This window comes from Mus caroli, unplaced genomic scaffold, assembly GCF_978045245.1.
Source record: "Mus caroli unplaced genomic scaffold, Mus_caroli_1 scaffold_8, whole genome shotgun sequence".
Classification (NCBI taxonomy): domain Eukaryota; kingdom Metazoa; phylum Chordata; class Mammalia; order Rodentia; family Muridae; genus Mus; species Mus caroli.
In genome coordinates, this window is record NW_028227263.1 from 113,653,812 (window position 1) to 113,725,900 (window position 72,089).

Sequence of the window (72,089 nt, forward strand, 5' to 3'; positions counted from 1 at the left end):
CCAGCCAAACTCTCAATTACCATAGATGGAGATACCAAAGTATTCCACAACAAAACCAAATTCACACATTATCTTTCCACGAATTCAGCCCTTCAAAGGATAATAACAGAAAAAAAAATACAAGGACGGACACCACACCCTAGAAAAAGCAAGAAAGTAATCCTTCAACAAACCAAAAAGAAGACATCCACAAGAACAGAATGCCAGCTCTAACAACAAAAATAATAGGAAGCAACAATTACTTTTCGTTAATATCTCTTAATATCAACGGACACAATTCCCCAATAAAAAGACATAGACTAATAGACTGGTTACACAAACAGAACACAACAGTTTGCTGCGTACAGGAAAAAGACACTACATCAGAATGAAAGGTTGGAAAACAACTTTCCAAGCAAATGGCCTGAAGAAACAATCTGGAGTAGCAATTTTAATATCGAATAAAATCGAATTCCAACCCAAAGTATCAAAAAAGACAAGGAGGGACACTTCATCCTCATAAAAGGTAAAATCTTCCAAGAGGAACTCTCAATTTTGAATATCTATGCTCCAAATGAAAGGGGAGCCACATTCTTTAAAGAAATTTTAGTAAAGCTCAAAGCACACATTGCACCTCAAACAATAATAGTGGGAGATTTCAACACACCACTTTCATCAATGGACAGATTGTTAAAACAGAAACTAAACAGGGACACAGTGAATCTAACAGAAGTAATGAAAAAAATGGATTTAGCAGATATCTACAGAGCATTTTATCCTAAAACAAAAGGATATACCTTCTTCTCAGCACCTCACAGGACCTTCTCCAAAATTGACCATATAATTGGTCACAAAACAGGCCTCAACAGACACGAAAATATTGATATTGTCCCATGCATCCTATCAGATCACCATGGACTAGGCTAATATTCAATAACAACATAAATAATAGAAAGCCAACATTCATGTAGAAACTGAACAACACTATTCTCAATGATACCTTGGTCAATGAAGGAATAAAGAAAGAAATTAAAGACTTTTTAGAGTTTGATGAAAATGAAGCCACAACATACCCATAATTATGGGACACAATGAAAGCATTTCTAAGAGGGAAACACATAGATCTGAGTGCCTCCAAAAAGAAACTAGAGAGAGCACACACACGCAGCTTGACAACACACCTAGAAGCTCTAGAAAAAAAAGAAAGCAAATTCACCCAAGAGGAGTAGACAGCAGGAAATAATCAAACTCAGGGGCGAAATCAACAAGAAACAAGTAGAAATAAGAACTATTCAAAGAATCACCAAAGGAGGAGCTGGTTCTTTGAGAAAATCAACAAGATAGATAAACCCTTAGCCAGACTCACTAAAGGGTACAGGGACAGGATCCTAATTAACAAAATCAGAAATGAAAAGGGAAACATAACAACCTAAAGAAATATAAAACACCATCAGATCCTTCCACAAAAGGCTATACTCAACAAAACTGGAAAACCTGGATGAAATGGACAAATTTCTAGACAGATACTAGGTACCAAAGATAAATCAGGATCAGGTTAATGATCTAAAAGTCCTATATCCTGTAAAGAAATAGAAGCAGTCATTAATAGTCTCCCAACCAAAAAAAGCCCAAGACCAGATGGGTTTAGTGCAGAGTTCTATCAGAACTTGAAAGAAGATCTAATTCCAGTTCTGCACAAACTGTTCCACAAAAAAGAAACAGAAGGTACTCTACCAAATTCACTCTATGAAGCCACAATTACTCTTATATCTAAACCACAGAAAGATCCAAAAGAGATAGAGAACTTCAGACCAATTTCCCTTATGAATATATATGCAAAAATACTCAATAAAATTCTCGCTATCCGAATCCAAGAACACATTAAAACAATCATCAATCCTGACCAAGTAGGTTTTATTCCAGGGATGCAGGGATGGTTTAATATATGGAAATCCATCAATGTAAGCCATTATTTAAATGAACTCAAAGACAAAAACCACATGATCATCTCCTTAGATGCGGAGAAAGCATTTGACAAAATCCAACACCCATTCATGATAAAAGTCTTGGAATTATCAGGAACTCAAGGCCCATACCTAAACATGAGAAAAGCAATCTACATCAAATCAGTAGCCAACATCAGAGTAAATGGTGAGAAGCTGGAAGCAATCCCACTAAAATCAGGAACAAGACAAGGCTGCCCACTTTCTCCCTACCTATTCAACATTGTACTTGAAGTCCTAGTCAGAGCAATTCAACAACAAAAGGAGGTCAAGGGGATACAAATTGGAAAAGAAGAAGTCAAAAAAATCACTTTTTGAAGATGATATGATAGTATATATAAGTGACCCTAAAAATTCCACCATAGAACTGCTAAACCGGATAAACAGCTTCGGTGAAGTAGCTGGATATAAAATTAACTCAAACAAGTAAATGGCCTTTCTCTACACAAAGAATAAACAGGCTGAGAAAGAAATTAGGGAAACAGCAACCTTCTCAATAGTCACAAATAATATAAAAATTGGCGTGACTCTAACTAAGGAAGTGAAAGATCTGTATGATAAGAACCTCAAGTCTCTGAAGAAAGAAATTAAAGATCTCAGAAGATGGAAAGATCTCCCATGCTCATAGACTGGCAGGATCAACATTGTAAAAATGACTATCTTGCCAAAAGCAATCTACAGATTCAATGCAATCCCCCTCAAAATTCCAACTCAATTCTTCAACCAATTAGAAAGAGCAACCTTCAAATTCATCTGGAATAACAAAAAACCTAGGATAGCAAAAATTCTTCTCAAGGATAAAAGAACCTCTGGTGGAATTACCATGCTTGACCTAAATATTTACTACAGAGCAATTGTGATAAAAAAAAAAAAACGGCATATTACTGGTATAACAACAGACAAATAGACCAATGGAATAGAATTGAAGATCCAGAAATGAACCCACACACCTATGGTCACTTGATCTTCGACAAAGGAGATAAAACCATCCAGTGGAAAAAAGACAGCATTTTCAACAAATGGTGTTGGCACAACTGGGGGTTATCATGTAGAAGAATGCAAATTGATCCACTCCTATCTATGTACTAAGGTCAAATCTAAGTCGATCAAGGAGCTCCACATAAAACCAGAGATGCTGAAATTTATAGAGGAGAAAGTGGGGGAAAGCCTCAAAGACATTGGCACTGGGGGAAAATTCCTGAATAGAACAACAATGGCTTGTGCTGTAAGATTGAGAATTGACAAATGGGACATCTGAAACTGCAAAGCTTCTGTAAGGCAAAAGACACACCCAATAAAACAAAAAGGCCATCCATACATTGGCAAAGGATCTTTACCTATCCTAAATCAGATAGAGGACTAATATTCAATATATATAAAGAACTTAAGAAGGTGGACTCCAGAAAATCAAATAACCACATTTAAAAAATGGGGCTCAGACCTAAACAAATAATTCTCACCTGAGGAATACCAGATGGCTGAGAAACACCTGAAAAATGTTCAGGATCCTTAATCATCAGGGAAATGCAAATCAAAATAACCCTGAGATTCCATCTTACACCAGTCAGAATGGCTAAGAACAAAAATTCAGGTGACAGCAGATGCTAGCGAGGATGTGTAGAAATAGGAACACTCCTCCATTTTTGGTGGGATTTCAAGCCTGTATAACCATTCTGGAAATCAGTCTGGTGGTTCCTCAGAAAATTGGACAGGAGGATCCCGAAATACTTCTCCTGGGCATATATCCAGAAGATGTTCCAACTAGTAAGAAAGAAACATGCTCCACTATGTTCATAGCAGCCTTATTTATAATAGCCAGAAGTTGGAAAGAACCAAGATGCCCTTCAACAGAGGAATGGATACAAAAAATGTGGTACATTTAAACAATGGAGTACTACTCAGCTATTAAAAAGAATGAATTTATGAAATTCCTAGGCAAATGGATGGACCTGGAGGGCATTATCCTGTGTGAGGTTACCCAATCACAAAAGAACTCAAATGATATGTACTCACTGATAAGTGGATATTAGCCCAGAAACTTTGAATACCCAAGATACAAGTTACAGTTTGCAAAACACATGAAACTCAAGAAGAATGAAGACCAAAGTGTGAACACTTTGCCCCTTCTTAGAATTGGGAACAAAACACCCATGTAAGGAGTTACAGAGACAAACTTTGGAGGTGAGACAAAAGGATGGACCATCTACAGACTACCATACCCAGGGATCCATCCCATAATCAGCCTCCAAACGATGACACCATTGGATATATGAGCAAGAGTTTGCTGAAAGGACCCTGATATAGCTGTCTCTTGCGAGAATATGCTGGGGCCTAGCAAACACATAAGTGGATGCTCACAGTCAGCTCTTGGAATGATCACAGGGCCCCCAATGGAGGAGCTAGAGAAAATACCCAAGGAGCTAAAGGGATCTGCAACCCTATAGGTAGAAGAACATTTTGAACTAACCAGTACCCCGGAGCTCTTGACTCTAGCTGCATATGTATCAAAAGATGGCCTAGTCGGCCATCACTGCAAAGAGAGGCCCATTGGACTTGCAAACTTTATATGCCCCAGTACAGGGGAACGCCAGGGCGAAAAAGTGGGAGTGGGTGGGTAGAGGAGTGGGGTGTAGGGTATTGGGGACTTTTGGGATAGCATTGGAAATGTAAATGAGGAAAATACCTAATAAAAAATAGAAAAAATTAAAATTTTGATAAAAATAAAAAGTAGTTTTGTAATGAATTTGATTAGTGATTATCACTTTATATTTGTTTTCCAAGACACCCCTGTATTAATCATCCATTTCCAAATGTACTTACAAATTCACTTTAATTTCTATACTTAAAATTATACAGGTTAGGTTACAAGTTCAAGGATGTGACCATTTTAAATTTGCCACTTATATTTAGCAACTGTAACCAAATATGAGTGGGATGGATAGTATAGACCAAGACTAAAACAAACAAAAATGTTCTCTGGGTTTGATTAAGATCACAACTTATCTCTGGATTATTAACAAACTATACCTTAATTGTTGCTATTTTTCTATAGATGCTAAGACATCATGACTGTATGAAAGCTCCCTTGTATTTGAACTAAGAGTCTATTCACTTGTGGTTATTACTTAATGCTTTTCTGTAGAGTTACTAACTTGCAGAGTTGCAGGGAAAACATGATTTTATTTATTTTAGGCCAGTGGTTCTCAACTTGTAGTTCATGACCCCTTTGGCATTGGTCACATTCTAAATATTTACATTACAATATTTATATTAAATCATAAAAGCAGCAAAATTTGAATGTTTGAGAGGCACTATTCTAGGGATTCCTAGATAAAATGCAACTTCTGATCTCATGTGGACTTAGGACATGCTGTATACTGACAAACAGACATACTGCCATGACAGTAGGGTGGTTATAAATTAACCTTACTGAATATTAGATAGTGCTATGAAGAAGGCATTGTCATTTTTTTGTGTATGTTTCCCTATTTCTTTATTTTTGCATTCTGTTCCAGTCATTTACCAGTGTAATTCTTCATCAGTTTTACACTTGTTGATTTGTTCTTAAAATGTATATAACTGTATTAAAATGAGCCCTAAAATGTATAAAAAAAAAGTCTTGGAATGATCAGGAATTCAAGGCCCATACCTAAACATGATAAATGCAATCTACAACAAGCCAGTAGCCAACATCAAAGTAAATGGTGAGAAGCTGGAAGCAATCCCACTAAAATCAGGGTCTAGACAAGGCTGCCCCCTTTATCCCTACCTATTCAACAATGTACTTGAAGTCCTAGGCAGAGCCTTTCAACAACAACAACAAAAAAGGAGATCAAGGAAATACAAATTGGAAAGGAAGAAGACAAAATATCACTTTTTGCAGATAATATGATAATATATGTAAAAGACCCTAAAAATTCCACCAGAGAACTCCTAAACCTGATAAACAGCTTCACTGTAGTAGCTGGATATAAAATTAACTCAAACAAGTAAATAGCCTTTCTCTACACAAAGGATAAACAGGCTGAGAAAGATATTAGGGAAACAACACCCTTCTCAATCCTCACAAATAATATAAAATAACTTGGCATGACTCTAACTAAGGAAGTGAAAGATCTGTATGATAAGAATTTCAAGTCTCTGAAGAAAGAAATGAAAGAAAATCTCAGAAGATGGAAAGATCTCATATGCTCATGGATTGGCAGGATTAATATAGTCAAATTGCTATCTTGCCAAAAGCAATCTACAGATTCAATGCAATCCCCCTCAAAATTCCAACTCAATTCTTCAACGAATTAGAAAGAGCAACCTGCAAATTCATCTGGAATAACAAAAAACTTAGGATAGCAAAAACTCTTCTCAAGGATAAAAGAACCTCTGGTGGAATCACCATGCCTAACCTAAAGATGTTCTACAGAGCAATTGTGATAAAAACTGCAAAGTACTGGTATAGCGACAGAAAAGTAGAACAATGGAATAGAATTGAAGACCCAGAAATGAACCCACACACCTATGGTCACTTGATCTTTGACAAGGGAGCTAAAACCATCCAGTGGAAAAAAGACAGCATTTTCAACAAATGGTGCTGGCACAACTGGTGGTTATCATGTAGAAGAATGCGAATTGATCCATTCTTATCTCCTTGTACTAAAGTCAAATCTAAGTGGATCAAGGAACTTCACATAAAACTAGAGACACGGAAATTTATAGAGGATAAAGTGGGGAGAATCCTTGAAAATATGAGCACCAGGGAAACTTCCTAAACAGTGCAGCAATGCCTTGTGCTGTAAGATCAAGAATTGACAAATGGGACCTCATAAAATGGCAAATATTCTGTAAGGCAAAAGACACTGTCAATAAGACAAAAATGCCACCAACAGATTGGGAAAGGATTTTTACCAATTCTAAATCTGACAGGTGTCTAATACCCAATATATACAAAGAGCTCAAGAAGCTGGACTTCAGAAATTCAAATAACCCCATTAAAATAGGGGTTGTGAGAGATCAAACTGTGGGAAACTAGGTCCCACAGTAACACTCACCCTGAAGATCTGAAGATTCGCTGACCCTTTGAAGGAAATTTTGTCACCCCCTCCTTCATTGTTCTCCACCTGGCGCCTGGGACTGACAGCTTCACTCCCTCTTTCACTTGCCTCCTAGAACTGCTTATATTAAGGAAGCTTCACCTCCTCCTCCATGTCTCCGTTTGGTGCCTGGGACTGTTAGGTAAGGGCTGGCACTCCAAGATAAACTGCAGAAAGTTTGAGGGACGCCCGGGACAGTTTTTTTTTTTTCCATTCAATAAAATTTATTCAGCTTGAATACATCTCATAGAAGATTTTCATGATCGTCCCACTTAAAAAAATAGTCTATGTTGAAAATCATGAAATAAGAACCACGTGGAGTTGTCAAAGGAAACTTGAGTTACTCAGCTCATACCGCAGAGGAACCTCATGCGACTGAATTCCCAGAGACCTCAGCCTTTTTGACCAAGCCTCAGAGCACCAAAGCGCTTAGAATAATGGCTGACTAACAGCATCATGTATATACACATACGAAACAGTGTTTTCCTAGATACACACCCGTTCCCATTCTGTTGTAGTTTTATACACATGTAACTCTCACACCAAAATCCATCATCCTTAAGGGTGAGAACTGACTAGGAAGCTCTGAACAGTGTGTATGCCTACTATGGATTGAGTATTTACAAGGAAAAATATGACCATTGATCATATCTACAATCACATACCCGTGGGAAAGAGAAGATGTCAGTGTGGGGTATTATTCTTGTTTTGCTGGTTAGTTTCTTTTTTTCCCATTTTTATTAGGTATTTAGCTCATTTACATCTCCAATGCTACACCAAAAGTCCCCCATACCCACACCCCCTAATCTCCTACCCACACACTCCCCCATTTTGGCCCTGGCATTTCCCTGTACTAGGGCATATAAAGTTTGCAAATCCAATGGGCCTCTCTTTCCAGTGATGGCCAACTAGGCCATCTTTCCATACATATGCAGCTAGAGACAAGAGCTCCGGGGTACTGGTTAGTTCATATTGTTGTTCCACCTATAGGGTTGCAGTTCCCTTTAGTTCCTTGGGTGCTTTCTTTAGCTCCTCCATTGGGGGCCCTGTGATCCATTCAATAGCTGACTGTGAGCATCCACTTCTGTGTTTTCTAGGCCCTGGCATATTCTCACAAGAGACAGGTATATCTGGGTCCTTTCAGCAAAATCTTGCTAGTGTATGCAATGGTGTCAGCGTTTGGAAGCTGATCATGGGATGGATCTCTGGATATGGCAGTCTTTAGATGGTCCATCCTTTCATCATCCTGAGTGAGGTAACCCAATCACAAAGGAACTCTCATAATATGAACTCACTGATAACTGGATATTAGCCCAGAAACTTAGGATACCCAAGATATAAGATACAATTTGCTAAACGCATTAAACTCAAGAGAACGAAGACCAAAGTGTGGACACTTTGCCCCTTCTTAGAATAGGGAACAAAACACCCATGGAAGGAGTTACAGAGACAAAATTTGGAAGTGTGACGAAAGGATGGCCCGGGACAGTTTTAAGGCTGATATTCCAAGATAAGTTGCAAGAAGCCTGTAATCATCATTCACCCCAGTTGTCCATCCCTTTCTCTGTATTTTATTATGCCCCCTCAACCCATCCCTATTTTCTCTCACTGTGTGCTTATAGTCAAGCTCCTAGCCTTCATTAAACAGACCTTGACAACTCTTTGCTTGGTCTCACTCCCCTTTCTCCAATCATTTCTCTATCAGGCCCTGGTCCTCCTCAACCCACAGAATAACTACGTCCTGCTGGACAAGACAGGGGGTCAGAACTAAACAAACAATTCTCACCTGAGGAATACGGAATGGCTGAGAAGCACCTAAAAAAATGTTCAGCATCCTTAATCATCAAGGAAATGCAAATCAAAACAACCCTGAGATTCCACCTCAGACCAGTCAGAATAGCTAAAATCAAAAACTCAGGTGACAGCAGATGCTGGTGAGGATGTGGAGAAAGAGGAACACTCCTCCATTGTTAGTAGGATTGCAAGCCTGTATAACCACTCTGAAAATCAGTCTGGTGGTTCCTAAAAAAAAAAAAAATGGACATAATACTGCTGGAGGATCCTGCAATACCACCCCTGGGCATATATCCAGAAGATGTCCCAACCGGTAAGAAGGACACATGCTCCACTAAGTTCATAGCAGCCTTATTTATATTTCCAGAAGCTGGAAAGAACCCAGATGCCCCTCAACAGAGGAATGGATACAGAAGATGTGGTACATTTACACAATGGAGTACCACTCAGCTATTAAAAAAATGAATTTATGAAATTGCTAGGCAAATAGATGAACATGGAAGGCACCATCCTGAGTGAGGTAATAGAATCACAAAAAAACTCACAAGATATGTACTCACTGATAAGTGGATATTAGCCCAGAAACTTAAAATACCCAAAATACAAGATACAATTTGCAAAACACATGAAACTCAAGAAGAATGAAGACCAAAGTGTGGACACTTTGCCCCTTCTTAGAATTGAGAACAAAACACCCATGGAAGGAGTTACAGAGACAAAGTTTGGAGCTGAGATGAAACGATGGACCATCTAGAGACTGCCATATCCAGGGATCCATCCCATAATCATGTAGCCCCAGTAAATTTTTAATGGATCTCAAAAAGAAAACATCCCCTCAGCTCTTCATCCCTTTATCACTTCGTCCCCTGCTTTTTTTTTTGTTTACTGCTTTTGAAATCACATTTCCCATTCTGCATTACCTCTATGCTGGGCATCGCTGACTTTTGCTAGTTTATGGATTCTTCTATATTCCACTCTTTTTCCCTCACTTTCTTGTACTGTTTCAACCCCACGAAACTAGAGAAGAGAAAAAAAGGAAAGAGAAAAGAAGACATCCCTAAATAAAGTCAGGGGTTTAAATGGGATGTTATGGTTTGTCTACTTCCTGCTGATCAAGAGTGTCTAGTTCCTTAAAACAAGTTTTGTTTGCTTGTTTGTTTCTTTGTTTTGTCGAAAAAGTCTGAGCTCCTGCCATATTTCTTAGGCTTTTACAGTCCTTGGAGCCAAGTGAATATTTCCTGTGAACTCTAGGTGCATAGCACTTATAAAACTGTACTAAGCATGATCAAAATATTAAAAAAGAAGCTGAGCAAGGGAGGAAATATCTTCAATCCAAGCACTCAAGGGGCAAATAAATACATGTGAATCTTAGTAAGTTCATGGTCAGCATAATCTACACAGCAAGTTCCAGGCTGGCCAGGACTAAATGTTGAAAATATCTGAAAGAAGGAAGAAAAGGAGAAGAAAAACAAGTGCAAGAAAGGAGGAGGAAGAAGAGGAGTAACAAGAGGAAGAGGAAAATGATTAAGAGGAAGAGTAAGAAGAAGAAATTTAAAGGCTGGGTCTTGGTGGTACACTTCTTAAATCCTAGAACAAAAGGGACACATGCAGGCAGCTCTCTAAACCTTTGAGCATAGCCTAGTCTATATAATGATCCTATCTCAAGCAAAAAAGGATTAAAACAGAAAATATCAAATAACAGCAGGAAGTAAGGCAAGAACATCACTTAAGTACCCAGAGTCAAAGAATAACAAGTGAGGATGAATACCTTTCTATGATGGAAATGAATACTGGCCAATCAAGTACATTAGGACAATATTTCACTAAAATTAAATTCTTTCAATGAATGGATTAAGGAAGCTTTCTTCTTAACTGTCTCAGGGAGACAAGAGTTACGACACCCAACAATAAACTTATTTGCAGATGAATACCCTACATGAAATTATATATAAACATCCACTTGCATATTAGTAAATCCCAGCTAACCATATAGAGCTGTTCATCAGATGGAGGGGCTCTGGGTTTTTTAATCTTTAGAGAAAAGCATGGTAGAAAACCTCGTCTGACTTATATGTGTAATGCTAAGAGTTAGATCACTGGATTTACATAGTCCCTAGAGCACCCTTAGCTCCCAGAAGGCAGGGGACCTCTTTCATCAGCAAACTCTGGCTAGACAAGGGTGAGTTGGAGGCCTGGGTCACAGATATCAGGCCTCAGTCTATGCAAGACAGCCTCCTAATGTGCTGTGTGATTTGAATCTGATTCCTTGTGTTCCCTAAGTGATCCTGTGAAGGAAACTTGGTTACCATAATAGGGTTTCAAAATATAACGTGATGGAGAACAGGAGACAACTGGTCAGGTGATTAGGACTCTGGGGTGTTGCCATGGAAAGGGACATATGCTATAGATTGGATGAGTACTGGAGACAACCCACACAATGACTTGGCAACAAGTCTCATGCAATTCTTTGTGTCTCTGATGGTAAGGGGGTGCTCAACAGAAGCTAAGAAGTTAAGATGCAGGAATGTGGACCTGGAGCCTTCAAAAGGATCAGATTTTCTTTATAAATACACAACCATGGTTATTTTATCATAGCCTTATGAAAAAGAATAATACATTTTACACTTTTCGGTGCATACTCTATAATGAGAAAGCCTGTACACGTTGGGCCTTCCATGAGCCTTGACATCATGAGTAACCTATATATTCTTCTGGGTATGCCTGCTGGTGTGAGCCTGGGACCTATGTGAGGATCTGACTCATTGATGGAGCACTAAGGCACATGGCCTTGAGACTAGCCACAGAACATCTATTTGGTTACTGGTGTGGGAAAGAACTTCCTGCCATGTCCACAGAGAAGAGCCATAGGATAGGTCCTAAAGTCCTAGGACCCAGGTTCCCCACTCCATATAACACCCAGTGGGAAAGTAACTGGGTTCAGAACTGGGTAGTTGATATTAGGATAACCTGAACTCTGTTCTGGCCGGTCCAGCTCTGATTTCTGGGCTGAAATTCTGTTCACTGTGACGGGCAGGAAGCCTCACAACAGCCTTTGAAATAGGTACTTTTATTGTATTTTCTACACGGGACACACTGTGACACACAGTCATGCACAACTGGATAATGTACCAAACACTAGGGAACAGAGACAGATTCTGCTATCTAGAGCCTGTGTGGTCCTCAACAGACCCTTGGTATTCCTGGTCCTACTCAGTTCCATGTTCCTGGGGAGCTCAGTCTGGGAGGTCATGTATGTTCCCTGTAGACCCTGTCTCATTAGGGTGACAGACACTCTAGTGTAGTGACTATGGTCTCTTAGCATTCTCTAATGCATTCTGCAGGGCATTTTGTCAGCACCACAATTGAGCTGTGACACCTCAATATCCCAGAGGCTGTCCCTGCAATATCCTTCAACCAAATCAGACCCAAACTTGAATTCAAAAATCCAGGCTCTCCAATGAATTGCAAGGTTTGTATTGTTGGATTCCTGTTCTTAGACACCTGGCAGGAAGGGCGATAGCCTGCTGCATCTATGCAGGTGAGCAGGCAAGTGGTTTCCTTGATAGCAAAGTTGTAGCCATCAACATAGTGGGCTGGCTTCTATTTTTTCCTGCAAACAGAAAGCTAAGTGAGACTTTGGGGGTGAAGGAGACCTCATGCCCCACTGACCATGCACTGAGACACCTCTTAGAAAAACCTACAGCCAATTTGCAATTGCTCATGTATCTGACCAGGACCAGAGAGCCTTGTCCCCAACCTGTTGAGACAAGCTTTGTAAAGAGCCTCAAACCAGCCAGGTGGGAGAAGCCAACTTATGAGACAATATAGTCCCAGTGGGACCGAATGGGGGGGGGAGCTGACAGAGCCCCACATGAGCCCCTGGGCAGCTGGGGCCCAACAAGCAAACTGTCTCCTGTCACATGTTGATGATGACCCTCAATTATCTTCAGCTAAAGGCCGTGCTTTAACATACCTGTTCTAGGGACATGAGGGGGTTCACTTTAATTCTACCGTTGAATGTCCACATGTGGAGTCCACAACGTGGTCTTCAAAGTTCAGAGAACAGGATAACATATGACTTTTTTGGAGCTTAAGTGGTAGGCTTGAAAATTTAGGATAAAAGCCCCAGGCTAGTGAAGTGTGCCAGGTGCCAAATTTTTGTAGCTAGACTTGGAAGGCTGTGTCAGGAAGGCTGAGGGAGGCCTAAATCAGGCAGGTATCTACTGTGGCTTGGCTGAGCTGAGCAGCCAGGGTCAGCTCAGGCAGTCTGAGAGCTCCTTCCTGCCCCATGGTTCTGACATTATCAATCAGGTGTGTCACATTTCTGGATTCTCAGTGAAGCTTCAGTGGTGTGCAGGAGCACAAGCCCTGCCCCTAACCAGACACATAGAGACTCGCCATGAAAGCAGATGCATGTGCCTTGTCTTCCTCTGTCAATGTGCTATCAACACATTGCTTGATTTTTTTTTCAGTATTTTCGAGTATTTCAGGGTCATCTTTTATTGCTTCACGTATTCAACATACTCTTCTGAGGTTTCATTTAAAAATAGAAAAACATCCTCTTTTATAGCTGGGCAGATGCCACAATCTGGAACACAAAGACAAGGTGACCCTCACTTGAAATACCTGCATCAGTATATCCCAGGGGATAGACGGTGTGAGAGCCTGGATAGCTTGCATCCCTGATCTCCACAGTGTAATACACACCTCCCCCTGAAGTCATGAGGAGCAGGGCAGCCCCGAGGATCACCACAGCACCAGCAAGCTTCATGATAATGGTGGCAGGTGTTCCTACACAGCTTGGTCCCCTTCTTTAATTGCCCTGTTTGGAGCAGTGGGCAGGGAGGGGCCTGTGTCTGAGCCTCTCCATGCCCCTCCCAGTACACATGTTGGAACTTCCTGAGGGTATGTGATTTCGACATTGAGAGATATGTATTTTGGCAAGATCCTGGTCAATAACCTATTACAGCTTGTTTGCCTTCTTAGAGATCTTCTTAAGATAAGAAAAATGTCATTTGTCATTTGACAGCCAAAGGGAAATTATGACTGGGGAGAGGATCAAATGGTCTCTCAATCAGACCTCCAGAATAAGACCTGTGTCCTCCTGTCACACTGGGAACCTCAAGAGCCTTACTCACAGTCAGTTAAAAACATGCCAAACTTCAGACCACTGGCCATGTGACCCCTGCCCTGTCTTTGTTCTGCCCCTATTTTCCATATGCTTCATGCTTCCCTTGAACAAGGCTCTTGAACCCATGCTTACCTGTTGTTGCTGGCATCCTTCAATTTGACCTTTTTGTTCTTGGTTGTAGGTTTTTTCTGAGATAGGGTCTCTCTACACAGCCCACACTTCCTAAAGAAGGACAAAAGAGTTGTCAAAAGAACCCTTTCATGAAACCTAAAATGGCAATGCCTGGGGGAGGCAGTGTATCTCCTATCTGAGTGACTGGGCTTAAGCAGTCTGCTTCCAAGGTGTGTGGAGCAGGGGGCCTACCTTCTAGGACCAGGCTGTCCTGGAAATATGTAGATCAGGTTAACCTTGGACTCAAAGAAGTTTTTGTGATTCTCTACCATATGAATAGTGGAATAAAAGGCAAGTACTTTCACTTCTGCCTAAACTTGACTAATTAAACCCATTGTTGAGGTTTTCTGTTTTGTTTGTTTGTTGTTTTAGTTTTTTTTGTTTTTTAAAGAAGATCTTGCCCAGGTTGGACTTGACCTCATAACCTTCCTGAGAAATGAGACTGTGGTCCTGCCTGCCTGCTTAACTATCTGTCTTCTGTCTGTCTGTCTGTCTGTCTGTCTGTCTGTCTGTCTGTCTGTCTGTCTGTGGGTCTGTCTGTCAGTCCATCAGTTTATGTGTATATGTGGTGGATTCAACTTTCTTTGGGACTGGTGGAAATCATTGTCAAAATCAGTTAGCAATGAACAGGTATGGTAATTCTCACCCTTGATCTCAGTATTTTGGAGGAAGAGCCTTCCTATCTTTGAGTTTGAGGACAGTCTGGTCTACAAAAAGAGTTCCAGGCTACCCAAAATTACACAGGAAGACCCTGTTAAAAAACATCATTAGTGTGTTCACTAAGTTCTCTCTTCAAGTGCCTTGTGCTCATTTTCTCATAACTAAGCAAGGATATTTCAATTCTGAGCTACCTGGCCTCCTAATTGGTCACTGCCTGACTATACATTACTGCTCGAGCTATTCTGACTACTGATCAAAAAGCCTTCATGATGGCCATTTTCAATATTCCACAGCTACCATGTAAAAATTACAGTCTAATCTCAGCTTGATTCACAAGCTCATGAAGGCTCAGCATCACACCATCTGTACCAGTGTGTAAAGCTGATCTTTGCAACTACAGAATTCCAGATGACCCTTCAACTACCTCTACCTGGGCCAGTAGGGAAGCATCACTCACTGCACAGGTTCATAAGGAGACTGTTGGGAAGGGTGCTAAGAGGCAAGGCTGTGGTAGGCCCCCTGCTCCACCTACCTTGGACGCAAACTGCTTAAGCCCATTAACTCCTATAGGAGGTACACTGCCCCCCCCCCGGCATTGCCATTTTAGGCTTCATGAAAGGGTTCTTTTGACAGCTCTTTGGTCCTTCTTTAGGGAGTGTGGGCTGAACAAACACCAATGGAGGAGGCAGAAGACAACAGAAAAAAGCCTGAGGCAGACATGTGAAGGCTGAAAAGTCAGCAGGATGAGCTGTGAAATAGGCCAAGAGTCTTACTGCTCTATGGTAGCTGAAGCATTTGATGAGGAAAATGCAGGAGAGATTAGGTAGGGTCATGGAATGAAGAGAGGGCAGAGGCAGACTCTGAGGATGAACACATGGGATCCAGAGGACAGGATAATTAGACCTCAATTGCCAGAAGTGGTCTAAGAATTTGAACAGTCTTTAGAGACTACACTAGGGCCTGGAGTCTCATCATGGAAGGGTGCCAGAAAGGCGCAGCTTCCTGTCCATGCTGCGGAGGATCTGTAGCACAGGTAGGCCTCAGGGTCCCATGCTAGTAAGAGGACTGCTCAGGATAGTATACAACTGCTGCCTCTACCACCTGCTACCTGATGAAGTTAGTCCCTTGCTGCTGTGTATTCAAATACTAAGTACTGAAACCCAGGGAATGGAATCCCCCAAACCTCCAACTACTTGCCAATCTCTTTAACAAATTCTCATATACACCAGATGTGGCTTAGTAAATCAGTTCACCTAAATCTCTGACTATCTAGGAAAATGTGACTGCCAGGCAATGATGGATAAAAGACAGGCATTATGGGCTTTTTTATCTGGGCTGGGTGTCACAGGTAGGGATCATAAGGCAAGAGAAGAGGAGAGAGGAAGAGGAAGAAAATGGAGAAAGGTGAAGGCTGCCATGGGGTCTGATGGCTCAGGACCACATGACCAGGACCTGTGGACCATGAGTACAGGCTGATGGAGCAGAAATAACCATGGGCAACACTTAAACAGCAAGTAACATCTGGCCTATGGATTGTATGCAAGTCAAAATAGTATACAACCTGTCTGATTTAGGTTTACAGCTCATCAAATAATATATAAATCTTTGTGTCTTTTATAGAGGCTAGCTAAAATATTTATTTTATTTATAGCCACTTTCTGCTCCTTGTTGTGAAACATGGACGGCAATGAAGAAGCGAAGCTAGCCTGGGAGAGCATCTCCCTACCTGAGCATAATTTTTTTCTTTGTGATTGAGGGGAACACATACAGGTAACTGGGACACACCTGCATCAACGTTCAACAAGTGAGGATCACAGGTGAGAAGCACTATGTCTTCACCTCATTGCTTTGGAGTTTGCCAGTCATCTGACTGCTCTGTGTACACCTGAACCTGGAATTTACAATTTAACCAGCATGTTTATTATTTATAGTCTCTACATTAGGTATGACACGACTTTTCCATAATTGCGACCCAAGAGAGAACCAGGATCTTCATATGCTCTGCCCTCACTGCCTGAAATGCTTTCCTTTCATATTCCTGGGAAATTTGTCACCTAAATCCCCAGACTTCATCAAAAACCAACATATCAGAGGGAGGACCAGCTACAGCTTTCACCATGTTTAAGGCAAAAACCAATTACCCATATTGAGACTTTGTCCCTGCTGTTCCATGCCTGAGGAATGTATGGTAGGTCTTTGAGAAGGAAGGTAGAGCCTCTCCTCTCAGTTTTCCACAATCCCCTTTTGCCTTTCTGAAGTACACCCTGTGTTCAGATAACACAAGTTCCTGGCTACCTGAAGTTGCCCTATTCTCTACCTTCAAGATTCCAGACCATGAAACAAGTTAAACTCTTTCCTATATACATGACCTAGTCTTGTGTCATTTGTCATAGCAACACAACCTGAATTACAACCCTACAGTCCACATGGATCCCTTGTATATAAGAAAACACCTGACCTTCAACATAGCAAAGGCTCTGAATCCCGTTTCCTCTTCTATAACTCCTCTTTCCTTGGCTGCCTTTTGGTGTTCTTTAGCTGTCTGAAGCTCAGTAGAGCAAAGCCTTCCTATCTCCCAGAGTCAGCACACATATGAGGTCTTCACAAATGCTGGTTAGACTGGCCAAATGGCTATCTCACTTCTCTCAAGTCAATAAACAAGACCCTACTTAAAACATGCAACACTATCTTGTCATATAATGCAGCCTTTGTTTCAAACAATTCTTCCCACATGCCTATGTTACATAAGTGTTTGTGCTTAAGTAATTTGGTTGGTGTTTAATTTTAAAAGTAAAGATTAAATGTGTTTTGAAAAGGCACAATTAAGTAGTTTGTTGTAAAAGGCACTTGACTGTCACATTCTGTACAGAACACAGTGACAGAATGAACTTTGCTGAAGACTTAAAGCGTCCAAAGACTTTGAATTTTACTGGTTATCTGAGCCAAACAGGATTTACCTCCTGTAACTGTTTGGTTAATTAGGTGCCAAGTACTGAGATCTAATTGTGTGCTCTCTGCTCGGTCCACTGGTCTTTGTTTTTATGACCTTGCATATCCTGAGGGCTGAGATGGCCTGTAGAATGTGCCCACTGAGGGCTTCTCTCTTCTGCACAGGGTTGGGAATGGAGACAAGGGCAGCATGTGGTCAAGCAAGTATCTTCTGCCCAGTAACCCGATGCTACTCTGATTTGATCATGGTGTTGTATCACTGTAACAGTAATCTTAACTAAGACACATGACATTTATATCTGTATGTACAAAGTGGCCAGGGAACGACAGTGAGGGCCTTCAGTTGCTCTCCACCATGTAGATGTGTGTATATACATCTGTATGTATAAATATATGTATTTATACATATATACATATGTGTGTGCTTATTTGACATTTTATTTAGTTTAAATGTATGTGTATGGGGATTGTGCCTGCATGAGTGTCTTATGCAGTCATGTTTGCTTTCCCTGTGGAGGTCACAAGGGAGCACTGGATCCTCTGGAACTGGAGTTACAGATGGTTGTTAGCTGCCATGTGGGTGCTGGGAAGTGATTCTGTGTCCTTTTTATAGCTGAAACCACCTTATATTTTTTGAGACAGGGCCTCTTACTGGAGCTGGCTAATGGCTAGACGGACTGGCCAGTAAGCTCTCTGGTGCTGGAGTTACCAGGGATCACTCTGTGCCTAGCTGTTCTCAAAAGTTCTGAGGGTTGGAAAACATGGATTCAACAGTGTATGCAAAGCAACTACTTCACTTATTTGCCTGTCCCCCAAGCTAACCCTGCTGCTTTCTTGAGAACATATAGCTCACAGTGAAGGACTGAAGGGGGTTCTACTCCCAGGAGAAATATCTGGAATTCTTCTCTGCAATGTAAGAACACTGACTTTCATCCATACTCATTTATATGCCACACAACCATTCACAACAGCATGGGTTTATAGGTTATTTCAAAATTCTAGTACAATCCAATATCATGTTGTTTAGTTTTTTGTTCAAATTATTTTATATTTGTCAATTAGGAGCCTATTCATGCTTTCTCATGCCAGTTTCGACAGAATATTCTAGATGTCTGTTCATGTGTTTCTGTACTTGTGTATGAGCCTGTGTATGGACAGTGGTACTAAGATGTGTGTGTGTGTGTGTGTGTGTGTGTGTGTGTGTGTGTGTGTGTGTGCGTGTTTCTGTGTGTGTTTGTGTGTGTGTGTGTGTGTGTGTGTGTACATGTGTGTGTATGCGTGTGCATGTGAAGGTAAGACAACAATTTGGAGGAGTTAATTCTCTTCCTCTACCAGGTGGTTTCTGAGATTTGAACTCAGGTCTTCACCTTCAATCACTGCACCTTTAATCACTGAGCTATCTCAACATCTTTTCACACGATTTTTTGAGACCAAGTCTCTTATTGAACCTGAGGCTCACATGGATTTATACATGCATGCCACCAGTCTTATTGTCCTAGAGATTTGAACCCTGGACTTTATTCTTGCAAAAGGAGCAATTTGCACACTGAGCTATGTCTTTGGTTGCTCCTGATTATGTGTGTGATGCTGTAAGATAACACTAGGGCTTTGCACATGCTAAAAAACTATTCTGTCATGGTTGTAGGGAACTAGTGACAAAATGGTTTAGTGAGAAGCAACATTTCTAATCACAGTTTGAATAGATACAGATCATCACAGTCAGTTAGGCACAGTGAAGGAACTTGAGGTGGTTAGTCACATCTACAATCAGGAAGCAGAGAGGCATGAATGGTTTTGCTCAGCTTGTTTACCTCTGTCTACCCTATATGTAACCATATTACACACTTCCATATAAAAGTAAGTCTACCCACCTCAATTGACCAAGCCTAAAAACATCCACTCAGAACTTTGTTTCTATGACAACATTCAATCCAGTCAGAATGATCATCAAGATTAACCATCGCACACTGCAAACAGGGTCAGCCTAAATTTAAGAACTTCCTGTCTTAAGAAATATGCACTACCACACACAGCTGACAATCATATCTGTGCTGGAAATGTCTTCCTTAGGGTAAGTATGTTGTTCTGAACTTGAGACAGTCTATACACACAGCACATCCTGTGGCCTGTAGAGCAGTATAATTTACAGTCAGGCAGTTCACAGTAGCTTGAGGGATTGTGGACAGCAGAGTTCATGTTCAGGGTTGAATACCTCACTCTACCATCCAGTGCTCTCACCAGATGGACAATACTGTTCAAACCTCTTTAATACATAGTTCCTAACAGAGCTGAGAGTGGATAAGTTGAACATGACAACAGGAATTTGCTACTGTGGAGTGACGCACAATGTGTGGTACAAAAGCATCATCAGACCCCAAGGATATTCACACCGCCAAAGAGCTGGGGATTACACTGGCTGAGTGTCACAGAGAGGTAGATGGTACCTCCTTGTCCTCAGCCTTCCAATAGAAAGGTCTCAGTAGCTTGGACAATGAGATCAAAAATATATAAGGACTTTGACAAGGAAGCAAAGGTGACAAGTAAAACAGGACCACAGGTCATTTTGTTCAGCACTTGGGCTGCTTGCAAAGATCAGCTCTAAACCCTCTTTGGCAAAGGTACAAACAAATTCTCTCCAGAAACTGATGACATCAGACTGTCTCAGGCTGTTTATTCTTCAGAGTGGGAGGAGCCTCCATGCTTCTGCCTCTATGCAAGTTAAAAAGAGATCTACAGGTGCTAGGTTCTTGCCCAAAAGGTGTTTGGAACTCCTGGAGGCTTGTTTTAGGATGGGTGTGGCTGGGCTCAGACCTATAATGGTTTATAAAGACGAGGATCTGTTTTGAGACGAGCATTTAGCACTCTTCACCATGAAGGGTACACTTCTTCTGCCCAGCTTGCTGGTGACTGGAGATCTGAGCTTCCAGATAAGTGAGAGTGGTACCCTTGTTCACACCATCTCAGTCCCATGGAGATAAATAAGTGGGGCCCTGAGACAGACCTAGGTGTCCTCGGGAGGCCATTGGCAAGGAGCTGCAGAACACAGTGGATGCTTTCTGCTCTGAGTTAAAACTGTTGGGTTTGTGGGATGTGGAGTCAGTGGTGTGCTGGTGATGATACTCATGATGAAGGGAACTTAGATGCTCAGTTGAAGCAGAGGCAAGTGTTTGGCTTATGTGAAGGTCAGATATCAAGGTTTGTCCACTCATGGATGGTTTTCTTCTAGATCTGTGTATGTCATGTAAACCATGTTGTATCTGGGATGCTGAAGCCTTTGGGAGGGTTTGAGTATGAGAAAAGTCAGTTAAGACATTTGTAGATGCAGCAAGGAACATTGAGCCCCTGCTTCGACCATCCCATTGTCTTTTAAGGGTGTTTTTCTCTTTGTGTTAGCAGCAGAAGAATGTGTTTCTTTCTTCAAAGGTTATGTAAGTATTGTCTCTGGATTAAGGTTTGTGTTGCATCAAGAACTCCAGGCATTCAATGCTACTACAGGAGAAAAGGTGGCCTTTGAAAAAATCCAGGACTGCTACAAATTTATGGGACCCAAAATTATGGTAATTTTCTGCCTACCTCAACTCACCCATGCAACAAATGCTGTAAGGTTGTGTACAAGTAATAAATGCAACCATTACTACATGTCAGGTGACCTGCAACTGAGAACTGAAACCCTTGCCCACCCTAGTAAACGTAAAGCAGCATGCCTTATACACAGCCATCCTGTTCCTTGCGTGATCCTGAAGCTCACTCCCACATGCTGGGTAAACATGTGGTTCTCACCCATAGTTGAAACAGGGGAGTCCTTGGGATGGCCTCTGCACAGGTTTGGTACTCACAGCTCTACTCTAAGATGCTTGAAATTTCTCACCAGTGTCTTCTTTGGAACATCTCTGGGGTCTATTATTCCCCTGCCTTTGATGAATTCCATTTCTGATGGCATCATTTCTGCTAAAATAAAACCTACCACCATGTCTGAAATGCCACCCCCACCACAGGGAGTGACTACAGTTCCTCACCACTGTTGTCTCCTGTCCTCTATTGTTTCAAGCTTAACTAGATTGCAGAGAATTACATTTTTAACAGTGCATGTCTCACCTTATTTTCCAAAGTATTTTACTTGAGTATCAGGTCTTAAAAAACCACAGTGCTATCCAAAATGATTTTCCTCTAACAAGTCCAAATGGGGGACATATTTTTAACATGGCTACATAGCCAATGTGCCTAGAGAGAGGTGCTCAGGTGTGGGAGGCATCACCAAACTCATACTCAGCTCTACTGTCCCTCTCTAGACCTAGCCCCCATTATGCTTTCCAGAACCTTATCCACTTCTTCCCTGCCTGACTATGGTGGTTTTCAGGCTTCCTCCTGAAGGGAGTGAGTGGGCTCCAATTCCCTTGAGGCAGAATTTGTTACTGGAGATGTTAATCACTGCATGGGATTTTCTTTGCTGTGCATGAGGAGCAGTCTCTTTGTGGGTGGTTGGGGAGCCCTGCTGAGGTCCTGTACCTTGACTATAGCCAACACTATCCTTCTCTGTCTCTTTGTTTTCCAGGAAGCCATGAATTCCAGCCTAGAATGCCAGGCATACTATAGTAGTGGCACTGTAGGAAACTTTATAGACCTTCTTTTTAAGATATTAGGACAATAGATGTTAATGTGTTTTGGGCAACCCATCTTTGCAACATGTCTGATCCAAGTGCCATCGTGCTGACCTATTCTCTTTCTCTCCTGAAGTTGGATTCCGGATCCTGTTCTTTCATCATCCAGTCTCTTAGACTGATTCAAATAAATGCTTTCAGCTCTGTTCTGTGATCTGTGTCTATGTGCTAAAAAAGGTCTTCAGAGGATCCAGAAGATACTGAGAGAAATGACTTGTGTAGTCACTGAGAGAAGTGTGACTGCTCCCGATTAGCCAGGTGAACATGAAAGAGCCTTTCTGGTCTCCTTTTTGTGTTGCTGTGTAGACCATGCTGGCCTGGAACTCACAGAGATCCATGAGCCTCTTCCTCCTGTGTGCTGGGATTATAGATATGCGTTCCCATGCTCAGTTTACTGGCACTCTGTGAGACTCTGGAGACTGGGATTGTCTGAGGAAAAATAGCATGTAAGTAGCCACAGGATTCACCAGGTTGTCAGGATAGAAAAGAAATGGAGAAACACTTACCTCATGTGTAGTCTCTGGGCTCTATCACAAGATTATGTAATCCTTGTGTCCAGTTATAACAGGAGAGTAATGCAGAGATCACACGGGTGTGCTTCTCAGATAATCTTGGTCTGATAGTGACACTTACCATTTGTTACACCCTGACCAATATAGCAGTTTCTAAGACAGTTATGGTTACACTCTGAGACTCTACTTCAAAAACAAAACCAAGGGGCTCAAGTGATGACTCAGGAGTTAAGAATGCTGGTTGCTCTTCCAAAGGTCCCAAGTTCAATTCCCAGCAACCACATGAAGGATCAAAACCATCTGTGACCCACTTGAGGTGTGTGTGAAGTCAGCAACAGTTTACTCATATTCCTAACATAAATAAATCTTTAAAAGAAACCCAGAACTTAATAATATACAAAAAAAAATCAATCAGGAAAGAGATAGGAGTCAATGCCCAACATGAGGAAAGAGTGAAACACTTGGAAGAAGGTTCAATGGGTAGAGTGATTCAGTGCATTATTGGGAACCTGAGTTTGACTCCCAGAACACATGTAAAGCCAGACTTGTTTGCATGTGTCTAGAGTCCTAGTGCTCCTGTTGAGAGATTGGAGGGCTCAGGTAAATTCTCAAAATTTGTAGACCAGCTAGCCTTGCATTCCACAATGTCAGAAAGCCAGAGGCCTGTACTAAACAATGGCTCAGGATTGTCCTCTGATCTCTACATGCATGCTGTGGCATATGCATACCTGCTCTCCCTTATACACTCAAACACAAAACAGTAACCCAACAAGTAAAAGGAAGAGAGGACTGGAAAGTTCTGTAAACTAAAATGATGAACTCCATTTGTTAAAATGGGCATACAACATAGTGACACAACTCTTATTCTGTATAATAGTGGCAAAAATTGAGAAGACTCATTGAAGAGAGCAAGTGTTGGTTGAGCAGGCTGAGGGACTGAAAGTCATACAAACAAGACACATTGGTTAGTGTGTAAGACTGACAAGCATGGAGCCATTGCTCTGTTCATCTGTTTCCTGATGTGACAATACAACACCTAGGGTTTCCTAAAGAAGGCTGACTTGTCCTGTGGAATGCCAAATGGCCTTCCCAGGGACAAAGCTTCTCACAGGCAAACCAATGACTCTGAGAAAACAGAACATCTTCACCTTTTAAGACCCTATCCAGTATTTTTCCAAAATACCAACCCAGGACCAAGCATGGTCCCGAATCTGAAACCTGTTGAGATTATTCAAACCAGTAAATCCAAGAACAGTTTCCTGTGCCCAAGGAGTCCCCAAGAAAAGGGTGAGGCCTCTTCCTCATGTTTTTCTGTCTCCCACTCAACACTAGTCTGTCTGACATAGCTCTGTGTCATGACATGTGTGCCTTGTGCCTTCTCTTGATGCATGTAGGTAGTATGTTCCTTCGTTGTTGACGTTCTTGTTCCATCATATCTAGCAGGTAAATTCTCACATGTAGAAATGAGGCATGCAGGCCATTGATGCCTGAACATTGACACACAGAAGAGAGGAACAGGTGAATGAATGCACAGAGAAACTATTTACTGTAGTCCCAACCTGAAGGCAGCAAAAAATCCTTGGACTAATGACTCAGGAGAAACTGCCTTACAACACACAATACCACAATTATATTAATGGAAAATCCTCATGGTGGTACACAAATCAATGATAATTATTTTATTTATAGGATCGTCTGAAAGGGGAAAACAAATCAATGAACACCCTGATGGGCAGTTAGGAAAGGGGTGACTGTAAGGGGTCACATTAGGAGCAGTGAAAGTGATCATTATCATGACTACAGTGATTTCTTAGTTTTATATTTTAAATAACACCTACCATGCCGGTCAGTGGTGGAGGAGGCCTTTAATTGCAGAACTTGGGAGGTAGAAGCAGAAAAATTTCTGAGCTGGATTCCAGCCTGGTCAACAGAGAAACTTCCATGGCAGCCAGGGATACACATAGTCACCCTGACAAACAATACAAAACCACTACCACCAACATCAACAAGTCTCTCACATTTTATAATTTATGCACAGTAGAGGGTACAGAAATTCTGCTTCAAGCAAGTTTAATAAAATAAATGGTTCAGTACAAAAGAAATTATTTTTAAAACCATCACAAGACTCTGATTTCTTCTATCTGTTATAAATCCAGAGTTTGACCAATGCCACTGCTCCTAGTCTTTGGAAGAGATTCCTACTTTGGCCAGAGCAAAGCATCATGAACAGTAATAACTGACACTGGCCTGTGTAGCAGAAACATTTGAATATTTTCCTAAAAAGAAATAATTAGGGGTGGTTGGAGACTGCTGTGTGCCCTCATCTCTCACAGAACAGTACTAAGAGCCTTCTGTTGCAGTAAATCTCCATCCCATATATGCCTAGGCAATGAAAACACAATAAAATTAATGTAAATACATGCTGCATGCTTAGATTGGGCAGATCTACTGCTACATTACCATCTTCCACATTAAGTGACTCCATATAACTTGCAGTTTCTCCAGACGATTTGCTTGTACTCCTCTTCTTCTCCTCCTCCTCTGCACCTTCGTCCTCTTCCTTTTTATCCTTCTTTCTCTTCCCCCACCTTCTGCTCCACATTCCCTTTATCTTCCCAATGATCAGCTCTCCTTTATTTTACAAATTCAGGTGGGAAGCAGGTATACAGGTAATCATCTAAGTGCTGACTCTATCTTTGTTCCCAACCCCTCACAGAAGAACAGAATTAACATCAAATATAATTAACCCCAGGGCTATCCATAACAGCCTTCTTGGGATTGCGGCCCTGAGTTTTTATTAATGAAACATCGTGTATGGATATATTTGTGGCAAGCTGTAATGTGCTTATTCTATACCTGATATCCTTGAAGGATTATACATGAAATCCTACGTGTTAGGCTTTGAATACTCTGCAACATGATACATACCAGCTCCCAAGAGTGAGTAAGCTTCAGTCACAGGACTTGTAGTGATAGACCTCTTGAAAGGGATTTATGCAGATTACAAGAGCACTATGGCTAATGACCCCTCATATATATCTGTCCCCCCATAGCTTATATCTCCATGCTTATGTCAACATATGGGTGATGGCTATATCACAAAGGCAACTTTGGCAGTCATTTTTGCTGCCAGGCATTAAGCTGTCTCTATAGGTCACACACTCCATGAACTCAAGTTCTTACTCCAAAGTAAATCTTCTCCCATTGAAGGAGGCAGAGCCAGTATCTCAAGGTCTCCTTCAGTGTGAGCTCTTTAATATATGAAGAGGATAACTTTTTGTGATGGTTTGTATATGCTTGGCCCAGGGGGTGCCACTATTAGTAGGTATCGCTCTGTTGGAGTATGTGTGGTATTATTGGAGTAGGTGGGTTATTGTGGGTATGGGCTTTAAGAACTTCATCCTAGCTGCCTTGAAGCCAGTATTGTGCTAGCAGACTTTAGATGAAGATGTAGAACTCTCAGCAACTCCTGCACCATGTCTGCCTGAATGCTGCCATGTTCCTACTTTGATGATAATGGACTGAAGTTTTGAACATGTAAGTCAGCCCCAATTCAGTGATGTCCTTATAAGAATTGCCTTGGTCATGGTGTCTGTTCACAACTGTAAGACCCTAACTAAGACACTTTTAAAACAGAGATATGGGTGTGATGTGGAGATGGAGCAGAAACTGAGGGAATGACCAACCAATAATGGGTCAAATTTGAGATCCATCCCATGGGCAAGTATCAGTCACTCACACTATTAATGATATTCTAATCTGCTTGCAGACACGAGTCTAGTACAGCTGTCCTCTGAGAAATTCCAAATAGCATCTGACTCAGACAGATGCAGACACCCACAGGAGAACACTGGATGCTGCTTGGCTACTCCTTATACAACAGGGGGAATGAATGCTGGGAAGCTACAGAATTGTATCCTCATTAATTTAGCACAGATGAGAAAATACTTTATCTAAATTGCCAAATATAACAGACTGGACATTATAGGTGTATAAAATACCTTATGATTTTCATAATTCTCATAATGTTATTCAATTTATATCTATGAGAAAGGAGTCATTTATTGGACTAAAAAGGGGAATTTTTGAGGTTTTGTCTTGCTGTCTATGGTAATGCTAAGGGTAGACTCCCCACTCAGCCAAGAACTGGAGTCTGCATGTAGACTTGTGATTCTGCCCCCAAGTTATTCCTGATTGATAAATAAAGATGCTAAAAGCCAATAACTGAGCATAAGAGACATAGATGTGGTTTAGGTTTCATTGGATTTGGATTGGAAGAAGACCATGGGAGAAGAAGATGGTGCAAGGGAAGAAGCCGCCACATCCAAGTTTTGGGTTTGATTTCAATTTTTCCCAAATGTATGAGTAGGAAACTCAAACTAAGAGTCCTCTCAGTGTCCTATAGAGAACATCTTTGCTCACTGACTAACTTAAAACCAAGTAAGAAAAAAAATTCTGTTTTGTTTTGTAACACTGCTTGTCCCTCATATTTTTTTAAAATTAAGGTGAAAAAAAAAGCAATCTGAAAAGAAGTCCAGAAGACATCCTTATGGAGAGCTCTTAGGACCACTTCTAGAAACTTGGCAGTAATTTTACATTGGACCAGGAGAGAAAAGTAGTCTCAGATATGTTGTTCATCTTGATATGTCCCTGGAAACAGTGATCTTGGTACTTTTGTTTATTACCTTACTATTTCCTTAACCTAGAACTTGTCTTATTACTTGCACATCATTAAAATGGTATAAAAGCAGACTGGGAAAATATAAACTTACTTCAGCATCAGAATTGACTGGAGTCATGTTATAATGTTGTCTAATTGTCTTTTGTACTTTTTGGATATCACACCCTCCTTGGAGAACCCATTGACTGTCTGAGGTGGCTTCGTCAAATACTTAGACATAATATATTTCAAAGACACCATGTTCCTCTTTGCTCAGCAATGTTTAGAAACAACTGTTCTGCAGGGACCGGGTCTGCATCTTTTTTAGTTTCCCTTTTTCTTTATTGAGACAGGTTTTTTTTTAGGTAGCTCAGGCTCTCTTTGAAATCAACACAGATACCTTGATGGGGCAGAGACAGTCAAAGTCCTAGAACACACAGCAAGAAAATCAACTCAGTTTTCCCTTCCATGGGTGCAGAAACCAGGTTATAGAAATACTGGGTTAGGCTACTGCTGATACTGTGTCTGGCCATTTCCAGAAGGAGCAAAGTCCTTTACACTCACCAGGATTAGTAACCAGCATCTTTTTCCAGTAAGCAAACTGTATAATTTTGACATTTTCTTTTCCATAGTCTTTCACTTTTCAAGTTTCATATTTCCTTTTCCATGGTCTTTCACTCTCTTCTTACATATCTTACTTTCCCTACGAACATATATCTACTGTCCAGAGTTCGTGTAGTTGTACAGTGGAGCAAGAGCAAATGTGATATGGGACAGAAGAAGATGGGCATGCAGAGAGCCTGTCTTTGGTAATTTTGGAATTAAAGTGTTTGACTGTGTTATAATGCTACCAGAAACCTTTCTAGTGTCTTTGGGGTTTTCATGGAAAAGCAAAAGTTGGGCCATAAGTCGTTTTGCACCTTCAAGCCCCATTTAAATTAGAAACTTCAGGATGCTTTGGTAGGTCAATTACTTTGGATGGTGTTATACTTGGGCAAATACCTGAAAGAAGGTTGTGCTGAAACAAACATAGGTGAAAGGCTAAGGCAGACTCATGAAGGAACTTTTCACTGAAGCAGACACAGATGAAAGGATGTTCTAAAGAAAGCATGTGAAAGGACAGGTGACCAAGATTCTTTGTTGACTATACACATGTATTTTCTGCCTTATATAATGTAGCTGAGCTCCACTTGTTGGTTACCCTTAGAGAAAAACACGAAGAAAGTTCTGGTGCTGTGCTGGGCCTTTATTTACCAATCAAAGCCAACTAGGGACAGGTTCCCTCAGTGTCTTACATGTGAAGGGACACAGAGATTCTTGTGAAGTTTTTGGAACAAAGGAGCATAATACAAGCAGCAAAGGCCAAATATAAAAAGTTGGTTCAACTTTCATTGTATAATTGAGCTACATTTATTTGGACTCCAAAGAGAGAAAGGCATCAAAAAACTTCAGGTGGTGTACTGGTACTTCTTCTTCCTAAGACTCAGGATGATTGGCAGACTGATGACAGCCAAGTCAGACTCAGATGCTGAGGCAAGACACCTGGCAAGGCAAGATGCATGGAGGACACATGAAGTTTAGAGGGAGCATAAATAGGCCCCAATGGACTGTGGGAGGAGATTGGCTTGCTTGCATAGGTATACACTTCTTGGTCTCATGTCTTTGCTGTCCTTCACATTGATGTGAGAGGCTCAGATGTGACCTTCTCCTACTTTTCCTCTTGGCCCTGGTCTCACCTAATTGATGACTCATGCAGATTTGGCCAAGTCCTGACAGTTCCTGCTATGTATTGCCACTGCCTCTGGTAAACCAACACTTCTGAAGTGGACTTCTGGTATAACCATGAAGTATTTGTGAGTGGATTGATCTGCTCCTGCAGACCTGGGAACTGGACAGGTGATTTCCTGACAAAAGCTATGGGACTTGCTCCAAAGAATCATTTTTAAAAAGGTCTACTTGCCCTTTATCCTTTCTTTTCTACTACCTCTGGTTGAGATGGGTAGAAAGGAGGTTGAAGCATTTAAGAACTATCATTAAAAGGAGGCATTGGCAGGACAGTGGTGGCACACACCTTTAATCCCAGCACGCGGGAGTTAGAGGGAGGAGGATTTCTGAGTTCAAGGCCAGACTGGTCTACAGATTAAGTTCCAGGACAGCTAGTGTTACACAGAGAAACCCTGTCTGGAAAAAGTAGTTGGCATTAAATAAATTAAAGTAACACTATTTGTGGTAGTTTGAATAGTAATGGCCCCCAGAGATACATGTGTTTGAATGCTTGAAACATAGTGAATGACATTATTATGAAGTTTGGCCTTGTTGGAGTAGGTATGGTCTTATTGAAGAAAGTGTGTCACTGTGGAGCCAGGTTTTGACATCTTAAATGTACTCAAGCTATGCTCATGTTATTCCCAGTCTCTGTCTGATGCCTGCAGTTCAAACAGACATCTCACCTTCTTCTCCAGCAATATGTCTGCCTACACACTGCCATGCTTCCTGCCAGCATGATAATGATCAGAACCTGGAAATTGTAAGCCAGTCCCAATTAAAAGTTTACATTGATAAGAGTTGCCTTGGTCATGGTGTCTCTCCACAGCAATAAAAAGCTAACTAAGATAAAAGTGGGATACAAGGACTGGGGTACTGGTGTACCTTACTTTTATTTGGAGAAATATGGACTTTTGAATTCTGAATTAGGGAAGAAGGGCTTAATGTGTGGGCTATCTTAGTAGGATATCAGAAGAGTGAAGTTCTGAGTGTGATTTGAAAGGTGGGGCCTGGTTTCATGTGGTTTCAGAGAATATGAATATGTGGCCTATAGATGGTTCTTAGGATATTTTCTTGAAAAACGAGGCTGCTTTCTACTCTTGTCCAAATTGTCAGCTTGAGGCTAAAGTAAAGTCTTTTTGTTTTATTAATTCTCTTAGTATAGGAAATCTCAAAACAGTCTAGAATTTACTTATTGTGTGGTTATTAGTACTTATTGTTATGAAAATGTATAACAAAAATAAGCCAACTAAGCAAGGAAAATTAAAAATTGTACAGGACAAGTTGAAAAGGGGCTACAAGAAATGCAATGGAGCTAAATCTTGTATTAACGGAGGTAAAGAGATTATGGGAGGTCTGATATTAAATGGAATAAAAGGAGTGGTGACCAGCTAAGCTTCCAACTTGAGAAAAGGAAAGAAGAAATGCTTAGGGTAGAGCATGATGTCATAAACCCTTAAAGGACAGGAATATTTTAGAGTTCAAGTCCAGCCTGGTCTGCAGTGTAAGTTCCTGGAAAGCCAAATGTATGCAGTGAAGGAGACTACCGAAAACAAAAAGCTGATGAAGTTGTGATTGATCAAGTGAGTCATGTTTCAGCCCCCACAAACAGCAGACCTTAGCAGTTTCAGCCATGTGATTCTGGCTTCAGGGACAGGAAAGGGGTTATAGGATCTACCTTTTCAACTCAAGAAAGCCTCTGAGGTCTGGCATGTGTCAGCAATGTCTTTGCAAGGAGACCAAGAGAGGCCTTTAAATGAAGGTATAAAGGTGAAGCTTGGATTGACTTGGAGACCCCAAGATGTTCGCAGTACCAGTGCAGTGGTAAAACTGTTGAGGAGAGCAGTTAACGGGGAGTGGAACCAGCCCCCCCCAACAAAAAGAAGTGTGTTGCAGTCAACAAAGCTGAAAGTATGAGACATCTTAAGAGTGCTTTGACATCACACATCAGAATGCAGAGTTTGGAGATTTCTCAGCTGCTTTTCTGTTTGGCTTTGGTCCAGTATTTCCTTACTATGCTCCTTTTGGAATGGTAAGATTTATCCTGTGACATATTTGTGGGAGGTATGTGATTTACTTTTTATCCTTATTTTACATAGAATTACAGTTAAGAGATTGCATGAATCTCAGAAGAGACTTTGAAGTTATAAGCATGTTGGAGACTATTACAGACTACATGGTAAAGCTGTCTTTTTCCTTCCTTGTGTGTTCTTCCTTCCACCCTTCTCCATCTCTTTCCTTATACCCTTTCAAATTCCTAACAGTAGATAGAAAAAGGAGGGAGAGAGAGAGGGAGAGAGAGAGAGAGAGAGAGAGAGAGAGAGAGAGAGAGAGAGAGAGAGAGAGAGAGAGAGAGAGATCCAGGAATTGGTCCAGAGGTTGCAAAGTGGGTGAATTTATCATTTGAATACTTCCTGATGATTAAGGGTGTTGAATCCTTTGGAACAAGTTTGATCTACATCATCAGGATATAAAATATTATTCTTGTTTCTTCTTTGAGGATGACTACTTAACAATCTATGACCAACAACAGCCAGCAAATAACAATCATATGTCCAACTCTTATAGTCCTAGTGTTTATATACCTTCTGAAGTGTTCCCAGAATTCCAAATATCACACATTCACAGAAACTATTTGGGTATGGTAAAATTATGCCCTTGCTAAAACACAAGGCAAGTCACAGTGAGTTACTGTTAACTGCCAGCAAAGAGAAATACCCTCCCTAAGAAACTAAATAGGGTAAGAAATGAATTAAATTGATAAACCCTAATCCAAATCCATTGGGAAATTAAGACTCAATATGAAACAGGAAAAGGTTAAGGATAACATCACAGATAAGCAGGAACTAGCCTGCCTCCATCTTATGCTTAAAAGACATCTTATAGTGAAGACAAAGTTCATTCATGTTAATGATTAAACAATGAACTGTATCTTAAGAATTGGACTAATTCCTACCGGTATCCTTAACTACAAGTGGCTAACTGTTCTAGGACTGACAATCATGTCTTTGTTTCAAAAGTTTTTTTGTAACCATCTTGCAACCCTATCTTTGTTTCAGAAAGTTTATATGGCTCATTATGCTACCACTTCTGACTATGACCACCCTGTTACTCACAGCTTACAGCTATACCTTTGATTCAAGAGGTCATTAGGACTAATTTCTTTATCCTGCCTATTTTGCCTGCCAAATCCCTTATCTACAAATCCCCTACCCATGGGATGTATAGGTCTTGTCTTCTTCATGTCCAATGTGACATATCAAACCCCTACTTAGGGAGAGGCAGAATGTATACACAAATAAATAGCTCAGTTTAATTAATTGCATGCTTTAATTAATATGACCATGATGATTTGGGTGGTGTTTTTTCCTTCCCATCTTTTAGGTTAACAATACCAAGAATCTTAAAAAGATCATAAAGACACACTTTTAAACCCAATGTCACACTAGATTGGAAAAATCTAATGAAATGGATTTTATGTATAAAAACTACAAAGGCTAACCCAAGCCAAGATATGTAACTTATGATTACAATGTCACTTATAACTTCAATGTAACTTATAACTACAACACAACTTATGACTACAGTGTATCTTAAAAATACTATGTAACTTATAATACAAATGAGATTAAAGCAGCAGTGAAAAGTTTGCCAGGTTATATTAGCTGGGTTCACTGCTGACTAGTTGATATTAGTAGTTGACTAGTTGATATTAGTAGTATTCACTGCTGGTAGTTGATATTAGGATAATCTGAATTCTGTTCTGGCCAGGCCTAGTATGATTTCCAGGCTGAAATTCTGTTCACTGTGCGGGGCAGGAAGGCTCATAACAGCCTTTGAAATAGGTACTTTTATTTTATTTTCTACATGAGACACACAGTGACACACAGACACACACAACACACAGACATGCTCATGTACCAAACACTAGGGAGCAGGGAGAGATTCTGCTATCTAGAGCTTGTGTAGTCCTCAACAGACCCTTGGTATTCCTCGTCCTACTCAGTTCCATGTTCCTGGGGAGTTCAGTCTGGGAGGTCATGTATGTGCCTTCTGTACCCTGAACCATGAGGGTGACAAACACTCTAGTGTAGTGACTATGTTCTCTTAGGATTCGCTAAAGCATTCTGCAGGGCATTTTGGCAGCAACAAAATTGAGCTGTGAAACCTCAATGTCCCAGAGTTTGTCCCTGTAATATCTTTCAACCAAATCAGACCCAACCTTGAATCCAAAAATCCAGGCTCCCCTCTGAATTGCAAGGCTTTTATTGTTGGATTCCTATTCTTAGACATCTGGAGGGAAGGGCTATAGTCTGCTGCATCTATGCAGGTGAGCAGCCAAGTGGCTTCTTTGAGAGCAAAGTTGTAGCCATCAACATAGCAGGCTGGCTTCTAATTTTTCCTGCAAATAGAAAGCCAAGTGAGACCTTACGGGTAAAGGAGGCATCATGCACCACTGACCATGCACTGAGATACCTCCTAGAAAGACCTGCAGCCAATTTGCAATTGCTCTTGTGCCTGACCAGGACCAGGAAGCCTTGTCCCCAACCTGTTGAGACAAGCTTTGTAAAGAGCCTCAAATTCAGCCAGATGGGATGAGCCAACATGTGAGACAACATAGTCCCAGTGGGACCGAATGGGGAGGAGCTGAGCCTCATGAGCCTCTGGGAAGCTGGGGCCCCACAAGCAAAATGACTCATGTCACATGTTGATGGTTGACAATGACCCTCAAATATTTTCAGCTAAAGGCAGGGCCTTAACACACCTGTTCTTGGGACATGAGGGGATTCACTTCAATTCTAGCCTTGAATGTTCACACCTGGAGTCCACAAAGTGGCCTTCAAAGTTCAGAGAACAGAATAACATATGACTTTTTTGGAGCTGGAGTGGTAGGTTTGAAACTTTAGAATAAAAGACCCAGTCTAGAGAAGGGTGCCAGGTGCCAAGCTTCTGCAGCTAGACTTGGGAGGCTGTGTCAGGAAGGCTGAGGGACACCAAACACAGGCAGGGATCTACTGTGACTTGGCTGAGCTGAACAGCCAGGGCCAGCTCAGGTATTCTGAGAGCTCTTTCCTGCCCCATCCTTCTGACATTCTCAATCAGGTGTGTCACATTTCTGGATTCTCAGTGATGCTTCAGTGGTGTGTAAGAGCACAAGCCCCGCCCCTAACCAAACACATAGAGACTCACTATGAAAGCAGTTGCATGTGCCTTGTCTTCTTCTGTCAATATGCTAGTCTTGGGTCATTTGTCATAGCAATACAACCTGAATTACAACCCTACAGTCACATGGATCCCTTGTATATAAGAACACACTTAACCTTCACCATAGCAAAGGCTCTGAATCAGTTTCCCCTTTTATTAACTCCTCTCTCCTTGACTGACTTTTGGTGTTCTTTAGATGTCTGAAGGCTCAGTAGAGCAAGGCCTTCCTCTCTCCCAGAGTCAGCATACATAGGAAGTCTTCACAAATGAGGTTAGACTGGACAAAGGGCTATCTCACTTCTCTCAAGTCTATAAACAAGACCCTACTTAAAACACGCAACATTATCTTGTCATATAATGCAGCCTTGGTTTCAAACTACTCCTCCACCATGACTATGTTACATAAGTGTTTGTGCTTAAGTAATTTTGTTGGTATTTAACTTTAAAAATAAAGATTATATGTGTTTTGATAAGGCACAATTAAGTAGTATGTTGTAAAAGGCACTTGACTGTCACATCTGTACAGCACACAGCGACAGGATGAACTTTTCTGAAGACTTAAAGAGTACAAAGCCTTTGAATTTTACTGGTTATCTGAGCCAAAAGTATTTATCTCCTGTAACTGTTTGGTCAATTATGTACCAAATACTGAGATCTAATTGTGAGCTCTCTGCTGCGTCCACTGGACTTTGTTTTTAAGACCTTGCATGACCTGAGGGCTGAGATGGCCTGTAGAATGTGCCCACTGGGGGGGCTTCTCTCTTCTGTACATGGTTGGGAATGGAGAAAAGGGCATCATGTGGTTAAGCAAGTGTCTACTCTCGAGTGGCCCTATGCTACTCTGATTTGATCATGCTGTTGTATCACTATAACAATAATCTTAACTAAGGCACAAGACATTTATATCTGTATGTACAAAGTGGCCAGGGAAAGACAGTGAGGGCCTTCAGTTGCTCTCCACCATGTAGATGTGTGTATATACATTATATCTGTGTATTCATATATATGCCAATGTGTGTGCTTATTTGACAATTTATTTAGTTTGAATGTATGTGGATGGGGATTGTGCCTGCATGAGTGTCTATGCAGTTCTGAATGCTTTCCCTGTGGAGGTCACAGGAGAGCACTGGATCCTCTTGAACTGGAGTTACAGATGGTTGTTAGCTGCCATCTGGGTGCTGGGAAGTGATTCTGTGTCCCTTTTATAGCTGAGACCACTTTATATTTTTTGAAACAGGGACTCTTTCTCGAGCTTGCTAATGGCTAGATGGACTGGCCAGTAAGCTCTCTGGTGCTGGAGTTATCAGGGGTCACTTGGTGCCTAGCTGTCCTCACAGGTTTTGAGGGTTGAAAATCATGGATTCAAGAGTGTATGCAAAGCAACTAATTCACTTACTGGCCTGTCCCCAAAGCCCATCATGCTGCTTATTTGAGAACATGTAGCTCAAAGTGAAGGACTGAAGGGAGGTCTACTCCCAGGAGAAACATCTACAGATCCTCTGGAATTCTTCTGTGAGATGTAAGCACACTGACTTTCATTAATGCTCATTTATATGCCACACAACCATTCACAACATCATGTGTTTATAGGTAATTTCAAAATTCTAGTACAATCCAATATCATGTTTAGTTTCTTTTGTTCAAATTATTCTATATTTGTCAATTAGGAGCCTGTTCATGCTTCCTCATGCCAGTTTCAACGGAAAATTCTAGATGTCTGTTCATGTGTTTCTGTACTTGTGTATGAGCCTGTGTATGGACAGTGGTACTAAGATGTGTGTGTGTGTGTGTGTGTGTGTGTGTGCATACATGTGTGTGTATGCGTGTGCATGTGAAGGTAAGACAACAATTTGGAGGAGTTAATTCTCTTCCTCTACCAGGTGGTTTCTGAGATTTGAACTCAGGTCTTCACCTTCAATCACCCACCTTTAATCACTGAGCTATCTCAACATCCTTCCGCACGATTTTTTGGGGACCAGGTCTCTTATTGAACATGAGGATCACATGGGATTAAACATGTATGCCACCACTTTTATGGGTCCTAGGGATCTGAACAATGGACTTTATGCTTGCAAAATAAGCAATTTGCACACTAAGATATCTCTTTGGTTGCTCCTGTTTATATGTGTGGAGCTGTAAAATAAACCTAGAGCTTTGCACATGCTAAAAAAACTATTCTGCCACTGTTGTAGGGAACTAGTGACAAAATGCCAGGTGAGAAGCAACATTTCTAATCACAGTTTGAAGAGATACAGTCCATCACAGTCAGTTAGGCACATTGAAGGAACTTGAGGTGGTTAGTTACATCTACAATCACGAAGCAGAGAGGCATCAATGGTTCTACTCAGCTTGTTTACTTCTGTCCACCCTTTATGTAAATGTAGTACATGCTTCCACATAAAAGTCAATCTACCCACCTCAATTGACCAAACCTAAAAACACCCACTCTGAACTTTGTATCTATGGCAACATTCAACCCAGTCAGAATGATCATCAAGATTTACCATCACACACTGCAAACAGGGTGAGTCTAAATTTAAAACCTGCATGTCTTAAGAGACAGGCACTACCACACAGAGCTGACAATCATATCTGTGCTGGAAATATCTTCCTTAGGGTAAGTATGTTTTTCTGAACTTGAGACAGTCTATACACACAGCACTTCCTGTGGCTTGTGGAGCAGTGTAGTTTACAGGCAGGGAGTTCACAGTAGCCTGAGGGGTTGTGGACAGCAGAGCTCATGTACAGGAGTGAATCCCTCACTCTACCACTCAGTACTCTCACCACATAGACAATACTGTTCAAAACACTTTAAGACATGGTTCTTAACAGAGCTGTGAGTGGACAAGGTGAACAGGGCAACAGGAATGAGCTACAGTAGAGTGAAGCAGAATTTGTGGTACAAAAGCATCATCAGCCCCCAAAAATATCCACACTGCCAAAGAGCTGGGGACTACCCTGGCTGAGTGTCACAGAGAGGTAAATGGTGCCTCCTTGTCCTCTGCCTTCCAATACAAAGGTCTCAGTAGCTTGGACAATTGGATCAAAAATAGGTAAGTAGATTGACAAGGAAGCACAGGTGACAAGTAAAACAGGACCACAACTCATTTTGTTCAGCACTTGGGCTGCTTGCAAAGATCAGCTCTAAATCCTCTTTGGCAAAGGTACAAACAACTTCTCTCCAGAAACTGATGGCATCAGGCTGTCTCAGCCTGTTTGTTCTTCAGAGTGGGAGGGGCCCCATGCTGCTGCCTCTATGCAAGTTGGAAGGAGATCCACAGGTGCTCAGTTCTTGCCCAAAAGTTGTTTGGAACTCCTGGAGGCATGTTTGAGGCTGGGTGTGGCTGCGCTCAGAGCTATAATGGTTTAATAAAGAAGAGGCTCTGCACTGAGAGGATCATTTAGCACTCTTCACCTTGAAGGGGACACTTCTTCTGCTGGGCTTGCTGGTGACTGGGGAGCTGAGTTTCCAGACAAGTGAGAGTGGTACCCTTGTTCACCCCATCTCAGTCCCGTTGAGATATCTAATTTGGGCCCTGAGACAGTCCTAGGTGTCCTTGGGAGGCCATTGGCAAGGAACTGCAGAAGACAATAGATGCTTACTGCTCTGAGTTAAAATTGTTGGGTTTGTGGGACATTGATACTGAGGTGTGCTGGTGTTGATACTCATGATGAAGGGACCTTACATGCACAGTTGGAGCAGAGGTAAGTGTTGGGCTTATGTGAATGTCAGATATCAAGATCTGTCCACGTATGGATATTTTTCTCCTAGATCTGTGTATCTCATGTAAACCATGTTGTTTCTGGTAGTCTGAAGCCTTTGGGAGGGTTTGACTAAGAGAAAGGCATTTGTAGATGCTGCAAGGAACATTGAGCCTCTGTTTTGACCATCCCATTGTCTTTTAATGGTTTTTTTTCTCTCTGTGTTTGCAGCAGAAACATGTGTTCCTTTCTTCAAAGGCTATGCAAGTGTTGTCTCTGGATTAAGGTTTTTGATGCATCAATAGCTCCAGGCATTCAATGCTACTGCAGGAGAAAAGGTTGCCTTGGAAAAAATCCAGGACTGTTACAAAGAGGAAGGATTAAGAACCATATTTCTGGAACCCAAAATTATGGTAATTTTCTGCCTACCTCAACTCACCCATGCAACAAATGCTGTAAGGCTGTGTACAAGTGATAAATGCAACCATTACTACATGTCAAGTGACTTGCAACTGAGAACTGAAAAACTTTCCCACCCTAGTACTTTTAAAGCAACATGCCAGGTACACAGCCAACCTGTTACTTGCATGATCCTGCAGCTCACTCCCACATTCTGGTTAAACATGGGGTTCCCACCCATAGTAGGAATAGGGGAGTCCTTGAGATGGCCTCTACACAGGTTTGGTACCCCAAGTTCTACTCTGAGATGCTTGAAATTGCTCTCTAGTGTCTTTTTGGAAAACTCTCTGGCATCTATTGTTCCCCAGCCATCGATGAATCCCATTTCTGTTGGCATCATCTGTGCTACAAAAAAAAAAAAAAAAAAAAACCTCCCACCATGTCTGAAATGCCACCCACACCCCAAGGAGTGCTTATAGTTGCTCATCACTGTTTTCTCTTGTAGTATCTTGTTTCAAGTATAACTGAATTGCACATATGTATATTTTGAACAGTGCAGCTCTCACCCTAGTTCCCAAAGTATTTTACTTGAGTATCAGGTCTTGAAAAACCACAGTGCTATCAAAAATGATTTTCCTCTAACAAGTCCAAATGGGGGACATATTTTTAACATGGCTACACAGTCAGTGTGCCAGTAGAGTGGTGCTCAGGTGTGGGAGGCACCACCAAATTCATACTCAGCTCTACTGTCCCTCTCTAGACCTAGCCCCCATCATGCTTTCCAGAACCTTCTCCCCTTCTTCGCTGCCTGACTATCGTGGTTTTCAGGCTTCCTCCTCAAGGGTGTGCATGGGCTCCAGTTCCTTTAAGGTAGAATTTGTTACTTGAGACCTGAATCACTGCATGGGATTTTCTTTCCTGTGGATGAGGATTAGTCTCTTTATGGGTGGTTAGGGAGCCCTGCTGAGGTCCTGTACCTTGTCTGTAGCCAACACTGTCCCTCTTTGCCTTTTTGTATTCCAGAAAGCCATGGTCTCCAGCCCAGAATGCCAAGCATTTTATACTACCAAACACATATTGAGCATTTTCGACATTCTAGCCGGTTAATTAGGAGAATAGATGTTAATGTGTTTTGGGCAACCCATCTTTGCAACATGTCTGATCAAAGTGCCATCTTGTGGACCTGTCCTCTTTCTCCCCTGAAGTTGGATTCCTGATCCTGTTCCTTCATCATTCAGTCTCTTACACTGATTCTAATAAAGGTTTGCAGCTGTGTTCTGTGACCTTTGTCTACGTGCTGAAAAAGGTCTTCAGGGATCCAGGAGATAGTGAGAGAAATGACTTATATAGTCACTGAGAGCAGGGTGACTGCCCCTGATTAACCGGGTGATCATGAGAGAGCCTTTCTGGTCTCCTTTTTTTGTTGCTGTGTAGTCCAGGCTCACCTGGAATTAACAAAGATCCATGTGTCTCTTCCTCCTAAGAGCTGAGATTATAGATGTGAGCCCCCATGCTCAGTTTACTGGAGCTCTGTGAGACTCTGGATACTGGGATTGTCTGAGGGAAAGTAACATGTAAGTAGCCACAGGATTCACCAGGTTGTTGGGATAGAAAAGAAGTGGTGAAACACTTACTTCATGTGTTGTCTATGGGCTTTATCACAAGACTAATAAATCCTTGTGTCCAGTTATAACAGGAGAGTAATGCAGAGATCACATGGGTGTGCTTATCAGATGATCTTGGTCTGATAGTGACATTTACCATTTGTCACACCCTGGCCAATATAGCAGTTTCTAAGACAGTGATGGTTACACTCTGAGACCCTACCTCAAAAACAAAAGCAAGGTGCTGAAGAGATGGCTCAGCAGTTAAAAATGCTGGCTGCTCTTACAGAGGTCCCAAGTTCAATTCTCAGCAACCACATGGAGGATAAAAACCATCTGTGACCCACTTCAGGTGCGTCTGAAGAGAGAAACAGTTTACTCATGTTCATAACATGAATATATAAATCTTTAAAAGAAATCCAGAACTTAATAATATACAAAAAAATTTAATGGGGAAAGACATAGGAGTTTATGCCCAACATGAGGAAAGAGTGAAGTGCTTGGAAGAAGGTTCAAGGAGTAGAGTGATTCAGTGCATTATTGGGAACCTGAGTTTGACTCCCAGAACCGATGCAAAGCCAGACTTGTTAGCATGTATCTAGATTCCTAGTGCTCCTGTTGAGAGTTTGGTGGGCTCAGGTAAATTCTCAAAAGTATGTAGACCAGCTACCCTGGCATTCAACAATATGAGAAAGCCAGAGGCCTGTACTAAACAATGGCTCAGGATTGTCCTCCGATTTCTACATAACTGATGTGGTATATGCATGCCCACTCTTTCTTATATATTCAAACACAAAACAGCAACCCAACAAGTAAAAGGGAGAGAGGACTAGAAAGTCATGTAAATTAAAATGATGAACTCCACTTGTTAAAATGGACATACAACATAGTAACACAACTCTTATTCTGTATATTAGTGACAAAAATTGAAAAGACTCATTGAACAGAGCAAGCGCTGTTGAAAAGGCTGAGCGATTGAAAGTCATACAAACAGGACACATTGGTCATTGTGTAAGACTGACAAGCATGGAGCCATTGCTCTGTTCATCTGTTTCCTGATGTGACATGACAACACCTAGGGCTTCCTAAAGAAGGCTGGCTGGTCTTGTGGAAGGCCAAATGGCCTTCCCAGGCACAAAGCTCTCAAACCAATGACTCTGAGAAAACAGAACATCTTCACCTCTTAACACCTTCTACAGTATTTTTTTCCAAAATACCATCTCAGGTCCAAGCATGGTCCTGAATCTGTAACCTGTTGAGATTATTCAAACCAGTAAATCCAAAAACTGTGTCCTGTGCCCAAGGAGTCCTCAAGAAAAGGATGAGGCCTCTTCCTCATATTTTTCTGTCTCCCACTCAACAATGGTCTGTCTGACATAGCTTTGTGTGCCATGACATGTGTGACTTCTCTTGAGACATCTAGGTAGTATGTTCCTTCATTATTGACATTTGTCTTCCATCATATCTAGAAGGTAAAGTCTCACATGTAGAAATGAGACATGCAGGACATTGATGCCTTAATATTGACACATAGAAGAGAGGAGCAGGGGAATCAATGTACAGAGCAGCTTTATTAACAATAGTCCCAACCTAAAGGCAGCTAAAAGTCCTTGGACTAATGACACAAGAGAAACTACCTTACAACACACAATCCCACACTAATATTAATGGAAAATCCTCATGGTTGTACATGAATCAATGATAATTATTTTGTTTACAAGATCTTCTGAAAAGGGAAAAAAATCAGTGAACACCCTGATGGGCAGTTAGGAAAGGTGTGACTATAAGGGGTCACATGATGAGCAGTGAAGTTGTTCATTATCATGCCTAAAGTGATTTCTTGGTTTTATACATTAAATAACATGTACCATGCTGGGCAGGGTGGAGCAGACCTTTAATTGCAGCACTTTTAAGGAATAAGCAGAAATATCTCTGAGTTGGAGTCCAGCCTGGTCAACAGACTTCCATGGCAGCCAGGCCTACACATGCTCACCCAGAATCACAATACAAAACTACAACCAACAACATCAACAACAATAAGTCTCTCACATTTTATAATTTATGCACAGTAGAGGAGACAGAAATTCTGCTTCAGCCAAGCTTTAATAAAAGATATGGTCCAGTACAAAAGAAATTATTTTTAAAACCATCACAAGATTCTGATTTCTTCTATCTATTATAAATCTAGAGTTTGGCCAATGCGTACTGCTACTAGTCTTTTGAAGAGATACTTACTTTGACCAAAGCATAACAACATAAATAGTAATGACTGACTTTGAGTTCCAGGTCAACGGACTATCATCTCTTTCTTCTTTCTCCACTTTCTGGCCTGTGTAGACAGAAACATTTGAATATTTTCCTACAAAGAAATAACCAGAGAAGGCTGGAGACTGCCTGTGTGCCCTCATCTCTCACAACACATTACTAAGAGCCTTCTGTTGCAGTAAATCTCCATCCCAAATATGCCTAGGCAATGAAAACACAACACAATTAATGTGAATACATATGGTGTGCCTAGATTGAGCAGATCTAATACTACACTACCATCTTCCACATCAAGTGACCCCCATATAACTTGCAGTTTCTCCAGGCCCTTTGATTCTACTCCTCTTCTTCTTTCTCCTCCTCTGCACCTTCTTCTTCTTCCTTTTTATCCTTCTTTCTCTTCCCCCCTGCCACATTCTGCTCCACCTTCACTTTATCTTCCCAATCATCAGCTCTCCTTTATTTTACAAATTAAGGTGGGAATCAGGTGTACAGGTAATCATCTAAGTGCTGACTCAGTCCTTGTTCCCAACCCCTCACAGGAGAGAAGAATTAATATCAAATATAATTAGCCCCAGGGATATCCATAACAGCCTTCTTGGGTTTTCAGCCCTCTATTTTTACTAATTAAACATCATGTATGGATATATTTGTGGCAAGCTGTAATGTGCTCATTCTACACCTGATATCCTTGAAGGATTATTCATGAAGTCCTTTGTATTAGGCTTTGAATACTGTGTGACAAGATACATACCAGCTCCCTGGAGTTAGCAAGCTTCAGTCACAGGAATTGTAGTGATAGACCTTTGAAAGGGATTTATGCAGATTACAAGAGCAACATGGCTAATGACCCCTCTTATATATCTGTCCCACATAGCTTAAATCTCCATGCTTATGTCAACATATGGTTGATGGCTATATGCCACTTTGGCAGTCATTTTTGCTGCCAGACATTAAGCTGTCTCTATAGGTCACACACTCCATGAACTTCAAGTTCTTACTCCAAAGTAAATCTACTCCCATTGAAGGAGGGAGAGACAATAGCTCAAGGTCTCCTTCGGTGTGAGCTCTTTAATATATGAAGAGGATGGCATGTTGTGATGGTTTGTATATGCTTGGCCCAAGGAGTGCCACTATTAGTAGGTATGGCTCGGTTGGAGTAGGTGTGGTCTTGTTGGAGTAGGTGTGTCACTGTGGGTATGGGCTTTAAGAACTTCATCCTAGCTGCCTTGAAGCCAGTATTCTGCTAGCAGACTTTAGATGAAGATGTAGAACTCTCAGTAACTCCTGCACCATGTCTGCCTGAATGCTGCCATGTTCCTACTTTGATGATAATGGACTGAACATTTGAACGTGTAAGTCATCCCAATTCAGTGCTGTCTTTATAAGAGTTGCCTTTGTCATGGTGTCTGTTCACAGCTGTAAGACCCTAACTAAGACACTTTTAAAACAGAGACATGGGTGCAATGTGGAGATGGAGCAGAGACTGAGGGAATGACCAACCAATAATGGGTCAAATTTGAGATCCATCCCATGGGCAATTATCAGCCACTCACAGTATTAATGATATTCTAATATGCTTGCAGACACAAGTCTAGTACAGCTGTCCTCTGAGAAGCTTCAAATAGCATCTGACTCAGACAGATGCAGACACCCACAGCAGAACAGTGGATGTTGCTTGGGTACTCCTATAGAACAGGGGAAGGAATGCTGGGAAGCTACAGAATTGTAAACTCATTAAGTTAGCACAGATGAGATAATAAATACTTTATCTAAATTGCCAAATATAATGGACTGGACATTATAGGTGTATATCATACCTTATGATTTTCATAATTGTCATAATGTTATTCAATTTGTATCTAAGAGAAAGGAGCCATTTATTGGACTAAAAAGGGGAAATTTTGAGGTTTTGAGTTGCTGTCTGTTGTAATGCTAAGGGTAGACTCTCCACCCACCCTAGAACTGGACTCTGCATGTAGACCTGTGATTCTGCCCCTAAGTTATTTCTGATTGGTAAAGAAAGATGCCAACAGCCAATAACCGAGCATAAGAGACATAGATGTGGTTTAGGTTTCATTGGATTTGGATTTGAAGAGGACCATGGGAGAAGAAGATGGTGCAAGGAAAGAAGCTGCCACATCCAACTTTTGGGTTAGGTTTCAATTTTTCTCCAATGTACGAGTAGGAAACTCAACCTCAGTGTCCTATTAGAGTCCAATAGAGAACATCTTTGCTGACTGACTAACTTAAAACCAACTAAGAAAAAAAATACATTTTGTTTTGTAACACTGCTTGCCCCTCATATTTTTTAAAATTAATGTGAAAAAAAAGCAATCTGAAAAGAAGTCCAGAAGACATCCTTGTGGAGAGCTCTTAGGACCCCTTCTAGAAACTTGGCAGTAATTTTTTATAAAGTGGACCAAAAAGTAGTCTCAGATCATTGTGTCCGCCTTGACCAGCAAGGAAAATGCAACCACCACTTCTTTTATTTTTTTTCACTGCTAAATATGGTTGTTTTTATTTTCTTTTTCCTTGCCCAGCCCTATCTAAACATAAAATAAAACTACAGGACTGAAATTAACAACCCATTAAAATCAGCAATAAGTTATGAAAATCATAAAGCTTTTTTTTTAAGTAATTAAGGGTAGTTAGATTATTTAAAGAATACAAAGTCCAAACAGCTTGGGGTAAGGTCTCCAGGACGGCTTTCCAGGGCAAAGCAGTGGCCCAGAGGGAAAACTTAGAGTTTGAAAGACAGAGGGAACACATGATATCAGAGTGCAGGCTAGAAATTTCACTTAGAAGATAACTTTTCTGAAGGGGTTTGTAAGAGCAACGATAGCACCCGCACAGTGGGATTGTGGGGGAGGAGACTGCCTGTAGAAAATCTTTACATTAAATGAGACAAGTGCTGAATGTAACTATGTTAACTAGGATAGTATGTCTACTACGGATATCAGATGGTTAAAGCTGGTAAAAGGGAGTGGTCCTAAAGAAAACAAAAACAGCATTGACTTCCGTCTACCCAGCCCAGACCTCGACCGTCTGTCCTGCGCACTGTGGAGAGTGAGGCGTGAGGTGTTTTTCATTATCAAATGCTGCATCAAAATAGATGATTTCCCCACGTGGTTTATTCCACTATAAAAGACATCTATGTTTTTACTTATGGACAAGCTTTAAAAAGATGTCATTTTGGTTTTCAACACATACAAACAGTTATCAAAATCTCAAATAAAAATGCTGCGGTGGCTCAGACCTTGGCTGCTATACTGCGTGCACAACTCCTCAGATCCGCACAGACACCGAGGCACACAGAGCTTTTCCTCCTGTGATTCAGGCCGTCATGCATGGGCTGCCCCTACGTGGCCGAAGGGTGGCGAGCGGGTGGTTGGCTGCTCTAGAGCTAAAAATGCAGGTAAGGTTAGCTGCCTTAGCATGGAATCCAACAGAAAGCCGGGCTGCGTCAGGGCCTCTTTCAAAAGGCTTCATGGAGTCTCTCCTTTTGTAGAGCACGATATGAGCTTTTTAAAAATTCATTTTGTTTAAAAGAACTGACCATCCACAGGCAGGCTTCATGATAAACAGAGGCTGAGTTTTAATAGCTCTTCAGCTATCTGAGATTAATGCCTGATTATCCTGCCTTTTCCTTACTCTAAGTTTGATTTTGTTTCTAGGGCCTAGAAGCTCAGGAAAGGTTCATAACCCTATCCTTGAATGTCTGCTCACCACAGAGTGAGCAAAGTACAACAGGAGAGTGAAGTCTCCATTGTCTCTCAAGTCAACCTGGTCAACTCAAGATAATCACGCGCGTGGTTTCTGCTGCCGTTAGAAACTGTATTCTTTCCAAATATAGGAATATTTGTTCTACCAAGGAGGCTCTACCCCACTTTTCGTTAAGTATTTGCTTAAATACAGGTCTTCTGACCATTTTGTTCAAGTATAGTTTTTAGTTTTAAAGAGGAGACTGCATCATGAACCCAATTTGAGAGCCGGTGTTGACTCGGCCCAGTGAGCGCTCCGCCCTGCACTGTTAGGCCATGCTGGGTCCTAGGACGCGAAGGAGAGTTTGACACTGGCACTGGAATAACCCTCGTCACTCCCAACACTCTGCAGGCTGCTGTGGTCGTCAAGGTCACTGATGCTGGTGGTACTGACACTGTCTGCTTCTCCATGGGAGAATTCTGTGCTTTCCACATCAACTTCGATCTCCTCTCGCTCTGAATCCGAGCGATCTGAAGAGATGGTTGATCCAATGCTGTCCATTAGTATCCGCTCCATCTCCTGAGGCCCCTGCAGCTATTCCAGTCGCCGCTTTAAAAATCTCTGTTCTCGTTCCATGTTCTCTAGCTGGTGCTGGCTCTTCCTCTCTGCTTCTTCAAGTTTCTTGATGTGTGCTTTGGCTTTGTTGAGCAAACCGAGTGTTGTGTGCCTGGTGCAGTCTGGGCCCAGTGGGATCAGAACTTTCAAGTGTTCTAAACACAGGCGCAGGTGAGCTCGTCGGTTCTTTTCCAACTCATTGTGTGTAGATCTGTTAGCAGTGCTGGTGCTGCTGCTTCCACTGCTGTGTTTCTGTGCCCGGCTGAGCCTCCGTGGGGGCTTCCAGTGCTGTACCTGGGGGCTCCAACCACCACTTCTTAATGCAGTTTATTCAAGCAGCTTCTATCTTCAACTCTCCTGAGCCTTGGGGTACAAGGGTTTTATGCACTCAAGCCACAACCACGCCTCAACCAATCACCACAGTTCACATCACCTCACCAGGCAGGCTTGCTCAGCCAATCAGGGATTAATGATGAGCCACCCACCAAATATGGGCTTGTTTACTGCCTAGCACAGATTTCTGTCAGGTGCCATCTTAGGGTGTAGCCTGGGCTGACCAGGGAGTCCAGAATGGCTTCCCACACTTCCCCATTTTATATTCTTTTGAAGCAAGCTCTGTGGGTAAAGATAGAGGTCTGATCCCCAGTGTGCAGAAATAGGGGCCATGTACAGGATTGGGTCTTAGGCTCATAGGTACCCAGAGCAACCCTGAACTGCTTCCATGCCGTTTTTCCTGGGGGAAGGACACTAGGACACTCAACCCTCATACAATCAGACATATCTCCCAGAGATCGTCAAACAGCTTCCACACTAACCTCTGTGCAATGCTTAGCCTTACAACCCTACGGAGCGATGGCTTCATTGTTCATTCTTCATGGCAGGAAGCCAAATCTGAGGTGACTGCCCTGCTTTCACTGCGGCAAAAGCTTGCACCACCATGGCAGCAGTGCGGACCTGGGCATTCCTCAACCAACACCTACACCATACACACAACAGGCATGCCAAAACAAGGGCCACAGCGAGGGCACCTATCCCAGCCCATTCTTTAAGATGATTCATCGCGCCAGCAATCCAAGAGGATAGTCCAGATGCCAAGCCAGGATCCACTCAGGGACAATCGCTGAGTGAAGCTCATTTATCTTGTTGTCAAAATTTGCAGTCCAATTTCTTAACAGGAATTTCTTAACAAGAAGCATAGTGACAAAGATGCATCGGCCTGGGAAACATCGACAGTATCCCCCACCTGGGATCCACACTCATCAGGGGCAGACACATGCTCATCACCATCAAGATCAGCTTCTTCATTTTGACAGCATCGAACTAGCTGCTCCAGAACACACACTGGCTCTGCGCGATTCTGTGGAAACATGTAAATAGACTCTCTCGCCCAGGCCAACACTGGATCCGGACCATTCCATGATCCTGTAAGCACATCCTTCCATCTAGCATACCCCAGTTTACTGGGGCTGGTATTAGCATGTCGTTCAGCAGCAGAGCGACCTTCCTTATCCAATTGTAAAATATTTAAGGTAAAAAGAGCTAAGGAGAGTCTTATCTTTCAGGTATGGCCATAGCCTATTCCCCCTTTTTGTTTTATTAATAATTCTTTTAAGGTTCTATGTGCTCGTTCAATAATTACTTGGCCTTGAGGATTAAATGGCAGGCCGTGTTTAACTTGTACTTCCATCTGTTGACAAAAGGTCACCAGGTTTTGGCAGTATATGCAGGGCCATTATCTGTTTTAAGTTGTTGGGGTTTACCCCAAGTGGCCCAGGCCTCCAAACAATGATGTATAACGTGGGAGACCTTTTCCCCTGCCATGGGAGATGCATAAACTATTCCTGAACATGTATCAATGGATACATGAATGTATTTCAATTTGCCAAATTCTGAAAAATGTGTCACATCCATCTGCCACACCTGTAGAGGGAGCAATCCTCTAGGATTCACTCCATAAGAAGGCTGGTGTTTAAACTCTAGGCAACGTTCACAGGTAGTGACTACATCCCAAGCTTGTGCTCTAGAGATTCCAGATTTTCTTTGCAGAGTTTTAGCATTAATATGAAATTTAGAATGAAATTGTGAGGCTAACTCCATAGGGGATGCTAAAAATATGAACTCCATACAAGTACAATTATCCACAATGTCATTTCCCCTACTTAAGGGTCCTGGAAGCCCACTATGGGCATGGACATGTTCAATATAAAATGGTTGGAGTCTTTCCCACAGCAACTTTTGTAATTGTAAGGCCAAAGCTTGGATGGTACAATGAGCTTTTATTTGGCTAGCCAATTCTAGGGATAAAACTAAATTAACTACATATTGTGAATCTGAAATTAGATTAAAAGGAAAATCACAATCCTTAATGACCTCAATAACTATTTGTAATTCCACCATCTGCGGAGTACAGGGATAATACTGCCTGACCACAGGATCTTTCCCCTCTACCATATATGCTCCACAAATGGTTTTTAATCCATCATTAAACACGTTAACTGCATCCTTAATGGGTGTTTTCTTCACCACTTGAGGGAAAATGACTGGATGTTCCTTTAAAAAGGTCATTAAAGGATGTTTGGGATAATGATTATCAAATGGGCCCTCATTAATACAGGCTAAAATAGGCCACTCATCAATATTTGCTGTTAGGACCTTTTGGTATGACTATTATCCATTCCTTGAGGTAGCACCAACCACTCAAATCTTTGATCAGGCTCTTCATGATTACAGGAGGGCAAAGTAAAAGCAAATCTAACACTATCTTTCAAATCCAAGGGAATGGAAAAGAAACCATCTTTAATATCAATTACTATTAGAGGAGACTTTTCTGGCAGGACAGATAAGAGAGGCAGACCCCTCTGAATGGATCCCATCACCTGCATCTGTGCATTAATAGCTCACAGATCATGTAACAACCTCCATTTCCCAGATTTCTTTCTGATAACAAAAATTGGGATATTCCATAGAGATACAGAAGGTTGAATATGACCCAAAAGATATTGTTCTTCAACTAATTCCTTAGCAGCTTGTAATTTTTCTGAGGATAATGGCTACTGAGGCACCCATACCGGCTCCTCAGTTTTCAGGTTATGGGAATGCTTCCCCCAGCGGCCCCTACGAAAAACCCATTCCTTCCCGAGGCTTTCTTTTAATTGAGAGAATCAGGGACTTCCTTCCTTGCAACCCTTTCCCCAACCCTAAGGATGGGTGCCATCCCATGTCTTTCATCATGAATTTTCCATCCGCCTGTAACTCAGGTACCGGACGCTAATCCATTTGTAATGACAGACAGGTAAGTTGGGTACCTGAAGACCCAAATCCTTTTTCTCCCCTTTTTTTTGTGATGCGGCTGGGTATAAGCCATGAAGACTAGGGATGATTAAAAGTTGTGCTATCCTATCCCCTGGAGAAATAGCTACCAGACCTTGTGGCGAGGAGGCAATGACTTTGATAATTCCTTCATAATCTGGATGGATCACTCCTGAATGGACTATAAGACCTTGAAAGGCCGAGGAGGATCTCCCCAAAAGCAGTCCTACTCTATCCTTGGGTAAGGGTCTTCTAAAATCTGTGTCAATTAATTGGGTTCTGTGGAGTCAATACAACTCTGGTGGTTAAGCAGAGGTACAATCACGCTGAACCCTCAGTTGCTCTCCTCGGCTTCAAGGAAGATGCAGAAAAGGCCAGGTTGTTTCCTCCTGGCTCTCTATACTTACTGCCCCATATATTTGCGGGCCACAACCATGCCTCAACCAATCACCACAGGTCACATCACCTCAGCAGGAAGGCTTGCTCACCCAATCAGGGATTAAGGGCAAGCCATCCACCATATATGGGCTTGTTTACTGCCTGGCACAGATTTCCATCAGGCACCATCTTAGAGTGTGGCCCAGGCTGGCCAGGGAGTCAGGAATGGCTTCCCACATCAGATATGTTGTTCATCCTGATATGCCCCTAGAAACAGTGTTCTTGGTACTTTGGTTTATTTCCTTGCTATTTCGTTAACCTAGAACTTTTCTTATTACTTGCATGTCATTAAAATGGTATAAAAGCAGACTAGAAAAATATAAACTTACTTCAGCATCAGAATTGGCTGGAGTTGTATTATAATGTTGTTTAATTGTCTTTTGTTCTTTTTTTGATCATCACTCCCTCCCTGGAGAACCCATTGACTGTCTGAGCTGGCTTGGTCACATACTTATACAGAATATACTTCCAAGACACCATTTTCCTCTTTGCTCATCAATGTCTAGAAACAACTGCTCTGCAAGGACTGGGTCTGCATTTTTTTAGTTTCCCTTTTTCTTTATTAAGACAGGGTTTTTTATGTAGCTAAGGCTGTCTTGGAACTCACCACAGATACCTTGATTGCTTCAAACTCACAGAGATATTACTTCCTCTGCATAATGGTACTGGGACTAAAGGTTGGTACCAGCACTGCATGCAAAAAGCTTTTTTATATCAAGGTCATGATAACATTGTATACAGGACATAGATCCTGGCATATTCACTTGAGGTCTGTAACATTAGTTGATATTTTGTTTCTTTGTTTGTTTGCCTGATGTATTTTCATTATTAATTTTCAAAAGATTTTTTAATTATATATTTGTCTAGGTAGTGGTGGTACAAGCCTTTACACCCTGCACTTGGAAGGCAGAGGCAGGCAGATATTTGGAAAAGGGGAGGTAGCCATCAGTAGAGTGCGAGGTAGGCTCACATTCCTGTGCATACTGTGGAGGCTCAACACAGGTAGACCTCCTAGTTGTATGCTAGTGTGAAGACTGCTCACCAGAGGTACCATTGCTGCCTCCAACACCGGCCAGCTGTTGGGATTGGTCTTCAGCTGCCGTGTATTCAAATGCTAAGTACTAAACCATGGTATCTGGACTCCCCAACCATCTGACCCTTTTGTAATCTGATAAACAAATTCACACATACAACAAATGTTACTTTGTAAACTCTGCTCATCTTATCCTCTAATTAAAAAAACGTGGCTGCCAGCTAATAATGGCATATTAGGGGTACTCTGGACTTCTTTTCACTGGACTTGGGGTCCAAGATAAGGATCAGCAGGCAATAGAATAGTAGAGAGGAAGATGAAGAAGATGGAGAGAGGGTAAGGCTGCCATGAAGCCTGATGGCTCAAGAGCATGTGACCAGAATCAGTGGACCATACGAACAGGTTGATGCAGCAGAAATAATCCAGGGAGACATTTGTACAGCATCTAACATGGGGCTTATGGAGTGGATGTAAATTAAAAGAGTACAGAACCTGCCCAGTTTAGGCTTACACCTCTTCAAATAATATACCAAGCCTTTGTGTCTTTTATAGAGGCTAGCTCAAATATATATTTCATTTAGAGCCAGCTTCTGCTCACTATTGCCAAACATGGAGGTGAAAGAAGACGTGGAAGCCAGCTTTGGAGAGCATCCCCCTACCTGAGCACAATTTTTATCTTTGTGATTAAGTGAATCCCAGACAGGTAACTGGGGCACACCTGCTTCAGCTTCCCACAAGTGGGGATCACAGGTGGAGAGTAGCATGTCTTTACTTCATTTCTTCGGACTTTGCTGGTCACCTGATTGCTCTGTGTAAGCCTAAATCTGCAACTTACCATTTAACCACTGTGTTTGTAATTTGCAGAGACTTTATACTAGGTATGACACCCTTTTTCTGTAATGGTGACCCAAGGAAAAAGCAGGGCCTTCATATGCTCTGCCCTCATTGCCTAAAACGTTTTTTCTCCACCTGCCTGGGTAATTTGTCACCTAACTGCACAGCCTACATCAAAACACCAACATGCCCAAAGGAAGGGCCAGCAAATTCTTTAACATGTATAAGGCACACACCAATACCCACATTGAGTATCATTCCCGATTGTGGAAGGCCTGATGAGTGAGTGTATCATGGGTGCTTGAGAAGCAGAGTGGAGATTCTACTCTCTGTCTTCCACAGTACCGAGTTACCCTTCTGCTGTGTACCCTGTGTTCAGACATCACAAGTCCCTGGCTATCTGAGCTTGCCCTATCCTTGACTTTCAACATTCCAGATCATGAAGCAAATTAACCTGTTTCCCAAATACATTACCTAGTCTTGGGTCTTTTGACTGAAGGGAGATCAACTCCCAGGAGAAACATCAACAGATCCTCTGTAATTGTTCTTTAAGTTGTAAGAACACTGACTTTTATTGATGTTCATTTTTTTTTCAAAATTTTATTAGATATTTTCATCATTTACATTTCAAATGCTATGCCAAAAGTCCCCTATACACTCCCCCAACCCTTATCTCCTACCCACTCACTTCTACTTCTTGACCCTGGTATTCTCCTGTACTGGGGCATTTAAAGTTTGCAAGACCAAGGGGCCTCCCTTCCCAATGATGACCAGTTAAGCCGTCTTCTGGGAAATAGGTAGCTAGAGACATGAGCTTTTGTGGTACTGGTTAGCTCATATTGTTGTTCCACCTATAGGGTTGCAGACCCTTTCATCTCCTTGGGTATTTTCTCTAGCTCCTTCATTGGGGGCACAGTGTTCTGTCCAATAGATGACTATGTGCAACTACTTCTGTATTTGCAAGGCTCTAGCATAACCTAACAAGAGACAGCTATATCAGGGTTCTTTCACCAAAATCTTGCTGGCATATGCAATAGTGTCTGCATTTGGTGGCTGATTATGGGATGGATCTCCTGGTGGGGCAGTCTCTGGATGGCCCATCTTTTGATGTCAGCTCCAAACTTTGTCACTGTAACCCTTTCCATGGGTATTTAGTTCCCCGTTATAAGGAGGGATGAAGTATCTACACTTTGGTCTTCCTTCTTCTTGAGTTTAATATGTTTTGTAAATTGTATCTTGGGTATTCTAAGAGTCTGGACTAATATCTATTTATCAGTGAGTGCATATCATTTGAGTTCTTTTGTGACTGGGTTAACTCACTCAGGATGATACCCTCCAGATCCATCCATTTGCCTAGGAATTTCATAAATTCACTGTTTTTAATAGCTGAGTAGTACTCCACTGTGTAAATGTACCACATTCTCTGTATCCATTTCTCTGTTGAGGGACATATAGGTCCTTTCCAGCTTCTGGTATTATAAATAAGGCTGCTTTGAACATAGTGGAGCATGTGTTACTATTACCATTGGAACATCTTCTGGGTATATGCCCAGAAGAGATATTGCTGGATCCTGTGGTCGTAGAATGTCCAATTCTCTGAGGAACTGCAGACTGATTTCCAGAGTGGTTGTACAAGCTTGCAATCGCTCCAACAATGGAGGAATGTTTCTCTTTCTCCACATCCTCGCCAGCATCTGCTGTCACCTGAATTTTTGATCTTAGCCATTCTAACTGGTGTGAGGTGGAATCTCAGGGTTGTTTTGATTTGCATTTTCCTGATGATTAAGGATGTTGAACATTTATTCAGGTGCTTCTCAGCCATTCGGTATTCCTCAGTTGAGAATTCTTTGTTTACTCTGTGCCCCATTTTTTTTAATGGGGTTATTTGATTTTCTGAAGTCCAGCTTGTGTTCTTGGTATATATGGGAAATTAGTGCCCTATCGGATTTAGGATTGGTAAAAATCCTTTCCCAATCTGTTGTTTGGCTTTTTGTCTTATTACAGTGTCTTTTGCCTTACAGAAGCTTTGCAATTTTATGAGGTCCCATTTGCCGATTCTCGATCTTACACCAGAAGACATTTCTGTTCTGTTCAGGAATTTTTTCCCCTGTGCCCATATATTTGAGGCTTTCCCCGACTTTCTCAACTATACATTTCAATGTCTCTGGTTTTATGGGGAGTTCTTTGATTCACTTGGACTTGAGCTTTATACAAGGCGACAATTATGGATCAATTAGCATTCTTCTACATGATAACTGCTACTTGTGCCAGCACCATTTGTTGAAAATGCTCTTTTTTCCACTGGATGGTTTTAGCTCCCTTGTCAAAAATCAAGTGATCATAGGTGTGTGGATTAATTTCTATGTCTTCAATTGTATTCCATTGATCTACCTGTCTGTCGCTGGACCAGTTCTATGAAGTTTTTTTTAATCATAATTGCTCTGTAGTACTGCTTAATATCAGGCTTGGTGATTCCACCACAGATTCTTTTATTGTTGAGACTGGTTTTGGTGATCCTAGGATTTTTATTATTCCTAATAAAGAATGGCCCAACAATATTTTAACTTTGATGAGTATGAAGTGTCCCTCCTTGTCTTTTTTGATAACTTTGGGTTGGAAGTCAATTTTATTCTTTGTTAGAATGGCTACTCCAGCTTGGTTCTTTGGACCATTTGCTAGGAAAATTGTTTTCCAGCCTTTTACTCTGAGGTAGTATCTGTATTTGTCCCTGAGATGGATTTCCCATATACAGCATAATGTTGGGTCCTGTTTACATATCCAGTCTTTTAGTATATGTCTTTTTACTGGGGAATTGAGTCCACCGATATTAAGAGATATTAAGGAAATTTTTACTGCCTCTTGTTATTTTTGTTGTTAGAGATGGGGTTCTATTCTTGGGGCTTTCTTCTTTTAGGTGCATTGAAGGATTATTTTCTTGCTTTCTCTAGGGTGTAATTTCCATCCTTGTGTTGCAGTTTTCCCTGTATTATCCTTTGAAGGACAGGATTCATGGAAAGATATTGTGTGAATTTAGTTTTATCAAGGAATACTTTGCTTCCTCAATCTATGGTAATTGAGAGTTTTGATGGGTATAGTAGTCTGGGTTGGCATTTGTGTTCTCTTAGGATTTGTATAACATCTGTCCAGGATCATCTGGCTTTCATAGTCTCTGGTGAGAAGTCTGGTGTAATTCTAATAGGTTTGCCTTTATAAGTTACTTGAACATTTTCCCTTAATGCTTTTAATATTCTGTCTTTATTTAGTGCATTTGTTGTTCTGATTATTATGTATCAGGAGGAATTTCTCTTCTGGTCAATCTATTTGGAGTTCTATAGGCTTCTCTTATGTTCATGGGCATCTCTTTCTTTAGGTTTGGGAAGTTTTCTTCTATTATCTCATTGAAGATATTTGCTGGCCCTTTAAGTTGAAAATCTTCATTCTCATCTATCCCTATTATCCATAGGTTTGGTCTTCTCATTGTGACCTGGAATTCTTGGATGTTTTGAGTTAGGATCTTTTTGCATTTTGCATCTTCCTTGATTGTTGTGCTCATGTTCTCTAGGAATCTTCTGCACCAGAGATTCTCTCTTCCATATGTTGTATTCTGCTGCTGAACTTCATATCTGTGGTTCCTGATTTCTTTCCTAGGGTTTCTATCTCCAGAGTTGTCTCACTTTTGGTTTTCTTTATTGTTTCTACTTACCTTTTTAGGTCATGGATGGTTTTGTTCAATTCTATGTCCTGTTTGATTTTGTTTTCCTGTAATTCTTCAAGGACTTCTAACTCTTTAGCAGTATTCCCCTGTATTCCTTTAAGTGAGTTATTAATGCCCTTCTTAAAGTCTTCTATTAGGATCATGAGATATGATTTTGCATCTGAGTTTTGCTTTTCAGGTGTATTGGGGTATCCAGGACTGGCTAAGATGGCAGTTCTGGGTTCTGATGATAGTGAGTGGTCTTGGTTTCTGTTAGTAAGATTCTTTTGCCATCTGGTACTCTCTGGTGTTAGTTGTTATAGTTTGCTCTGGTTGGAGTTTGTTCCTTCTGTGATTTTGTTAGCCTCTGTCAACATTCCTGGGATCCCAGCTCTCTCATGAGTCTCATTGGTCAGAGTACTCTCTGCAGGCAAGCTCTCTTGCAGGGAAGGTGCACAGAGGTCTGACATTCAGACCTGCCTTCTGGCTGAAGATGAATGCATGAAATACGGCCTGTTTCAGAAGATGTATTGCCAATGCAGTCTGCTAGCTGACCTGCACATACTGTTATCCGAGAGACAAAAGACACAAGATGGCTTCTGCTCTGGCAGTCAGAGCCCAAACAAGAGGACACCTCTCCTCGGGCAAAGAAGGTACCAGGATGTCTGGAGCCCAAAACAGGGTCTGTCCCAAAAACTGTGTCTCTTCTGCAGTCCACACTCTCAAGGGTGCAGACTGGTCTCTGAGGGAACTGGACACAAGATGGCTACCTCCCCTTTTCCGGCAGTCAGAGCCCTACCAGCAGGACACCTCTCCTCTGGCAGGGAAGGTGTCAGATATCTATAGCCCAAAATGGGTGTCTGTACCAGAAGCTGTGTTGCTTCTGCCTGTCCAAGAAGCTGTGTCACTTCTGCAGTCTGTACTATCACCTGTGCTCACTGGTCTCTGAGGGACTGAGGGCAAAAGATGGCTCCCTAACCTGCACAAGCAGTCAGTGCCCTCCCGGGCAAACACCTCTCCTCTGGCAGGGAAGGTGCCTGGATGTTTTGAGCCTGAAACAGGGTCTGTCCCAGAAGCTGTGTCACTTCTTCAGTCTGCACGCTCACCTGAACAGAGTGGCAGAGTGGTCTCTGAGGGACCCTGGATACAAGATCGAGACTTGAAGTTTATATCATACAGATCTTCTTCCTTAGTTAGAGTAACTCAAACGTATTTTATATTATTTGTGACTATTTTGAAGGGTATTTTTCCCTAATTTCTTTTGCATCCTGTTTGTCCTTTGTGTAGAGAAAGGCCATTAATTTATTTGAGCTAAATTTATATCCAGCTACTGCACTGAAGCTGTTTATCAGGTTAGGAGTTCTCTGGTAGAACTTTTAGGGTCACTTATGTATACTATCATATAACCTGCAAAGAGTGATATTTTGACTTCTTCCTCTCCAATTTCTATCCCCTTGATCTCCTATTGTTGTCGAATTGCTCTGACTAGGAGTTCAAGTAGTATATTGAATAGGTAGGGATAAAGTGGGCAGCCTTCTCTAGCCCCTGGTTTTAGTGGGATTGCTTCCAGTTTCTCTCCATTTAGTTTGATGTTGACTACTGGCTGGCTGTATATTGCTTTTATTATGTTTATGTATGAGCCTTGAATTCCTGAACTTGCCAAGACTTTTATCATGGAGATACGTTGGATTTTGTCAAATTCTTTTTCAGCATCTAATAAGATGATCATGTGGTTTTTGTCATTGAGTCTGTTATGTTGATGGATTTCTGTATATTAAACCATTCTTGCATTCCTGAGATGAAGCCTACTTGATCATGATGGATGATTGTATTGATGTCTTTTTGGATTCAGTTTGCGAGGATTTTATTGAGTATTTTTGCATCGCTGCTCATAATGGAAATTGGTCTCAAGTTCTCTTTCTTTGTTGGGTCTATATATGGTTTAGTTATCAGAGTAGGTATCGGCTATACCTATTATCCATAGGTTTGGTCTTCTCATTTTGTCCTGGATTTCCTGGATGTTTGAGTTAGGATCTTTTTGGATTTTGCATTTTCTTTGTTGTGTCCATGCTTTCTATGTAATCTTCTGCACCTGAGATTCTCTCTTCCATCTCTTGTATTCTGTTGCTTATGCCCACATCTATGGTTCCTGATTTCGTTCCTAGAATTTTTATATCCAGAGTTGTCTCCCTTTGGGTTTTGTTCATTGTTTCTACTTCCAGATGGTTAATTCTAAATATACAGTTTTTTTTTTCACCATAAAAAAGGGAGAAATAATAGAAGTGTAAGATGTCAATGCTATCTTAAACAACTGGGTTCTTTCAATGTGGGATCCATGGGAACACTGGGACAGGTTATCCTAGCACATGATATATATGTTTTCCTTAAAATAGGCTTATACCATAAATATAAAGGAATTTAAATGAATAATTATAGGAAAAATATTAATTACATTTATATAGAGGGAAAGGTGATACCTGTATTTATGTAAAATAAGATAAGGTGGAAATTGTATTTGTCCAGAGAGATATTAATCTCTTTAGAAGAGAGAAATAAATGAAAATGACTTTAAGTGTTTTTAGACATTGATGAAAAAACAAATGCAGGACTTTGATGTCAATGCTTAGGAGACCAAGGCAAGGACAGTTAGATTACTTGTGAATCTGAAGCCAGCCTAATCTATAAACAAATATGAGCCATCTTGGGCTACACAGAGAAATCCTATTTCAATAAATTATAATTGTTTTTTAATAATTTTAAATTGTTTTAATTTCAAAATGTAGGTGGTTATAAGTTTGGTAGTTACATTTCCCACTGTGAACCACTGGGTCTGTGGATTCTGGTTTCTGGAGCCAAGACCAGGGGCTGTGTGGATTTTCCCCATTGATAAAGTGTCATTTAGGAGGTGTTAAAAATCCTGACCATACACAAGTGCTTAAGGGCAAGACTGAGTTGTCTCTTATGTTTTATAGGAGAGAGCCAGGATACAAGATTTAAGCCCAAAATTCAAATGAGAAACTGAGCCTTTATCGTGAGGGAATTGGAAGCCATATTGCCTGTAACCGTGCCTATTTTACCCACCAAATACCTTATTGGGAAACTCCCTACCTGTGAGCTATATAGGTCTTGTCTTTTCATGACTAGTGCTGATATATGGGACCCAGGGTGGCTGGGTGAGGCTGGCTGTATACACAAATAAATAGCTTGGTTAAGTTAATTGCTTTCTTTAATTAATTTAGCCATGATGATTTAGGTGGGTATTTTTATCCTCCCATCGTGCATTAACAATGCCAAAAATATTAGAAAGATAATAAAGACATACCTTAAAGGTATATGTCACACTACACTGAAAAGTCAAAAGAAATAGATTTTATTAATGCAAACTAACAAGGGTAAAACAAGGCAAGATATGTAACTTATAACTACAATGAAACTTACAACTACAATGTAACTTATACCACAAATGAAATTGAAGCTATAGTGAAAAGTTTCCCAGGTCAAAATTTCTGGGTCAGCTGGGTTCACTTATGAATTCTACCAAGCCTTTAAAGAACTAAGATTATTGAGTCTCCAATGGATTACTATGAGCATCCACTTCTGTACTTGCCAGGCACTGGCAGAGCCTGGCAGGAGACAGCCATATCAGGCTCCTGTCAGGGGGCTATTGTTGGCATCTGCCCAGTTTCTGGGTTTGATGGTTGTTTATGGGGTGGATCTCCAAGTGGGGCAGTCTCTGGATGGTCTTTCCTTCTGGCTATGCTCTGAACTTTGTGTCTGTAACTCCTTCCATGGGTATTTTGTTCCCCATTCAAAAAGGAACAAAGTATCCTCACTTTGGTCTTCCTTGTTCTTGAGTTTCATGTGTTTTTCAACTTGTATCTTGGGTATAATAAGTTTCAGGGCTAATATCCACTTATCAGTGAAGAGCCAGAGAAATACCCAGGGAGCTGAAGGTGACTAAAGTGCCATAGAAGGAACATCAATATGAACTAAACAGTATCTCCACAGCTCCTTGGTATTGTAGCACCAATCAAAGAAAACACATGATGGAACTTGTGGCTCTTAATATATATGTAGCATAGGATGGTCTAGTCGGTCATCAATGGGAGAAGAGGCCCTTGGTCCTGTGAAGGCTCTATGACCCAGTATATGGGAATGCCAAGAACAGTAATGGGAGTAGGTGGGTTGGGGATCACGGGGAGGAGAGTGATAGGGGATTTTAAGAGGGGAAACTAGGAAACCTTTGAAATGTAAATAAAGAAAATATCTAATGAAAACAAGAAAAAAGATTAATGTGCCTCAATTTATTCCATAACGTAGATTAATGTGTCTCAATTTATTCCATAACGTAGATAAGGAGAACTCAATTAGTGAAGCCAATATTTCCCTGATACCAAAGTCAGACAAAGGCACAACATGAAAAGAAAATCAAAGGCTACTCTCTATGATGAAAGTAAACACAATATTCTTAGTAAAGTCAAGTTGAACACAAATCAAGAACTCATCATTCCATAGATGGTTCAACATAAACACATCCCTGTGCATCATCACAAACTCAAAGACAGGAATAAAAATAGCATTTAAACTAATGCAGGGGGAGACATCTGTTAATATCTACTAGATAAATTGCAGTGGAGTCCATGAAAAAATCCTTTCGTTCACGATTATAACTGAGTAGGAAGGGATGAAATATATTATATATATATATATACATATACATATACATATACATATACATATACACGTACACATACATACATATTGTGTGGGTGTGTGTACGAATGATAAACTTGCAGGCCAGTTCAAGAGAAATGTAAAAAGAAAACTAAAATTATATCCACTAAGGTCAAGAATAAGACAAAAAGGTCCCCACTCTCTACTACTATTCAATATCGTGTATGGACACATCATCGGAGCAATAAGGCAAGGAAAGAAAATAAATGGGACAAAAGAAAAGAGAAAGAAACCTAAGAATTTCTATTTGCATATGATGTGATATTATGCCAGGAATCTGTTAAGTACTAGGTAACTCTTGCCTGTGTAAGGAGCCTTTCTGTGCTGTTACTGATATAAGGAAACTTTCTCATGTGCTGTTATGAGGAAACTTTCTTGTGCCTTAGGTGGTTGCATATTCTGTTATGTTCTTTGCTTGGTTGTTCTTGAAAATCCGTCACAGTAGAAGTCAGTTAGAACTGCTTTGTATAGTTAGCCATAATATGCTTGGACTAGAACCAACCACTTGTAGCACTTCCTGCACTTCATTATGCCCTGTTTTGATTTCCCTTTTAGTCCCTGCCCCTGGGATGGAACCCACCATAAGAGAGTTAACTACACCAATCTAAGAAGGTATTTGGAATATGACTTCTATTTTGGCTTGGGGTCAAATAAAGTTCCTAAGACCTCCCCGGGAATTGGCATACTACTAATAGGAAGAAAGAAACATGTGTATGGGTAAAGACATCCTGATTGGAAGTTAAGACATATATGTTAGGTAAGGCAAGTCTGCTTCCACATTTCAACACCCCAAGCAACAAGAGCAGAATAAATGTACAACACAGACATGTTCTTAAGGAAGTGGCCTATCCCTTGATCCAGATTGGTGGAGATAGTTGGCACAGATTTTTATGGATTGCAAGGCTTAAAAGCTATGAAGGATCCTGCCTCATGGTCAGAGATAGCTCCTGAGTCTAGTCTGCATCCTTGATCAACCAATAAATCTCAATAAACTATTCTTTTCTGACTGAGATCCATGTGCATGTGGTTTGTGAGGCAACACCTGGACACCAACAAAAACACATAAACGCTTTCAAAAGTGGCGCTTTTAGAGGGGCAGAATATAAAATGAACATACAAAAATCAGTACCTTTTTATATACCCATTAAAGAAAAACTGAGGGGAGGAGGAACTAGAAAAGTTTTCATATTCAAAATCACCCCAAGACTATCACAATGCCGTGGAATTAAACAAACCAAGGAAGTGGAATACAAGCTTGCAATACAAGCTTTAAAACAGAGCAAAGTGGAGAAAGACAGAAGTAGATGAAAAGACTTCCCATGCTCAGGGATTGAAAGGGTAAATATTGTGAAAATGCAAATGTCCCCATAAAGCCTGCAGTATTCTTTACAGAAATTAAAAGAGATGCCCTAAAATTCAAATGGAAACATAAATGGCAATGAAGTTTTGAGAAATGGTGATATGTCTGGAGATATCACTATTCCTGATATCAAATTATGCCACAGATCCATAGTGAAAAGAACACTTCGGTACTACCCTAGAAACAGTCATACAAGGCACTGAGATAGAACAGAGGATGTGGATAGAAACCCACACCACTATAGCTACCCCATATTTAATTAAGATGCCCATAGTATACATCAGAGAAAAGGCAGGCTCTTCAACAAGGGCATCTTCTTGATTGATGATTAATATAGGTGAGCCCAACCCACTGTGGGTTTCTGTTCCTACACTTGGGCAGGTGGTTCTAGGTTGTACAAAAAAGTAGACTGAACAAACCATGCAGAGCAAGCCAGAAAGAATTTTCCCTCCTCACCCTCTGCTTTAGTTCCTCCCCTAATTCTTCTACCTGAATATGAGCCAGCTGAAAGTTGAAGTAACTCCTTTAACACTGAGTTGCTTTTGGTTATAGTCTATATCACTGCAATAAAAAGCAAACTAAGATCAAAAGGTAGCCAGTAAATTTTGAATCTCTTGTACTTTGAAATTGAACTAGGTATGTAACCTGGACCATTTCTAGGATGGGTTTTCCAAAAGGTAGCATTCACTCTGGTTGATGATGAAACAAGATTATACAACTCAAATTCACTACTGTATCTCTAATAATTTAAGGTCCATATCAACACAAATCCTCAATGGGTTCCATGTGGTATTAGGAGAATAAAGAAAAAACATGGATGAATATGTTTTAGTCCTTCAGCTTCATAACACAAGAGCCCCCCCATGGAGCAAAAACCTTCAAAGTGTGGGCATGTCCCTCCTTTCAAGCCGATCATCCAGCCACCTCAGTAAAATACCTCACAGAAGCTGTCCCATGGACAGCTCCTGTTAAAATAGAGCCACCATACCATCTCCTCATTTTCAGGCCTCACGATAGTTGCAGAAGCTGTATGCAAAAATGTTACCTAGTATCTTGCTAGGGTCAGCTAGAGCTGGCACACAAGAGATATCCAAGATGCCAACAACTTCTGTTTTTTTTCTTTTTTTTTTAATTAGGTATTTTCTTCATTTACATTTTCAATGCTATCCCAGAAGTACCCAATACACCCCCCCACTCCCCTACACACCCACTCCCAATTCTTGGCCCTGTCATTCTTTCAGGGATCAGGTCCCAGCTTTCTTGAAACACCACTGCAGGAGCAATACTACAGGAGCTGTCTAAAGTGACATAACCTCCTCTCCAGCCTCTCCCTCCCCACCCACCCAACAAATTCTCAAAGAGGTGGCACATAAGACAAAGTAGTCTGCAGCCAGGAACGATTTTCCACCCTAACCCATAGGCCTATTGCAGGTAAAAGAGGATGAATATAAACCCATCATTCCCTGAAGAGGAATGTCCACCAATCACTGGGCTTACCACAAAAATTTACTAATCCCAGAACAGGAAAGCTACAAATCCCTGAGCTCTCCAAGCTTAGAACTTGAAATACCATCAACCATTACTCTGGAAACCTCTGCCCTTAGAAGGAAGCTTCACCGCCTTAGGAATCCCATATAGGCATTCCCTTTGCCTGGAATAGAGGGCAGCCGTCTGGGATTCACGCCTCCACAACATGGACCCTACAATAAATTTATTTTATGAGATTTCCTGCCTAGTGTGACTCTCATCAGAAGAAGGGAAGAAGAAAAAATGAAAAGAAGAGAGAAAGCAAAGACCTGGAGCAGGCTTAGGCTCCTGAGCTCCTCAGCTCAGCTTGGGATACCTTTTCCTGACTGTAATGCCTCTGCTGAGATTTCCTTTCAAAGCTGTGAGGTTCTTGACCTCCCATGTATCAGGATACCTTTCCACTGGGATACATTTTCCCTATGGCTCCTAGGCTTCCTAGTCCCAGGATACCCACCTATACTAGCAGAAACACTTATCACGCCCTCTACCATAGCATCTTACATTTACACTCAACAATCACACATGTTTGGAAAATATTTACCTATTGTCTGCTTCTCTCCCAACTTTCCAGAGCCTAGTCTCCGGAAGTCTTTCTACAATTGGGTGTATGTGTGCGTGTGCACACGTGCGTGTACACATGCGTGTGCGTGTGTTTGCAGTATCAAGGGTCCATACCTGAGTGAAATCATTCAGTATTTGGCATTCTGAGTCTGACTGATTATACACTGTGAAAACATGGCATGCATACACAATAGACTTCTGTAATCCATAAATGAGAAAGTTATCTCATTTGTAGAAAATGAGTGAAACTACAGATCACACTGGATCTGGTAAGCTGTTTTATCTGTCTAGCCTATTTACTCATTTCTAAAGTATGCTTTGGAATTTTTCTTTATTATTTTTATTAATTTATTTTTGTGTACAGGTGTTTTCCCACCATGTATATATGTGCACCATTTGATGCTTGTTGACTCTGGAAGAAAAGAGAGGTCATCAGATTCAGTGGAACTGGAGCTATAGTTGGATTGTAAACGTTGCTTTGCCAAATAAGAACAAATCATATCAATTATGTTCTAGCTTTCTGGGGCTCAGTGCAAGTTGGAGGACTCCCTTCATTGGAGTGGCTTTTCTTTTTCTGACCTTTGTCCTGGGAATTCAAACCTCACACAAACATATACTTGCATAATTCCACATAAACATGGTTAAGATTGCAAGCTCAACTTCCTTCTGATAAGAATCCATTCATCTAGCACCTGAGATTCCTGAAATTATTCCCATGAGATGAGGTATTTGAGCACCTTCAGCCTTCCACCAATGACCTTTGCCCATGCTGGATGTTTCTGCTCCCTCTCTTCTAAAACTATGAAAGCCTTAAATTTCTCCAAGTAATATTGATCTATTTCCTGGCAGCTGGTCCTTGTATTTTTCCACTACCAAACACACTCACAAAACTTCTGAAGACCTCTGTCTGTAACATCTGCTTCTTTTGTCCTCATGGACCAATATTAGCCTAAAACCCCATGGGCAGAGGGAGTCAAAATTATGTATTATCTATTATTGTGCATTATGATGTATTATATCAACTTTTCCACAGCAGGATATAAGCTCCCATGTGGGAGCTGGGAATCAACCTGAGTCCTCTGAATGATCAGCCAGTGTCCTTAACCATGAAGCCATCTCCTTAAATTCATAAACTGAGCTTTTTAAGAATTACTTTTTTTTTAAGACAAGTTGCTCCAGCACAGGGTGGCCTCAAAATTAGTATGTGGCTGAGGATGACTTTGAATTTCCTATCATCTTTTTTACACCTCTAAGTGTTTATTATTCTGGTGTATACCATCATCATCACAGTTTTGTGCTCTGCAGGGCATCAAATCCAGTTTCTCAAGAATGCTCAGCTAGCACTTTATCCATCTAGCTACATTTCTATCCAAGAGTTAAATAACATCTGATATTAAATATATTTATATATAAAGTATCTTATAATTTATCTAATATTTGAATATAATGTTGTTATATTTATAACAAATAATAAATAATAGTTAAATCATATATATATATATATATATATACATGCACATAAATACACACAAATGTGTGTGTGTGTGTGTGTGTGTGTGTGTGTGTGTGTGTGTAATGTCAGGCTTATCTCCACCAAAACATAAAGTCATATGGATGTCCATAGGCAGATAATATAGTTTCCTTCATTTAAGGCCACCAAGCAACTCAGGGGATTCTAGTTCCACTCCCCTCAATATCCATCAATAAACAAATAGCATTTGCTATTTTCTACTGCATCCTGAGGGTTCTGTATCATTTGTATAACTCAGTATCTTGGTTGCTTTTGCAAAGGTGGATGAGGATACACAGGGCTAAATTGTGTTGCATTTAGGTGGAAATTATGAACACAGACATTTCCAATGAAATACATTCTTTTCTGGTTTAGTGGCCAAGGTTTTCAGGAGACCTGTGGTGCTCAGTTCTAATCTTTATGAGTTTTGCTGGCATCCACATCTTTTCATTTCCTGGAGAAATATAAAGACATCTGTGTCCCTGATGCAAAACTTTTGAGGAATTTCATTCTGATGTTAACACATCTTTATAGCATATAGAATGATTTAATTCCAACATTTTTTGTATAGCTCATTGTCTCTTGGGTACTGTTGTTTGTCATTAATATTCAAAAAATTATATTTGAGAAAGCACTATATGTTCTGTCTCTGAGGGACTTTATTCTTCCTTTTTGTTTTATAATAATTGGTTAATCTGTTATTAGATCTTTCTACAACTGCTTGTCCTGTATGATTGTATGGTGAACCACCAATATGCTTCATATTATAATAAGCAAAGATTTGCTGCATCTTATTGAGGATATTTGTCAGTCTTTTTTGTACAGGTACTTTCACAATAGCCTTACTTTCCCTAATGTACAATTATAGAATCAGCCTTCTCAGAACTCAAAGCAGTTACCCACTGAAACTCTCAATATGCATCAATTGTACACAACCACAGAATTTAGTTATTCAAATTCTGAAAAATAAAATACATCCATGAGCAAGATTGTATTTTATTTTATTTTATTTTACTTTATTTTATTTTTTGTACCTGTATGGTTACTCCTAGCAGGACCTCTGATGATGTCCACCTTCCTTAGGTGATTCTATATTTCCTCCAGAACTGCTTCGTGGTCATGATGTTTGTGCAGGAATACAAACACTGACGAAACACAAAGGATAGCCTAGTCAGTCATGAATGGGAGTGAGGCCCTAGGTCTTGTGAAGATTCTAGGCCCCAGTATAGGGGAATGCCAGGTTATTTAATGGGAGTGGTTGGAGGGGGAAGGGGGAAGGGGAGGGGATAAGGGATTTTTGGAGGGGAACCTCAGAATGGGGATAATTTTGAAATGTAAATAAAGAAAATAATAAAAAATTATTTTAAAAATTTTTAAAGATTCTTAAAAAATATTTTCCTCTAAAACTCTTGAAATCTAGGATTTTTCATGACTCTTGAAATCTTCAAAGGGATCTTTTGTGTACATATAACACACGTATTATATTATAATATAATATAGAAAGAGGAACACTTCTCCATGGTTGGTGGGATTGCAAGCTTGTACAACCACTCTGGAAATCAGTCTGGTGGTTCCTCAGAAATTTGGACATAATACTACAGGAGGATCCCACAATACCTCTCCTGGGCATTTATCCAGAAGATATTCCAACCTGTAAAAAGGACACATGCTCCAGTATGTTTATAGCAGTCTTATTTATAATAGCCAGAAGCTGGAAAGAACCCAGATGCCCCTCAACAGAGGAATGGATACAGAAAATGTGGTACATTGACATAATGGAGTACTACTCAGCTATTAAAAACAATTAATTTATGAAATTCCTAGGCAAATGGATGGACCTGTAGGGCATCATCCCAAGTGAGTAACCCGATCACAAAAGAACTCACACGATATGTACACACTGATAAGTTAATATTAGCCCAGAAACTTAGAACACCCAAGATATAAGATACAATTTGCGAAACACATGAAACTCAAGAAGAACAAAGACCAAAGTGTTGATACTTTGCCCATTCTTAGAATTGGGAACAAAACACCCATAGAAGGAGTTACAGAGACAACGTTTGGAGCTAAGACGAAAGGATGGACCCACTAGAGACTGCCACACCTGGGGATCCATCCCATAATCAGCCTCAAAACGCTGACACTATTGCATACACTAGCAAGATTTTGCTGAAAGGACACTGATATAGCTGTCTGTATGAGGATATGCCGGGGTCTAGCAAACACAGAAGTGGATGCTCACAGTCAGCTATTGGATGGATCACAGGGCCCCCAATGGAGGAGCTAGAGAAACTACCTAAGGAGCTGGGGGGGTCTGTAACCCTATATGTAGATCAACAATATGAACTAACCAGTACCCCCCTCCCGGGCTCATGTCTCTAGCTGCATATATATCAGAAGAAGGCTTAGTCAGCCATCAGTAGAAAGAGAGGCCCATTTAGTCGTGCAAACTTTGTATGCCTCAGTACAGGGGAATGCCAGGGCCAAGAAGTGGGTGTGGGTGGATGGGGGAGTTGGTGGGGGAAGGGTTTGGGGGACATTTGGGTTAGCATTGGAAATGTAAATGAAATAAATACCTAATTACAAAAATGAAAGTTAAAAAAAGAAAAGGAAAAAGAAAAAAAAATGAAGAAAGATGAATTCACATAAATGTTCCCTTTTGCCAAAAAACTGCTGTGGGTGCATGTTTTAATCCAAGCACTCATGGGGCAAATACATGTGAATCTTAGTGAGTTCATGGTCAGTATGATCTACACATCAAGTTCTCGGCTGGCCAGGAATAAATATTGAAAATATCTGAAAAGAAGAAAGAAAAGGAGTGGAAAACAGACACATGAAAGGAGGGGGAAGAAGAGGAGTAACAAGAGGAGGAGTACAATGACAAAGAGGAAGAAGAAGGAATTTAAAGGCTGGGTCTTGGTTGTATATTTCTTAAATCCTAGAACAAAGGGACACTTGCAGGCAGATCTCTCCACGTTTGAGCATAGCCTAGTCTATATCATGAGATACCATCTCAAAAAAAAAAAAAGATTAAAACAGAAAAATTTAAATTACATCAGGAAGGAAGGCAAGAACATCACTTAAGTCCCAAGAGTCAAAGAATAACAATTGAGGATAAACACATTTCTTTGATGGAAATGAAAACTGGCCAATCAAGTACATTAGGACAATATTTCACTAAAGTTAAAATCTTTTAATGAATGGATTAAGGATTCATTGAATGTTTAACTGTCTCAGGGAAACAAGAGTTACTACACCCAACAATAAACTTATTTGCAGATGAATACCCTGCATGAAAATATGTATGAAAATCCACTAGAATTTTAGTAAACCCCAACTAATCAAGTAGAGCTGTTCATCAGATTGAGGGGCTCTGGATTTATTAATCTGTAGAGAGAAGCATGGTAGAAAAGCCTTGTCTGACATATATGTGTAGTGTGAAGAGTTAGGTCATAGCATCTACATAGTCTCTAGAGTAACCTTAGCTCCCAAAAGGCAGGAGACCTCCTTCAGAAGCAACCTCTGGCTAGACAAGGGTGAGTTGGAAGCCTGGGTCACAGATATCAGGCCTCAGTCTATGTAAAATGGCCTCCTAATATGCTGTGTGATTTGAATCTGATTCCTTGTGTCCCCTAAGTGTTCCTGTGCTGGAAACTTGATTACCATCATAGGGTCTCAAGATATGTGATGGAGAACAGGAGACAACTGGAAAGGTGATTAGGTCTCTGGGGTGTTGCCATGGAAAGGGGCAAATGCTATAGATTGGGTGAGTACTGGAGACAACCCACTCACTGACTTGGCAACAAGACTCATGCAATTTTCTTTATCTTGATCATGAGGGGGTCCTCAACAGAAGCTAAAAAGTTAGGCTGCAGGACTGTGGACCTGGAGCCTTCAAAATGATTAGTTTTTTCTTTATAAATACTCAACCATGGTTATTTTATCATAGACTTATAAAAAAGAATAATACCATTTACAATTTTCAGTGCAAACTCTATAATGAGAAAGCTTGTACATGTTGGGCCTTCCATGAGCCTCTACATCATGAGGAACCTATATATATTCTTCTTGGTATATCTGCTGGTGTGAGCCTGGGACCTATGTGAGGATCTGACTCATTGATGGAGCAGTAAGGCACATGATATTGAGATGGGCCAAAAACCAACTATTTAGTGACTGGTGTAGAAAAGAATTTCCTGCCATGTCCACAGACAAGAGCCACAGAACAGGTCCTAAAGCCCTAGAACCCTGGGTCCTCACTCCATGTCACACCCAGTGGGGATGTGACTGGATTCAGAACTGGGTAGTTGATATTAGCATAACCAGAATTCTGTTCTGGCAAGGTTCTGCTCTGATTTCCAGGCTAAAATTCTGCTTACTGTGAGGGGCAGGAAGCCTCACAAAAGCCTTTGAAATGGATAATTGTATTTTATTTTCTATGTGGGACACAATGTGACACAGAGACACACACAACTGTCTCATCTGCTAAACAAAAGGAAGTGGGGACAGATTCTGCTATTTAAAGCCTGTGATCCTGAAAAGACCCTTGGTATTCCTGGTCCTACTCAGTTCCATGTTCCTGGGGAGTGAAGTCTGGGAGGTCATGTATGTGCCCTGTGGAACCTGTCCTATGAGGGTGGCAGACACTCTAGTGTAGTGACTATGGACTCTTAGCATTCTCAATACATTCTGCAGGGCACTTGGCAGCACCACAATTGAGCTGTGACACCTCAATGTCCCAGAGGTTGTCCCTGCAATATCCTTCAGCCAAATCATAGCCAAACCTGAATTCAAAATCTGAATCGCAAAGCTTTTATTGTTGGATTCCTGTTCTTAGACACCTGGAGGAAAGGGCTATTTCCTGCTGCATCTATGCAGGTGAGCAGGCAAGTGGCTTCCTTGAGAGCAAAGTTGTAGCCATCAACATAGCAGACAAGCTTCCTTTTTTTTCCTGCAAACAGAAAGCCAATTGAGACGTTGGGGGTGAAGGAGACAGCATGCCCTACTGACCATGCACTGAGACACCTCCTAGAAAGACCTGAAGCAAATTTTCAATTGCTCTTGTATCTGACCAGGTCCAGGGAGCCTTGTTCCCAAACTGTTGAGACAAGCTTTGTAAAGAGCCTCAAATTCAGCCAAATGGGACGAGCCAACATGTGAGACAACATAGTCCCAGTGGGACCGAATGGGGAGGAGCTGACAGAGCCCCACATGAGCCTCTGGGCAGCTGGGGCCCCACAAGCAAACAAACTCATGTCACATGTTGATGGTTAATGATGACCCTCAAATATCGTAAGCTAAAGGCAGGGCCTTAACACACCTGTTCTTGGGACATGAGGGGATTCACTTCAATTCTAGCCTTGAATGTCCACACCTGGAGTCCACAAAGTGGCCTTCAAAGTTCAGAGAACCAGATACCACATGATTTTTTGGAGCTGTAGTGGTAGGTTTGAAAATTTAGGATAAAAGACCCAGACTAGAGAAGGGTGCCAGGTGCCAAGCTTCTGCAGCTAGACTTGGGAAGCTGTGTCAGGAAGGCTGAGGGAGGCTAAACTCAGGCAGGGATCTATTGTGGCTTGGCTGAGCTGAGCAGCCAGGCCCAGCTCAGGCAGTCTGAGAGTTCCTTCCTGCCCCATACTCCTGAAATCGTCAATCAGGTTTGTCACATATCTGTATTCTCAGTGAAGCTTCAGTGGTGTTCAAGAGCACAAGCCCTGCCCCTAACCAGACACATAGAGACTCACGATGAAAGCAGTTGCATGTGCCTTGTGTTCCTCTGTCAATGTGCTATCAACACATTGCTTGATTTTTTTCAGTATTTTCCAGTATTTCAGCATCATCTTTGTATTGTTTCATGTACTCAACATACTCTTCTGAGGTTCCATTAAAAAATAGACATCCTATTTTATAGCTTGGCAAAAGCTACAATCTCAAACACAAAAACAAGGTGACCCTCACTTGAAAGACCTACATCAGTATATCCTAGGGCATAGAGGGTTTGAGAGGCTGGAAAGCTTGCATCCCTGACCCCCACACAGTAATACCCACATCCCCCTGATTTCAGGAGGAGCAGGGCAGCCCCGAGGATCACCACAGCAACAGCAAGCTTCATGATAATGGTGGCAGGTGTTCCTATATTGGTCCCCTTCCTTAACTGCCCTGTTTGGCTCAGTGGGCAGGGAGGGGCCCATGTCTGAAATTCTCCATGCCCCTCCCAGTACACATC

At 41.1% G+C, this 72,089-nt stretch overlaps 3 pseudogenes; 1 reads left to right on the forward strand and 2 right to left on the reverse strand.

Annotated features, from left to right (window-relative positions):
* Positions 1-12,440: 12,440 nt before the first annotated feature.
* On the reverse strand, positions 12,441-13,631 carry LOC110289157 (major allergen I polypeptide chain 1-like; annotated as a pseudogene).
* A 6,486-nt stretch (positions 13,632-20,117) lies between these two features.
* On the forward strand, positions 20,118-39,790 carry LOC110288759 (secretoglobin family 2B member 20-like; annotated as a pseudogene).
* Positions 39,791-45,656: 5,866 nt separating this feature from the next.
* On the reverse strand, positions 45,657-51,661 carry LOC110288760 (max-interacting protein 1 pseudogene; annotated as a pseudogene).
* Between the last annotated feature and the right edge of the window lie 20,428 nt (positions 51,662-72,089).